Source organism: Aegilops tauschii, chromosome 2 (genome assembly GCF_002575655.3).
Source record: "Aegilops tauschii subsp. strangulata cultivar AL8/78 chromosome 2, Aet v6.0, whole genome shotgun sequence".
NCBI classification, from domain to species: Eukaryota; Viridiplantae; Streptophyta; class Magnoliopsida; order Poales; family Poaceae; genus Aegilops; species Aegilops tauschii.
The window spans coordinates 464,917,574-464,989,662 of record NC_053036.3 but is presented as its reverse complement, the minus strand read 5'-3'; the positions used below and the strand labels follow the sequence as shown (position 1 = coordinate 464,989,662).

Genomic DNA, 72,089 nt, shown 5'->3' with positions numbered 1-72,089 from the left:
CGGACGACGCAAGACCTCCACTAGAGTGGCCTAGCCAGGCAGGCTCACGAGGAGCGGAGATATCAAGGCAAGGCAAACCTCACGAGGCTTTCATGACGTGAGCCATGACGAACGGTACCAGGCGGGTGCCAGGCGGGCGCCAATGCGCACAGCGTCCTTATTTCCTCTTTGGTGCTAAGGAGGTCAATGCAGGCGAAGAGTACCGAGGCATCAGGCAAAGGTTGCCATATTGGTGCAACGAGACCAAGACCAGGAGGACGGCCAGGTGGAGGTCATCATGGAGCCCAAGACGGCGTCACCCCAGAGCTTTTCGCAGGCGAAGACCGCTTTTGTCAGGATAGCTTGTACTAGCTGTCCCCCTTCAAATTTGCCCGCCGTTGTTAGCTCCCTTCCCACTCAATATTTGGGAAGAGGACCAGGGCCTATATAAGTAGAGCTAGCCACCACAGTAGAGGCATCGAATCCTCATGCCACAAGTTCACAAGCACAAGAACACCTCAACCTCAGGAGGCTGTTCTTCCCTTGTACTGTTCATCATCAGCCCGAGAGGCAATCCACCACCACCACACTGGAGTAGGGTATTAACCACAACGGTGGCCCGAACCAGTATAAACCTCATGTCTTTCTGTGTTGCAGTTCGTCGAGTTCATCCGCGAGATCGTAGCGAGCTAGAGCGTAGATCGGTAGGAGGGAGAGACTTCGCGCGCACCCCAGTGTTCGAACCTTAAGGGTTTGCCGGAACCCCACATCCAACACATTCCTTCCTAAGCCAACTCAAGACCACAAGGTAAGTATATGCATCACAGTCATGTGCATGAGGATTTGTTGCTGATGTACATATTGTTTGTGTTGGGGATATTACCACTGGGCGTAAACCGGCCAGGAGAGGCCGGGTTAACTTCATAAGTAGTTCATCTGTATCTGAAGCCCATGAAGACAGACGGTGACGCTTCATGAAGGCCCAGCTCCCAAAGCCGGTTTAAGGCATGTAGACACAAACCGGCATTGAGATTTAAACTTGTGTTGTAAGATATGTGTAGCAGAGACCGAGCCGGACACGATTATGAGCCGGCCTCGGAGTCTGTACCGACGGGCGTCAACCCATGTATATAAGGGGACGACCCGGCGGCGGTTCAGGGACAACAGACAACAACTCGAGACTCAGGCAAAGCGTATTCGCTCCCTGGTCATCGAAACCCCATCAATTCCATCACAACTAGACGTAGGCTTTTACCTTCATCGAAGGGGCCGAACTAGTATAAAACTCTCTTGCGTCCCTTGTCCGCTTTAACCCCTTCGAGCTAACCTGTAGCGATGGCTCCACGACTAAGTCCTTTCTCTAGGACATCTGCCGTGACAAAACCACGACAGTTGGCGCCCACCGTGGGGCTATCGCACGATGGTTTCAAGTTCTTGGAGGGCAACTTCGAAGGACTCAAGGGTTACGTTGTGGGCCGGATGACCAAGAGTCGTCGTGGCAAGCTCTACATCGACGATGCAGGCTGGGGCCCCGAGGCCGGCTCAATCGAGTACGGGTACCGGGTCCCCTTTGGTAGCATACACGTTTTCATTGGCAAGATCGGCGAACCGGGCCCTGTGCTGGACATCTGCACCGACCTCGTCGAAACGGCTCAGCATGCGAGATCTGCCCAGGTCAAGCCTGTCATGAAGCGTGCCTTCGTGGGAGTTATCCATGGAGGGGAATCTGAGGATAGATCGGAATCTGGTGGTGAGACCGTCGTTTATTCCAGCGACGAGTCATCGATTGGAGAGACCGAGTCGTTATATCAGTTACAAGATGGCTGGATTGGGGGCTGTTCCGATGGTGGCAGTATTTCGGACCCCTCTGATCTGCCAAGCCGGGTGGCGATTTTCATGGCTGGCACACAACCAGCACTCTACTCTTCGACCGCAGCGGCGTTGATTTCCGGATCAGCGGCGGCGGCAGCGGCTAGGGCAAGAGGCCGTGTGCGACCGCCGGCTCAGGTTTTATCTGATTTGTTTGACATGTTGGCAACGCTGATGGTGGAGGTTAACCCGGCGGATCAGGATACACACAATGCGGAAATCACGAAAGTGAAAGATCAGATCACCCAGGCAAAAGCCGACTTAGCAGCTGAGGATACCAGGATAGCCGCGGAGCGGGCCGCTTTGGATGCACAAGCTTATCGGATTATGTTGGATCAGAGTGCGTCGAACGAAGTCCTGAAGAGGAGGCACCGATCTCGCCTGCCGCCGGTTTACGAGGCTAGAAATCTCTTTAACACCCCAGGAGCAGGAACCAGTAATCCGCCGGTGGTAAACCGGGCAGAGGCACCCGGAGCAGGGGCGCCGGTTCAGCCACGTTTGGTGGATCCGCCTCGACAAAACAACGTTGTGGTACCTCATGTCCCCACACCACCGGGTCATTATTCTAACCCAATGGACAACATTGTCGCTGCCGCTTCACGGCTGGCGGCCATCCCGATCGAAGGCGATTCCCCAGCAGCGGGTGGTGCCGGTGATGCTCAGGAGGTGGTGAACCGGGCTCGGGCACGCAGAGAGGCCGAGTTAGCGGCGCAGCACGAGGCCCGTCAGCTTACTCCGGTTTGTCCAACCACATCGGTGGAACCAGGAGTCACCTCTAGGTCCTTGGGAGTCCCATGTCTTGTCCCAGCGTTGTGCAATGTGCGCTTGCCCAAGGATTTCAAGGGCCCGCGTGAGGTGCCGAATTACACTGCCAATTTGTCCCCTGAAACATGGGTTGAAAGCTACGAGATGGCCATGGAGATGCTGGACGTGGATGATGCGGCATGTGCGAAGTACTTCACCATGATGCTAGAAGGAACGACCCGCACTTGGCTAAAGAGCTTACCGGCTAATTCTATCAGGTCATGGGCCGAGTTGAGAGCCCGGTTTTTTCAGAATTTCAAGGATACATGCAAGCAGCCCATGTCAATTGTTGACCTAGCTGCCTGTGTCCAGGAGGAAGGAGAGTCAACAACCCATTGGGTGCGCCGGGTTTCAGAGATTTTGCATTCATCAGACCGCATCAACGCTGGCACCGCAGTTTTAACATTGGAAGGCAATTGCCGGTTTGAACCATTGAAGTTGAAGTTGGGACGGCTTAAACGTCATTGTAATGACATGGGAACCCTCATGGCTGCACTAGTGAAGTATGCCGACTCTGATAGTACCAAGGATCCCGAGTCTGACGATGATAAGACAGGGAAGGGAAAGAAGAGCGGCAACGCCAAGGGGCAGCACCACAACCCGGCGGGTCATGGAAACGGCGGCAAGCGTAAAGCGGTTCACGGTTTAGACTTTGTGGCTAACACTAATACACATGACAAGGGCCAGCAGCGTAAGGGTAAAACGCCCCGGCGCAATGGAATGCCAAATCCTAACCCGGACCGTTTGTCGTATCTGTTAAACCAGCCCTGTCCAAAGCATGGGACGAAGGAGGAACCATCCACACACCTCTGGAAAGATTGTTACATCATGCAAGAGTTCAAAAATTCTGACTCTTTCCGGTATGATCATGGATCAGGAGGCGGTTCAGGCGAAGGAAATTCCGGTTCAGGGTTCCATGGCAATCAGGGTGGACATAACAATCAAAGTAATCAGGGTAACCAAGGTGGCTATAATCATCAGGGCAATCAGCAGCAGCAGCAGTCGGGTTACCGGAGCAACCCGAAGCAGTTGAATAGCGGACAGTATCATGTCTTCACCACTAGCTTGGACAAGCGCGATCAGAAGCTTCATAAAAGGGTGGTGAATGCTGTTGAACCGGCGGTGCCCCGTTATTTGCGCTGGTCCGAGCAGCCCATTGTGTGGAGTAGAGACAATCATCCACCCTAGGTTGACAATCCGGGTCATCTGGCTCTGGTAGTGGCACCTCGGGTGGGAGGTTATAAGTTCACTAAGGTACTCATGGATGGGGGGAGTAGTATCAATATCCTTTATTATGAAACTTTCTGTCGCATGGGGCTAACAGATAAAAATCTTAAACCGTCCAATATGGTGTTCCATAGTGTGGTGCCTGGTAAGTCGGCATATCCTGTTGGTAAGATAGCTCTGGAGGTGGCTTTTGGAGATGAGCATGACTCGAGATCAGAAACCTTGACCTTTGAAGTGGTGAAAATCAGAAGCCCGTATCATGCCCTATTTGGACGGCCAGCTTATGCTAAGTTTATGGCACGGCCTTGTTATGTCTATCTACAGCTCAAGATGCCGGGTCACAAGGGAACTATAACCGTGCATGGAAGCCGCAAGATTGCTCTCGAGTGTGAGGAAGGTGATGCGGCTTATGCTGAGTCAGTTTGTGCAACAGAGGAGTTGAAGTTTTACAAAGACAATGTTGATCCGGCAGATATGACTTCGTTGAAGAAACCAACTACGGAGCATGATCCGGCCCTGGAATTTAAATCGGCTGATGAGACTAAACTAGTTGACTTCGTGCCTGGCGATTCGTCCAAGCAGTTTAGTATCAGCACTAACTTGGATCCGAAATAGGAAAGCGCGCTCATCGAGTTCATCCATGAGAACCGGGACATCTTTGCATGGAAGCCTTCTGACATGCCTGGTGTACCGAGAGAACTCGCTGAGCACACTCTCAATGTTGATCCTAAGTATAAACCGGTCAAGCAGTTTCGCCGCTGGTTCAATGAAGAAAGACGCAAAGCTATTGGAGAAGAAGTAGCCAGGCTCTTGGCGGCTGGATTTATCGTTGAAGTATTCCATCCTGAGTGGTTGGCTAATCCGGTGCGGGTCCTCAAGAAGAATGGCACTTGGCATATGTGTGTGGACTACACAGATCTCAACAAAGCTTGTCCAGCAGATCCTTTTGCCCTCCCCCGTATTGATCAGATTATTGATGCTACGGCGGGTTGTGAGCGGTTAAGTTTTTTGGATGCATATTCTGGTTATCATCAGATCAAAATGGCAGTTAAGGACCAGGAGAAGACGGCCTTCATAACTCCCTTTGGAGCCTTCTGCTATGTGTCCATGCCCTTTGGGCTCAAGAGTGCACATGCAACTTATCAACGGTGTGTGCAGAATTGTCTTCATAAACAGATCGGTCGCAATGTTCACGCCTATGTGGATGATATTGTGGTGAAATCAAGGAAAAAGGAGACATTGATTGATGACTTGAAGGAAACCTTTGATAACCTGCGGGTTTATAAAATGATGCTTAATCCGGCCAAGTGCATCTTTGGTGTACATGCAGGCAAGCTCTTGGGTTTTTTGGTGTCTAACAGGGGCATTGAAGCTAATCCGGAAAAGATCAAGGCCATCACCTCCTTGGCTAAACCAAAGTGTATCAATGATGTTCAACGCCTGGCAGGCCGGATTGCCGCGTTGAGCCGGTTTGTCAGTCGTCTTGGTGAGAAGGCCATTCCTTTGTACCAGATGCTGAAGAAAACAGATAACTTTGTCTGGAGTGACGCCGCTAATGAAGCATTTGAGGACTTAAAGCGGCAGCTAGCTAATCCGCCAATTCTCGCTGCTCCGGTTGATAAAGAACCATTGCTGCTATATGTGGCAGCTAACGCTCGGGCTGTTAGTGTGGCTATTGTGGTGGAGCGCAAGGAGGCAGGAAAGGAATATCCGGTTCAGCGGCAGGTTTACTATATTAGTGAGGTACTCATTGAATCCAAGCAGAGGTACCCGCATTGGCAAAAATTGGTGTATGGTGTTTTCATCGCAAGCCGGAAGCTTAAGCAGTATTTCCAAGGTCATCCCATCACGGTGGTCAGCTCTGCTCCTTTGGGGGATATAATCCAGAATAGGGAGGCAACTGGTCGAATTGCTAAGTGGGCTATCGAGCTCGGACCTCACGGGTTGAAATACATACCCCAAACGGTGATCAAATCTTAGGCACTTGTGGATTTCATCAATGATTGGACAGAATTACAAGCGCTAGAAGAGAAGCCGGATCACACTTACTGGACTATTCATTTTGATGGGTCCAGGCAATTGGAGGGCTCGGGGGCTGGAGTCGTGTTAACTTCCCCATGAGGTGATAAGTTTTGTTATGTTCTCCGTTTAATGTTCCCTTGCACTAATAATGCAGCTGAATATGAGGCCTTACTTCATGGTCTACCGATGGCTAAGGAGATGAATCTCAGCCGAGTTAAATGCTTCGGTGACTCGGATCTGGTGGCTCAACAAGTGTCTGGCACTTGGGATTCCAAGGACCCACTAATGGCAGCATATCGTCGTGAGGTGGATATTGTTGCAGGTCACTTCAAAGGTTGTCAGGTGGACCATGTGGACCGGCAGAAGAATGAAGCGGCAGACGCTTTAAGCCGCCTGGGTTCCCAACGTAAACCGGTTCCACCTAATGTTTTCCTGGACGTTTTGCATAATCCGTCCGTCAAGCTCCCTGGTGAAGAGGATTTGGATGTTCCTGATCCAGAGGCTCAGTTGGTGGCAGCTCTACATGTTCTCCCAGATTGGACGGTTCCGTATCTGGCGTATATAAACCGGGGCGAGTTACCAGAGGATGAAACTTTGGCCAGACAGATAACCCGGCGGTCCAAGTCCATGACTATTATCAATGGAGAGTTACATCATTGGAGTGTGACAGGGGTGTTTCAACGCTGTGTATCTCCTGAGGAAGGCCGTGAAATTTTGCGTGAGATCCACGAAGGAGATTGTGGGCACCACGTCGGTTCAAAATCTTTGGTGGCCAAGGCGTTTCGTCACAGTTTTTATTGGTTGATAGCTCATGCTGATGCCGAGGACTTGGTTAAAAGATGTGATGGCTGTCAGAAATTTTCACGGCGTGCTCATGTACCAGCTCAAGAATTAAGGATGATTCCAATCGCCTGGCCGTTTGCAACTTGGGGGCTGGATATGGTTGGGCCTTTCAAGAGGTCCAAGGACAAGAAGGCCCACCTTTTGGTGGCGGTCTATAAGTTCACAAAATGGGTGGAGGCAGAGCCAGTTAGTAAGTGTGATGCAGCCACGGCAGTTCAATTCATCAAAAAGGTGATCTTCCGGTTTGGCTTTCCACACAGCATTATAACAGACAATGGTACCAATCTGTCAAAGGGTGCCATGAAGGAGTTCTGTCAACGTGAGCACATCCGGCTTGACATGTCATCAGTGGCTCACCCCCAGTCCAATGGTCAAGCAGAGAGGGCCAATCAAGAGATCTTGAGAGGCATCAAACCCCGGCTTATGGTTCCTTTGCAACAGGCGCTGGGTTATTGGGTTGAGGAGTTACCTTCAGTGTTATGGAGCATCAATACCACACCCAACCGATCGACAGGCTACACGTCGTTCTTCATGGTTTATGGAGCGGAAGCGGTTCTTCCTAGTGACATCCGTCATGACTCGCCTCGTGTAGCGGCATATGTTGAAGCGGATAACGAGAAGGCACGACAGGAAGCTCTTGACCTGTTAGATGAGGAGCGTGACATGGCGGCAGCCCATTCGACGATTTATCAGCAAGATCTGCGTCGTTATCATAGCCGCCGGGTTAGAACCAGAACCTTTCAAGAAGGAGATTTGGTGCTTCGACTCATCCAGGATCAGACGGATATGCACAAGCTATCCCCCCCTTGGGAAGGGCCTTTTGTGGTCAGCAAGGATTTGCACAATGGGTCGTACTACCTAATAGATGTTCGAGAGCGCAATGACTCACGTAAATCGGAGGAGGAGACCAACCGGCCGTGGAATATTACTCATCTTCGGCCCTACTATACTTGAGCTACAGGCTCTGCTTATGTACATATTATGACATTGTATATATTATGATCAATATAATAAACTGGAACCTCAGCTAAAGCGGGGTATCTGTTGCTTTCTTACATCACGTGTGGTTACATGGAGCTGACAAAGCGGCGTCCGGTTTACCCCTTGATTTAGCTTCTTAAAGCTTGATATCAGATCACTTGGGGGCTTGGTCGTATCCGAACCATAGCTACACCTCTTGATCGGCGCAATGCCACAGCATCACTTGGGAGCATGGTCGACCCCGAACCATGGCTACGCCTCTTGATTGGCGTAAAGCTACAGAATCACTTGGGGGCTTGGTCGTATCCGAACCATAGCCACGCCTCTTGATCGGCGTAATGCCACAGCATCACTTGGGAGCATGGTCGAACCCGAACCATGGCTACGCCTCTTGATCGGCGTAAAGCCACAGAATCACTTGGGGGCTTGGTCGAACCCAAACCATAGCAATGCCTTTTGATCGGCGTAATGCCACAGCATCACTTGGGGGCTTGGTCGAACCCGAACCATAGCAACACCTCTTGATCAAATTTGGGGCCTGGCAGCCCGTGAAAAGCCTCGACTACAACGTTTTTATTTGCCTTTTTCTAAGTTACTTTTTCTTTTGCTAAGATTTGTGATGTTTTCAAACCAGTGTTTATCAACACGGTTGGGCTGTCAACTACAAGTTGTCAGTACATGACCAAGTTATAATCCGGAGACTATCAGCCCGGTCTGGTTTTGACTCATAGTCACCAGTATGGAATAAGCCGGTGTTTATCACAACCCGGAATGGTTTTGTTGTAAATCGGCATTATATAATAGGAGATACTTTTACTCCAGATTAAGGTTATTACCTTCATTACAAGGTTGGCCAGCCAACACTATGCCTAAAGGTCGCAGGTATAATATATTTCCATACTTGGTTATCTTTTACAACCTTGGTTATAAAACTTGGTCATATATGTAGTTGGGTATCATGACCCGCCCGGTGGTAAACCGCCAGGGCGCTTTAAGCTTTTTATCTGCAGGAACAATTGGAATAAATAGCTATGTATTATGAACATCATATCTCAAAGCATGGCGGATTAACACGCATCAGTTGCAGATAAATATGCACGAAGGCATAACAGACCAAGTGTTTTAACTAGCCTATTACAAGGCGTTTCAGTACCCAAAGGAATAATTGTTTCTCAAAAAAACATTGCAGTATGGAAGGTTAAACCGGCCCCCGGGTTATGATCACTGAGCAGCTTGACCTGACGATTGCGGGTCATCTTGCACCGGTTCTTCTTCTTCGTCCCTACCCAGCGGCTGGAAGTCAACAGTTGTCCAGTCGATCCCAGTTAAAGCTTGGAACACAGCTTCGTCGCTTATAAGGGTGGACGGTTCAATATCAGGGGCATAAGTGTGCTTACGGATTGGAGGGATCAGGCTTTGAGTTTCAAGAGCTGGTGCAGCAACCCGCTTGTTATTGATATCATAACTCGCCTGATAATGTGAAAGATCGGCTTCTTCAGCAAGTTGACAAGCCAGTGGACGTACTTCCCGGTTTATGGTGCGGAGATCTTCAGTGCAAAATTCTGATCCATCCTCTTTCAAGCTTGGGTAGCCTTTAGCCACGTCCGTCCGATCAAGATCAGGCACCCATGCTTTTGCCCGGGTTAGCACGGTCAGAGCGCCAGCCCTTGCAGCAGACCTGTTCAGCTCTTCTATCCGGGTAGGCAGCATAGATAGCATGTCTAAGGTATCCTTGATCAACGTCGGGGGTGGCTTATTGTGCGAAGTAGTGCAGATAATCCGTTGTGCGCCGGTATAAAGTTGCTCTATCAGCGTGTAGGCAGCTTTCAACTTCTTCTGCACATCTGAGCCCAGATGGCTAATGCGGGTTCCTGTATCATTACAAACATCAGTAAACCGGCAACGCATGAGAGGATATGTTGAAAGCATAAAGGAAGGATGTTTACCAAACACAGCAGAGGTCAAAGCATGCACTTGCCGCTTTACACCAGTCAGCTCGTCAACCACCGGTTTAAGAGCGGCTTCTGCGTTTTCAGCCCTTTTTATCAAAGCGGCTTTTTCAGTCTCCCAATCCGCCCGCTCTTTGTTGAAGCCCTCTTTCAGTTTCTCCATAGCGCCTAGAGCGCGGGTCAACTCTTCCTTCGCTTTGGAGGCTTCAGCTTGCTGGGTTTTGATGTTCTCCTGCAGATCAGCGGTTTGGCGTTCCTTCTTGCTCAGCTCCGCCTGTAAAGAGACAGATACATAATGAGTTGACAGTACATATTTGAAGTACCAAGCACATAACAAGTTATGCCCTTAGTACTTGGGGGCTAATGCATACTTGCGTTTACTCAGAAATTTTTACAAGTCCCAAACACAATACAAGTATTAAGCTTGGCACTTGGGGGATAATGTGTGTTTGCTCAAAAAGCTGTTGATATGGGAATTCTTCTACAGTCCCGGTTCATCTTTATAAAGTTAAACCGGCCCTTGGGGACTATACTGGCGAAAGAGCAGTATGGCAAATTATAAGGAACCGGTTCATCTTAACAAGGTAATCCGGTCCCTGGAGGCTAAATAGGCAAGGTTAAGTTATGACAAAAGTCCCGGTTTAGATTGGTATCATAAACCGTCACTTGGGAGCTACTACGAGTCGATGAACTGCAATTGGACAAAGGAGAAAAACAGTAGTTACCTCATATCGCTCCTTCATCAAGTTTACCAAACTAGCTTCATAGTCACGGCTGGTATACAGACGGTTCAAGAAGCCAGAGTGAATATCTTGAACATTGAGGTTGGCGAAGCTTGATAAATCGGCATTCCATTTGCCTTTGCCGATAGCAGAGAGATCATCCTTGGCAGTATGCTTTGACAAAGCTACAGAGTTGCCTGGAGTGGAGTGGCCAGTGCCAGTAATCATAACATCATCATTTTGTTCATCCGCAGCTCTTGCCGGAGTTGGCGGTTTATAGTGCACTTCGTTGGACTGACCGGTTTGTCACCAGTTCGGACAGGGCTGGTTGGCCGGTCTGCGTGACTTGTAGTATCAACTTGCACTTGTTCAGCAAGGAAATCATGGTCTTGAAGCGGCGGATCGTGAAGCATGGCGTCAGCATCGGTTTCTTCTAGATCTGGAGTTGTTTCCGGTTCAGCAGCTACATTATCGTCAGCCGGTTTGTTCAACCGAGCTTTCTTGCTGGGTCTTGGCTTGGCACTGCGAAAAGATAAGACATAAGGATTAGTACAGTATGAAAAGATAACATATCAAGAATAAAGACATGTGCATAACTCACCCAGGAACTGTTTTGAGAGGTGGAAGTTGTGTGGCCGAAGACTCGCCAGAGGATGAGTGAGAAGTACCCTGATAATTTGAATCAGACGGGTTAAGAGGCTGGCGAAAATAACCTGCTTTTGGGCATGAAGTATCAATGGGATAAGAGACCTCTGATCGGCGTTTCCGAACCGGACTGTTCGGTAAACCGGCGGAGGTAACTACCTGGCCGTTGTGCCAGGTTGTACGGCGAGCTTCATGATGCTGCGTCTTCAAAAGAAAGTTTGGATCCAAATAAGCTTCGTGTTGCTGCGTCTTCAAAAGAAAGTTTGGATCCAAATGAAAGAAATCCCTAAGCAGTTCGATTGTAGGTTCCTCTTGTAGATAAGCTTCACAGAATACTTGGAAGTGGCAGATATTGGTAACAGAGTTGGGACCGATGTCTTGAGGGCGCAGCTGAAAATTGGCTAGCACATCTCGGAAAAAAATTGAACCGGGAGGGCTAAAACCTCGTCCGAGATGATCAGCAAACACGACTACTTCTCCATCCTTGGGTGTAGGAGGATTCTCCGGGCCAGGGACCCTCCAGTGGATGACATCTTTCTTGGCTAGGGCGCCCGTTTTAACAAGGTTGTTTAGTTGCTCCTCGGTTACTCGAGAGGGAGCCCAATTGCACTCATAAACTTGTTTAGCCATGACAAGGAAAATCTGAAACATGAGTATTACCGGTTTAAGATTTACAGTGGACAACTATACATCGGTATGAGGATACTAGCATATTGATAAACCGGAGTCTGGCAAGGGAACGGTGTAATGCATTGGCGGTTCAACAGGGGACTAATGGTATCTACCGGGTCATCATTTTTTCTGTGAGGTTAAACCGGCCAATCTGGTATTCAAAGGGTGTAAGAGAAGGAAGAAACAAGTTTCACATCTTGCTATAGTAATTTCAGATCTACCGCGCGTAGGAAAAACAAAATATATTCTGACCTAAATTCCAGTGTACTAAAGGTTCACCAAGATGAGATGAGTTGGATATCAAACAGGTGTTGAAACTGCTAAAGCACGAGATCTATGTGGTTTAAACTACTACCGCACGAGACCTATGGGGTTTTTGGATCTAACCCACGGATATAAATAAGGGAAAAGAAGGACGGCGACGAACACCGATGAATGACCGAAACCCTAAGCGCAGATCTATGGTAAGAGAAAGGGGAGACTTACGGATGATGTTGAGCAGCGGCGGTGCGCAGAGGAGCTCTGGTACGTTCAGGTCGATGCAGCAGCCAAGGTTGGTGCAGCAGTCGAAGGTTGACGGCGGCGGCCGAGGTCGAAGGTTCGGGCATCGCGAGGATGAAGATGAAGTGAAGAGGCACGAGGGGGAAACTGGAAAGACCCCCTGGCCCTATTTATAAGGAGATAAACGACAGATGCGAAAATCGAGGAGCCGGATTTTTGGATATAAGGTAATGCTGTCGCCTCGATTGTCGGAGGCTCGTTAATGACAGGTGACGTCACGGCGGTTTACCAAGATCCTAGAAGATGATGTCATGGCGGTTTACAAGATTGTGTGAAGCTGTTGAAGAAGAAATTTTCTCAAGTATTGAGGATTGACATGAACCGGTTCAAATCAATCTGGGGCCTAATGTTGGGGATATTACCACTGGCCATAAACCGGCCAGGAGAGGCCGGGTTAACTTCATAAGTAGTTCATCTGTATCTAAAGCCCATGAAGACAGACGGTGACGCTTCATGAAGGCCCAGGGCCCGAAGCCGGTTTAAGGCATGTAGACACAAACCGGCATTGAGATGTAAACTTGTGTTGTAAGATATGCGTACCAGAGACCGAGCCGGACATGATTATGAGCCGGCCTCGGAGTCTGTAAACCGACGGGCATCAACCCATGTATATAAGGGGACGACCCGGCGGCGGTTCAGGGACAACAGACAACAACTCGAGACTCAGGCAAAGCGTATTCGCTCCCTGGTCATCGAAACCCCATCAATTCCATCACAACTAGACGCAGGCTTTTACCTTCATCGAAGGGGCCGAACTAGTATAAAACTCTCTTGCGTCCCTTGTCCGCTTTAACCCCTTCGAGCTAACCCGTAGCGATGGCTCCACGACTAAGTCCTTTCTCTAGGACATCTGCCGTGACAAAACCACGACAGTTTGCAAGGACTCATGAGCATGAAGGTACATTTCCTATATTCACATCATTTGCTCTGATGCATATAGCCAAGATACATGTAACACATTGCTTACTCTGTCATGCTTATGCATTCACATGCTCCTATATTCCATATTTACATGATTGCATACATGTAGGGGGAGCCTATGCATGTTACATGTCTTTCCAAAGCTTTACTTTTTATTCTCTATATCTTTATTTAAAGCTTTGATGTATGTTGTCATCAATTACCAAAAAGGGGGAGATTGAAAGCACAAGTGCTCCCTGGGTGATTTTGGTAATTAATGTCAACATATCTCTTGTTGGACTAATGCTTTCATTTAGTATGCTTCAGATAGGTTCAACAATGGAGTGGCATGGACTAGAGGATGTGGAACCCCTTCAAGATGAGAAGGACAAAGGATTGGCTCAAGCTCAAAGCTCAGGACTCTACATTTTTCTTTTTAGTGATCCAAGATCACATTGAGTCCACAGGAAAGCCAATACTATTAAGAGGGGATGAGGTGTTGCTTAATGGCTTGCTTGCTCAAAGTGCTTAATGATATGCTCCAAAGCCCTCAACCATTTTCTCACATCCACATATGTCCCAAACCAAAAGTCAAACTCGGCCCCACCAAAACTTTCTATCCGGCGCCACCGAGTTCTCTTGACATAGCCACTGCCAGAAACCCTAATCAATTCGGTCTCACCGATAGGGATCTCGGTATCACCGAGATGGGATTGCAAACTCTCTGTTGCCTATTGCATTAATCTCGGTCTCACCGAGATATGCGATCGGTCCCACCGAGTTCGCAATGCAAACTCTCTATCTCCCTTTCGTAATGTTTCGGTCCAACCGAGATGAGCGAATCGGTCCCATCGAGTTTGCCTGACCAACTCTCTGGTTAGCTTATTACCAAAATCGGTCCCACCGAGTTTGTGTAATCGGTCTCACCGAGATTACGTTATTCCCTAACCCTAACGACATCGGTCCCACCGAGTTGACATGTCGGTCCCACCGAAAATCCTAACGGTCACATTATGAACCAAATCGGTCCGACCGAGTTTTCTGATTCGGTCCCACCGAGTTTGGTGATTTGTGTGTAACGGTTAGATTTTTTGTGGAGGCTATATATACCCCTCCACCCACTCTTCATTCATGGAGAGAGCCATCAGAACATGCCTACACTTCCAACATACATTTTCTGAGAGAGAACCACCTACACTTGTGTTGAAGTCAAGATATTCCATTCCAACCACATAAATCTTGATCTCTAGCCTTCCCCAAGTTGCTTTCCACTCAAATCATCTTTCTACCAAATCCAATCCTATGAGGGAGAGTTGAGTGTTGGGGAGACTATCATTTGAAGCACAAGAGCAAGGAGTTCATCATCAACACACACCATCTATTACCTTTTGGAGAGTGGTGTCTCCTAGATTGGTTAGGTGTCACTTGGGAGCCTCCGTCAAGATTGTGGAGTTGAACCAAGGAGTTTGTAAGGGCAAGGAGATCGCCTACTTCGCGAAGATCTACCCTAGTGAGGCAAGTCCTTCGTGGGCGACGGACATGGTGGGATAGACAAGGTTGCTTCTTCATGGACCCTTCGTGGGTGGAGCCCTCCGTGGACTCGCGCAACCGTTACCCTTCGTGGGTTGAAGTCTCCATCAACGTGGATGTACGATAGCACCACCTATCGGAACCACGGATAAAAAATCTCCGAGTCTCCAGTTGCGTTTGCACACTCCAATCCCATCCCTTTACATTCTTGCAATTTGCATGCTTTACTTTCCGCTGCTCATATACTCTTATCATGCTTGCTTGATATGTATTGTGAATGTTTAAACATGTGCTAAAACTCCACTTCAACTTAAAGAAATTAAAAACTGTCACTTTTCTTGCTAAGGGTCTATTCACCCCCCTCTAGACACCTCTTCTCAATCCTTTCACCTTGCCATTTTGAGCCCTAGGTAATCCAAGCACAAAATCCATGCTAATATCTTCCCAAGGTTGATGCGGAATAGGTAGTGACATATGTAAACCATGGTATTGAGATTGTGACTTAGCATTGCGACATGTATAGCACCGGTTGGTGAAGCGTGAGACATCGTGGAACATCTTGGGCCAATAGTAGTTCTTGGAGAGCGTGGCAAAAGTCTTGTCGCGTCCAAAGTGTCCCATGAGTCCGCCTCCATGAGCCTCTTGCAAAATTAACATGCATTTGCGGGAAAGAGCATCTGCCACAACATTCTCTTTACCCTTAATGTACTTGATCACATAGGGGAAAGATTCAATAAATTCACTCCATTTAGCATGCCGTTTATTCAACTTGGTTTGGTCTTTAAGGTACTTAAGTGTCTCATGATCGGTATGTATGACAAACTCATGGGGGGAAAGATAATGCTCCCAAACATGCAACACACGCACTAAAGCATACAATTCTTTGTCATAGATTGGATAATTAAGTTGAGCATCGGAGAGTTTTTCACTAAAATACGCAATGGCTCGCTTTTCTTGCATCAAAACTCCACCAATTCCATTACCACTAGCATCACAATGAACCCTAAAAGTTTTGTCAAAGTTAGGCAAAGCAAGAATCGGAGCATGAGTAAGCAAGGATTTGAGCTCATCAAATGCGGTAGATTGCAAAGGTCCCCAAACAAAGGGTGCATTTTTCTTACTCAAGGCATGCAACGGTGCGGCAATAGTGCTAAAGTCTTCCACAAAGCGACGATAGAAACCCACAAGGCCAAGAAAACTACGCACTTGTTGCAAATTGGTGGGTTGTGACCAAGTTTTAATTGCTTCAATTTTAGATTCATCAACATGGACACCCTTTGAAGAAACAACGAAACCCAAGAAAACAAGCTTGTCAACTCCAAATGTGCATTTTTTCATGTTAGCATAAAGATGTTCCTTGCGAAGAGTTTGCAAAACGGTCCTAACATGATTTACATGATCTTTGATTGATTTGCTAAAAACAAGTATGTCGTCAAAGTAGACCACAACAAACACTCCAATGTAAGGACGAAGCACAAAATGCATAAGACACATGAAAGTACCGGGAGCTTCCGATAAACCCATAGGCATAACTAACCACTCGTACAAGCCAAATTTAGTTTTGAAAGCGGTTTTCCATTCATCACCTTCTTGTATGCGGATTTGATAGTAACCACTCTTGAGATCAATTTTTGAGAAAATAGTGGCACCGCTAAGCTCATCTAGCATATCATCAAGGCGAGGTATGGGATGCCTATATCGAACGGTGATAGCATTGATGGGTCTACAATCGGAGCACATGCGAAAACTACCATCTTGCTTAGGCACAAGGATAACCGGAACGGCAAGGGCTTAAGCTTTCACGTACATGACCGTTGTCGATGAGTTATTGTACTTGCCGTTGGATCTCCTTAGTTTCTTCGGGGTTGATGCGGTATGGAGCCTTGTTAGGAAGAGATGCGCCGGGGATGAGGTTGATCCGGTGTTCAATGCCACGTAGAGGAGGAAGACCGGGGGGTAGCTCACCGGGAAAAACATCCTCGAATTCCTGCAACAAGTTAGAGAACTCTAGAGGAACAGGATTAGAATTGTTAGTTTGTGCCACCTCATCTTTGCACTCATCTCTCTTTTTCTGGCTAGGAGGACTAAGTTTTTCTCTCTTGGCGAGGAGTCTCTCAATTTGGGCTAGTGGCGCTCACTTTCTTTGTGGTGGTTCACTCTCTCACTAGTATCTTGATACGTCTCCAACGTATCTATAATTTTTTATTGTTCCATGCTATATTATATTATGTTTTGGATGTTTAATGGGCTTTATTATACACTTTTATATTATTTTTGGGACTAACCTATTAACCGGAGGCCCAGCCCAAATTGCTGTTTTTTTTGCCTATTTCAGTGTTTCGCAGAAAAAGAATATCAAACGGAGTCCAAACAGAATGAAACCTTCGGGAACGTGATTTTCGGAACAAACGTGATCCAGAGGACTTGGAGTGGACGTCAAGCAACAGACGAGGAAGCCACAAGGTAGGGGGGCGTGCCTACCCCCCTGGGCGCGCCCTCCACCCTCGTGGGCCCCTCGTGGCTCCACCGACCTACTTCTTCCTCCTATATATACCTACGTACCCCCAAACCATCGAGGAGCACCACGAAAACCTAATTCCACCGCCGCAACCTTCTATACCCGTGAGATCCCATCTTGGGGCCTTTTCCGGCGTCCTGCCGGAGGGGGCATTGATCACGGAGGGCTTCTACATCAACACCATAGCTCTCCGATGATGTGTGAGTAGTTTACCTCAGACCTTCGGGTCCATAGTTATTAGCTAGATGGCTTCTTCTCTCTCTCTTTGGATCTCAATAAAAAGTTCTCCTCGATTCTCTTGGAGATCTATTTGATGTAACTCTTCTTTTGCAGTGTGTTTGTCGAGATCCGATGAATTGTGGGTTTATGATCAAGATTATCTATGAACAATATTTGAATCTCCTCTGAATTCTTTTATGTATGATTGGTTATCTTTGCAAGTCTCTTCGAATTATCAGTTTGGTTTGGCCTACTAGATTGATCTTTCTTGCAATGGGGAGAAGTGCTTAGCTTTGGGTTCAATCTTGCAGTGTCCTTTCCCAGTGACAGCAGGGGCAGCAAGGCACGTATTGTATTGTTGCCATCGAGGATAAAGAGATGGGGTTTATATCATATTGCATGAGTTTATCCCTCTACATCATGTCATCTTGCTTAAAGCGTTACTCTGTTCTTATGAACTTAATACTCTAGATGCATGCTGGATAGCAGTCGATGTGTGGAGTAATAGTAGTAGATGCAGAATCGTTTCGGTCTACTTGTCACGGACGTGATGCCTATATACATGATCATACCTAGATATTCTCATAACTATGCTCAATTCTATCAATTGCTCGACAGTAATTCGTTTACCCACCATAATATTTATGCTCTTGAGAGAAGCCACTAGTGAAACCTATGGCCCCCGGGTCTATTTTCTATCATATTAATCTCCCGTCAACAAGCTATTTCTCTTATCGTTTATTTTGCTTTCTTTACTTTTAGTCTTTATCATAAAAATACCAAAAATATTATCTTATCTTCTCTATCAGATCTCATTCTCGTAAGTGACCGTGAAGGGATTGACAACCCCTTTATCGCGTTGGTTGCGAGGTTCTTATTTGTTTGTGTAGGTGTGTGGGACTCGAGCGTGGTCTCCTACTGGATTGATACCTTGGTTCTCAAAAACTGTGGGAAATACTTACGCTACTTTATTGCATCACCCTTTCCTCTTCAAGGGAAAACCAATGCAGTGCTCAAGAGGTAGCAAGAAGGATTTCTGGCGCCGTTGCCGGGGAGTCTACGCACAAGTCAAGACATACCAAGTACCCATCACAAACTCTTATCCCTCGCATTACATTATTTGCCATTTGCCTCTCATTTTCCTCTCCCCCACTTCACCCTTGTTGTTTTATTCGCCCTCTCTTTCCGTTCTTTTTCTTCTCGTGTTTCTTGAGTTTGCTGCCACTATGTCTGAATCTGGGGAGGTTATCGTTAATGAAGGCAATAATAATAACATGGGAAACTTTGATGCTTTCGATGATCCTCTTGAGGAACCTACTATCTTGCATACTAAAAAGTTTCGAGTCGGTAGTGGTAATATTATTGGGAAAGGAGTTATTCAAGATTTCTTTACTTGTGCTGGTGCTTTGCCCATCATGGGTGGCTCTATTCTTCATAGAACTAGTAGCCTTGCGGATGCGATATCTTTGCTCGTAGTTGAACTTGAAAGGCAATTTCTTCATATGCATCCTTGCATACAAAGAATTTTCCTAGAATTTTCTAATATTGAGCACTCTTCTGTTAAGCATGTCGCTACTATCTTTTTGGCTCATGAGTTCAGATTCATAATGAAAGAGGCTAAAGAAATTTTTGCGCATTATAGGGTGGATGTTGGTCGTCCTCCCATAGAAGCTATCCTTTTTAACCAAGAAGACATAATGCGTTTACAATCTTTGGATCATGTTGCCTATAATGAAAACCTTAAAAAAAGGTTCCTACCGATGTTTTAGTTGATAGAATTTCTGAACTTAATGACGATTTTGCCATTCAGAATAATGGGTTAGGTTTTTCTCTTGAACAAAGGCTTGTGACTTTTTGCCAAAAGAATGCTTGTAATGATGAATTGGTTGTGCAATATAAGGGGCCAAAGGAGGAACCCATACCTCCCGAGATTGATCTTGGGGACTTTTGTCCCATTAAATTCAGCCCTTTTGATTATTTTTGCTTGCCTCAAAGAAAACTTGCTGCTGAACGTAGAGAATATGAGAGAAGTTTTCATGATTTGCCTTATCACTATTATGGCAATACCTAGATCTATCCTTGCTTTTATGCCTAGCTAGGGGCGTTAAACGATAGCGCTTGTTGGGAGGCAACCCAAATTTATTTTAGTTTTTTGCCTTTTGCTCCTGTTTAGGAATAAATCTTTGATCTAGCCTCTGGTTAGATTTGTTTTTGTATTTTAATTAGTGTTTGTGCCAAGTTAAACCTATAGGATCTTCTCGGATGATAGTTATTTGATCTTGCTGAAAATTTCAGAAACTTTCTGTTCACGAAAACAATTGTTAAAAATCACCAGAAAGTGATAAAATACTGATTCCAATTGAAGTATATCAATAAACAAATTATCTAGGTCTTCCTATTTTGGTAGATTTTTCTGAGTTCCAGAAGTTTGCGTTAGTTACAGATTACTACAGACTGTTCTGTTTTTGACAGATTCTGTTTTTCGTGTGTTGTTTGCTTATTTTGATGAATCTATGGCTAGTAAAATAGTTTATAAACTATAGAGAAGTTGGAATACAGTAGGTTTAACACCAATATAAATAAAGAATGAGTTCAATACAGTACCTTGAAGTGGTGTTTTGTTTTCTTTCGCTAAAGGAGCTCACGAGATTTTCTGTTAAGTATTGTGTTGTGAAGTTTTCAAGTTTTGGGTAAAGATTTGATGGATTATGGAACAAGGAGTGGCAAGAGCCAAAGCTTGGGGATGCCCAAGGCACCCCAAGGTAAATCTAAGGACACCAAAAGGCCAAAGCTTGGGGATGCCCCGGAAGGCATCCTCTCTTTCGTCTTAGTCTATCGGTAACTTTACTTGGAGCTATATTTTTATTCACCACATGATATGAGTTTTGCTTGGAGCAACTTGTATGATTTGAGTCTTTGCTTTTTAGTTTGCCACAATCATCCTTGCTGTACACACATTTTGAGAGAGACACTCATGATTCGGAATTTATTAGACTACTCTATGTGCTTCACTTATATCTTTTGAGCTATATAGTTTTTGCTCTAGTGCTTCACTTATATCTTTTAGAGCACGACGGTGGTTTTGTTTTATAGAAACTATTGTTCTCTCATGCTTCACTTATATCATTTTGAGAGCACTACAAAACAGCATGGTCATTTTCTTAAATTGATAAATTAGTCCTAATATGATAGGCATCCAAGATTAGTAAAAACTTTCTTATAAGTGTGTTGAATACTAAGAAAAGTTTGATGCTTGATGATTGTTTTGAGATATGGAGGTAGTGATATTAAAGTTGTGATAGTTGAGTAGTTGTGAATTTGAGAAATACTTGTGTTGAAGTTTGCAAGTCCCGTAGCATGCACGTATGGTAAACATTGTGTAACAAATTTGAAACATGAGGTGTTCTTTGATTGTCCTCCTTATGAGTGGCGGTTGGGGACGAGCGATGGTCTTTTCCTGCCAATCTATCCCCCTAGGAGCATGCGCGTAGTGCTTGGTTTTTGATGACTTGTAGATTTTTGCAATAAGTATGTGAGTTCTTTATGACTAATGTTGAGTCCATGAATTATACGCACTCTCACCCTTCCATCATTGCTAGCCTCTTCGGTGCCGTGCATTGCCCTTTCTCGCCTTGAGAGTTGGTGCAAACTTCGCCGGTGCATCCAAACCCCGTGATACGATACGCTCTATCACACATAAACCTCCTTATATCTTCCTCAAAACAGCCACCATACCTACCATTATGGCATTTCCATAGCCATTCCGAGATATATTGCCATAAAACTTTCCACCGTTCCGTTTATCATGACACGTTTCGTCATTGTCATATTGCCTTGCATGATCATGTAGTTGACATCGTATTTGTGGCAAAGCCACCATGCATATTTTTCATGCATGTCACTCTTGATTCATTGCCCATCCCGGTACATCGCCGGAGGCATTCATATAGAGTCATCCTTTGTTCTAGTATCGAGTTGTAATCATTGAGTTGTAAATAAATAGAAGTGTGATGATCATCATTCATAGAGCATTGTCCCAAAAAAAAGAGAAAGGCCAAAAAAAGAGAAGAAAGGCCACACAAAAAAGGGGGCAATGTTACTATCTTTTTTTCCATACTTGTGCTTCAAAGTAGCACCATGATCTTTATGATAGAGAGTCTCTTGTTTTGTCACTTTCATATACTAGTGGGAATTTTTCATTATAGAACTTGGCTTGTATATTCCAACAATGGGCTTCCTCAAATGCCCTAGGTCCTCGTGAGCAAGCAAGTTGGATGCGCACCCACTTAGTTTCTTTTTGTTGAGCTTTCATGCATTTATAGCTCTAGTGCATCCGTTGCATGGCAATCCCTACTCCTTGCATTGACATCAATCGATGAGCATCTCCCTAGCTAGTTGATTAGCTGCGTCAATGTGAGACTTTCTCCTTTTTTGTCTTCTCCACATAACCCCCATCATCATATTCTATTCCACCCATAGTGCTATATCCATGGCTCACGCTCATATATTGCGTGAAAGTTGAAAAAAGTTTGAGATTACTAAAGTATGAAACAATTGCTTGGCTTGTCATCGGGGTTGTGCATGATGAGAACATTCTTGTGTGACGAAAATGGAGCATGACCAAACTATATGATTTTGTAGGGATGAACTTTCTTTGGCCGTGTTATTTTGAGAAGACATAATTTCTTAGTTAGTATGCTTGAAGTATTATTACTTTTATGTCAATATTAAACTTTTATCTTGAATCTTTCGGATCTGAATATTCATACCACAAATAAGAGAATTACATTGAAAATTATGCTAAGTAGCATTCTGATGACCCACAAGTATAGGGGATCTATCGTAGTCCTTTCGATAAGTAAGAGTGTCGAACCCAACGAGGAGCAGAAGGAAATGATAAGCGGTTTTCAGCAAGGTATTCTCTGCAAGCACTGAAATTATAGGTAACAGATAGTTTTGTGATAAGATAATTTGTAACGAGCAACAAGTAACAAAAGTAAATAAAGTGCAGCAAGGTGGCCCAATCCTTTTTGTAGCAAACGACAAGCCTGGACAAACTCTTATATAGAGAAAAGCGCTCCCGAGGACACATGGGAATTATCATCAAGCTAGTTTTCATCACGTTCATATGATTCGCGTTCGGTACTTTGATAATTTGATATGTGGGTGGACCGGTGCTTGGGTGCTGTCCTTACTTGGACAAGCATCCCACTTATGATTAACTCCTATTGCAAGCATCCGCAACTACAAAAGAAGTATTAAGGTAAACCTAACCATAGCATGAAACATATGGATCCAAATCAGCCCCTTACGAAGCAACGCATAAACTAGGGTTTAAGCTTCTATCACTCTAGCAACCCATCATCTACTTATTACTTCCCAATGCCTTCCTCTAGGCCCAAATAATGGTGAAGTGTCATGTAGTCGACGTTCACATAACACCACTAGAGGAGAGACAACATACATCTCATCAAAATATCGAACGAATACCAAATTCACATGACTACTAATAGCAAGACTTCTCCCATGTCCTCAGGAACAAACGGAACTACTCACAAAGCATATTCATGTTCATAATCAGAGGAGTATTAATATGCATAAAGGATATGAACATATGATCTTCCACCAAATAAACCAACTAGCATCAACTACAAGGAGTAATCAACACTACTAGCAACCTACAGGTACCAATCCCAGACTTAGAGACAAGAATTGGATACAAGAGATGAATTAGGGTTTGAGAGGAGATGGTGCCGGTGAAGATGTTGATGGAGATTAGCCCTCTCCCGATGAGAGGAGCGTTGGTGATGACGATGGCGATGATTTCCCCCTCCCGGAGGGAAGTGTCCCCGGCAGAACAGCTCTGCCGGAGCCCTAGATTGGTTCCGCCAAGGTTCCGCCTCGTGGCGGCGGAGTCTCGTCCCGAAAGCTTGCTTATGATTTTTCTTCGGACGAAAGACTTCATATAGCAGAAGATGGGCACCGGAGGGCCAACAGGGGGCCCACGAGGCAGGGGGCGCGCCCAGGGGGGTAGGGCGCGCCCCCCACCATCATGGCCAGGGTGTGGGCCCCCTCTGGTATTTATTCCGCTCATTATTTTTTATTATTTCCAAAAATAACTTTCGTGGAGTTTCAGGACTTTTGGAGTTGTGCAGAATAGGTCTCTAATGTTTGCTCCTTTTCCAGCCCAGAATTCCAGCAGCCGGCATTCTCCCTCCTTATGTAAACCTTGTAAAATAAGAGAGAATAGGCATAAGTATTGTGACATAATGTGTAATAACAGCCCATAATGCAATAAATATCGATATAAAAGCATGATGCAAAATGGACGTATCAACCCCCCCAAGCTTAGACCTCGCTTGTCCTCAAGCGGAAGCCGATAACGATAAATATGTCCACATGTTTAGAGGTAGAGGTGTCGATAAAATAAAATACGAACATGAGGGCATCAAGGTTAATCTTATAACAGCAACATATATGGATATTGTCATATGATTTCTTATGCTCAAGTAATAATCTATTCACAATGCAAAGTATGAATCAAAAACTTTATGGAGAACTAACAAACTATAATCTCAGTCATTGAAGCAATTGCAACTTATCATAACATCTGAAAGAGTCTATGTCAGAGCTTTTTAGCAAGTCCACATACTCAACTATCATTTAGTATTTCACAATTGCTAACACTCACGCAATACTTGTGGTTACAGAGTTTTAATCGGACACAGAGAAAGATAGGGGCTTATAGTTTCGCCTCCCAACCTCTTACCTCAAGGGTAATGTCAACAATAATAGTTCATGCTAACCCACATCCAATTAGATATATATATCAGGATCTTTCCAACATCCTGTGCTTGCCAAAGGATAAAATGTAAAAAGGAAAGGTGAAGATCACCATGACTCTTGCATAAGGTAGAAGGTAATAATAAAAGATAGGCCCTTCGCAGAGGGAAGCAGAGGTTTCCATGCGCTTTCAGGGTTGGATGCATAAAATCTTAATGCGAAAGAACGTCACCTTATATTGCCACTTGTGATATAGACCTTTATTATGCAGTCCGTCGCTTTTATTTCTTCCACATCACAAGATCGTATAAAGCTTATTTCCTCCACACCAATCAATCATACATATTTAGAGAGAAATTTTTATTGCTTGCACCGATGACAACTTACTGGAAGGATCTTACTCAATCCATAGGTAGATATGGTGGACTCTCATGGCAAAACTGGTTTAAGGGTATTTGGAAGCACAAGTAGTATCTCTACTTGGTGCAAAGAATTTGGCTAGCATGAGGGGGAAAGGCAAGCTCAACATGTTGGATGATCCATGACAATATACTTTATCTCAGATATAAGAAAACATAACCCATTACGTTGTCTTCCTTGTCCAACATCAACTCTTTAGCATGTCATATTTTAATGAGTGCTCCCAATCATAAAAGATGTCCAAGATAGTATATTTATATGTGAAACCTCTCTTTCTTTATTACTTCCTATTAATTGCAACGATGACCAAAGCTATGTTTGTCAACTCTCAACAACTTTTAATCATCGTACTCTTTCTATGTGAAGTCATTACTCTCCATAAGATCAATATGATCTCTTTTTATTCTTTTTCTCTCTTCTTTTATTCCCTCAAGATCATAGCAAGATAATCAAGCCCTTGACTCAACACTAATCTTTATTATATAACTCACGGACTCGATTACATAAAGGGATTATAAGGCAAAACTCAAAACTAAATTATACCAAAAACATTATTCTACTTTATCAAGATACTACTAAAAGGATCAAACTAAGAAAAAAATGGTAAAGATAGGAGTGTGATGGTGATACGATACCGGGGCACCTCCCCCAAGCTTAGCAGTTGCCAAGGGGAGTGCCCATACCCATGTGATTATGTCTCCTTTTTCGGAGGTAATGATGATGGAGTTGTTGATGATGTAAATTGTGCTTTCAGCTTCTTCATATTGTAATTGAGGAGAGCAATTTCCTCCTTTAAATCATCGACCTCCGATTCCAGCTTCAAGATCTTGTCACATAAATCTCCTTTGCTTTTCTGTCGAAAACGAGAAGGAATAGATTGGTTGTTAGATAGTTTAGCCCTCTTAGGGAGACTAGATTTCTTGAACTTGACGTGCATATCCCCAGGTTGAGCTAGAGGGACATCCTCCTCCTCCGAACTTGAATCATTGATCCTCATCAAATGAGCATCCTCCTCCTCATCCATAGTTCGACCACAAGGAGATAGATCCCCATAGGTCTTTGGGTCGGCAATGAGGTGTGAGACATAGCTCTCTCCGTCGGAATCCTGAGATGACATCTTGCTTTGATCTGCTACAGAAATAGCTCGAAACAAAAACAGAGGATATTGCGTGATACAGGAGTCAAAACCTTCGGGAGATTATATAATGAATTTTTATCGACCAGAATACGTATCGTGCAAGAAAACGGAGTCCGGAGAGCACACGAGGTACCCACGAGGCAGGGGGCGCGCCCTCCACCCTCGTGGAGGCCTCGTGTCCTTCTCGGACTGCTTCTTATTTTTCTATTTTTCTAAATATTCCAAAAATGAGAAAAATTGCCATTAGAGCTGTTTTGGAGTCGGTTTACTTACCGTACCACATACCTATTCCTTTTCGGAGTCTGAAACGTTCCGGAAAGTGTCCCTTATGTATTCCTCCGGGGTTACAGTTTCAATAACATTGGTTTCAACATTTATAGGATTACCTGAGATATAATGTTTGATTCTTTGGCCGTTCACCACCTTCGGATTTGTGCCCTCGAAGTTGTTGATTTTTATGGCACTGGAACGATAGACCTCCTCGATAACGTAAGGACCTTCCCATTTAGAGAGAAGTTTTCCTGCAAAAAATCTTAAACGAGAGTTGTATTGCAATACATAATCACCTACATTAAACTCACGCTTTTGTATTCTTTTGTCATGCCATCTTTTAACTTTTTCTTTAACCCATAGGATTTTTATATGCAGTTCTATAGGCCCATAATGCATCATCGAGTTTCTTGGACCAATTCTTTCTAGATCTATTAACAGTATTTTGCAAAATTAATTTGAGCTCTCTATTACTCAATTCTACTTGACCACTAGACTGTGGGTGATAAGGAGATGCAATTCTATGATTAACATCATACTTGGCAAGCATTTTACGGAAAGCACCATGAATAAAATGTGAACCACCATCAGTCATTAAATATCTAGGGACTCCAAACCTTGGAAAAATAACTTCTTTAAGCATATTAATAGAGGTGTTATGATCAGCACTACTAGTTGGAATAGCTTCTACCCACTTAGTAACGTAATCAACAGCAACTAAAATATGTGTATATCCATTAGAGGCAGGGAAGGGTCCCATATAATCAAAGCCCCAAACATCAAATGGTTCAATAACAAGTGAATAATTCATAGGCATTTCTTGACGTCTACTAATATTACCAATTCTTTGACATTCATCACAAGATAGGACAAACTTACGGGCATCCTTGAAGAGAGTAGGCCAATAAAAACCAGATTGCAATACCTTATGTGCAGTTCTATCTCCAGCGTGGTGTCCTCCATAAGCCTCGGAGTGACACTTGCGTAGGATATGTTCCTGTTCATGCTCAGGTACACAACGTCTAATAACACCATCTACTCCTTCTTTATAAAGGTGTGGGTCATCCCAAAAGTAATGTCTCAAATCATAGAAAAACTTTTTCTTTTGCTGGTATGTGAAACTAGGTGGTATAAATTTAGCAACAATGTAATTAGCATAATCAGCATACCATGGAGCAGTACGAGAAGCATTTATGACATTTAATTGTTCATCAGGAAAACAATCATCAATAGGTAGTGGGTCATCAAGCACATTTTCTGACCTAGACAAGTTGTCTACAACGGGGTTCTCAGCTCCCTTTCTATCAATAATATGCAAATCAAATTCTTGTAGCAAGAGAACCCATCTAATAAGTCTAGGTTTAGCATCTTTCTTTTCCATAAGATATTTAATAGCAGCATGATTAGTGTGAATAGTTACTTTAGAGTCAACAATATAAGGTCTGAACTTATCACAAGCAAATACAACTGCTAAGCATTCTTTTTCAGTAGTAGCATAATTTCTCTGGGCATTGCCTAGAGTTTTACTAGCATATTGAATAACATTTAATTTCTTATCAACTCTTTGCCCTAGAACAGCACCTACCGCATAATCACTAGCATCACACATAATTTCAAAGGATAAATTCCAATCAGGTGCCTAAACAATAGGTCCAAAGATCAATGCTTTCTTAAGTATTTCAAATGCTTCTACATAATCATCGTCAAAGACAAATGGTATATCTTTTTGTAATAAATTAGTCAGAGGCCGAGAGATCTTTGAGAAGTCCTTAATGAACCTCCTATAAAAAAACTGGCATGACCAAGGAAACTTCTTATACCTTTGATGTCCTTGGGGCATGGCATCTTTTCAATAGCATCAACTTTAGCTTTATCAACTTCAATGCCCCTTTCAGAAATTTTATGCCCCAAGACAATGCCTTCATTAACCATAAAGTGGCACTTCTCCCAATTCAAGACAAGATTAGTTTCTTCACATCTCTGCAAAACTCAATCAAGGTTGCTCAAGCAATCATCAAAAGAGGATCCATAAACGGAGAAATCGTCCATGAAAACCTCACAAATCTTTTCACATAAGTCAGAGAATATAGCCATCATGCATCTTTGAAAGGTAGTAGGTGCATTACATAAACCAAAAGGCATACGTCTATAAGCAAAAGTACCGAAAGGGCAAGTAAATGTGGTCTTAGCTTGATCATCAGCTGACACAGGTATTTGAGAGAAACCAGAATAACCATCTAGAAAGCAAAAATATGTATGTTTGGATAATCTTTCTAGCATTTGATCAATAAAAGGTAAGGGGTAATGATCCTCTTTAGTAGCTTTATTTAATTTACGAAAATCAATTACCATCCTATAACCTGTAATAATTCTTTGCGGAATCTATTCATCTTTATCATTAGGAACGACAGTAATACCTCCCTTCTTAGGGACACAATGGACATGACTTACCCACTGACTATCAGCAACGAGATAGATTATACCTGCCTCAAGGAGCTTTAGTATTTCCTTTCTTACCACTTCTTTCATTATAGGATTCAGCCGTCGTTGATGATCAATAACTGGTTTGGCATCTTTCTCCAAATTTATTTTATGTTGACATAGAGTGGGACTAATTCCCTTAATATCATCAAGAGCATATCCAATAGCAACACGGTGCTTCTTCAGAGTTTTCAATAATTTTTCTTCCTCCTTCTCTGAAAGGTTAGCACTAATAATAACAGGGTATATCTTCTTTTCATCAAGATAAGCATATTTAAGAGTATCAGGTAATGGTTTAAGCTCAAACACGGGATCACCCTTGGGTGGAGGAGGATCCCCTAGGATTTCAACAGGCAAGTTGTGTTTCAGAATAGGACCCTGTTTAAAGAACACTTCATCTATTTCCCTTCTTTCATTCATAAACATATCATTTTCATGGTCTAGCAAATATTGTTCTAAAGGATCATTAGGAGGTATGTCAATAGAAGCAAGACCAATAATTTCATCTTTACTAGGCAATTCCTCTTCACGGTGTTGTCTACGAAATTTAGAGAAATTAAACTCATGAGACATATCACCTAGACCAATAGTGATAACATCCTTTTCGCAGTCTATCTTAGCATTAACAGTGTTTAAGAAGGGTCTACCAAATATAATGGGACAAACGCTATCTTGTGGGGAACCAAGAACAAGAAAATCAGCAGGATATTTAGTTTTCCCGCACAAGACTTCAACATCTCTAACAATTCCAATTGGTGAAATAGTATCTCTATTGGCAAGCTTAATTGTGACATCAATATCTTCTAACTCAGCAGGTGCAATATCATGCATAATTTCTTTGTATAAGTCAATAGGTATTGCACTAGCACTAGCACCCATATCGCACAAGCCATGATAACAATGATCTCCTATTTTAACAGAAATAACAGGCATGCCTACCACAGGTCTATGTTTATCTTTAGCACAAGGTTTAGCAATTCTAGCAGTTTCATTACAGAAGTAAATAACATGCCCATCAATATTATCAGAGAAGAGATCTTTAACCATAGCAATATTAGGTTCAACTTTAACTTGCTCAGGAGGTGTATAAGTTCTAATATTGCTTTTACGAACCATAGTTGAAGCTTTAGCATGATCCTTTATTCTAACAGGGAAAGGTGGTTTCTCAACATAAGCAGTAGGAACAATAGGATCATCATAAGTGATAGTTTTTTCTTCAACTTTAATAGGTGCAGCTACTTTTACTTCTATGGGAGGATGATATTTAAACCACTTCTCTTTAGGGAGATCAACATGAGTAGCAAAAGATTCACAAAAGGAAGCTAATATCTCAGAGTCAAGTCCATATTTAGTGCTAAATTTACGGAAAACATCGGTATCCATAAAAGATTTAACACAATCAAACTTAGGTGTCATACCTGACTCCTTACCTTCGTCGAGATCCCAATCTTCAGAGTTGCGTTTAATTCTTTCCAATAAATCCCATTTGAATTCAATAGTCTTCATCATAAAAGAGCCAGCACAAGAAGTATCGAGCATGGTGCGATTGTTATCAGAAAGCCGAGCATAAAAACTTTGAATAATTATTTCTCTTGAGAGCTCATGATTGGGGCATGAATATAACATTGATTTAAGCCTCCCCCAAGCTTGAGCGATGCTTTCTCCTTCGCGAGGCCAAAAATTATATATATAATTGCGATCATGATGAACAAGATGCATAGGATAAAACTTCTGATGAAATTCCAATTTCAATCGTTTGTAGTTCCATGACCCCATATCATCACATGGCCTATACCATTTCAATGCATCTCCCTTCAAAGATAAAGGGAAGACCTTTTTCTTGATAACATCATCGGGCATACCTGCAAGCTTAAATAATCCACAAACTTCATCCACATATATTAGGTGATCATCAGGATGTAATGTTCCATCTCCTGCAAAAGGATTAGCTAGCAGTTTTTCTACCATACCCGAAGGAATTTCAAAGTAGACATTTTCATTTTCAGTAGGTTCAGTAGGTTGAGGAGCAACTCTTTGCTCTACTAGTCGGGGTGAAGATACCCCGAACAAGCCCCTCAGAGGATTACTTTCCATAGTAACAAGTGACAATAAATTTCATCACACTGTATAATGTTTTCCTTACCAAATTCCACCTACCAAAGGCGCTTCACTCCCCGGCAACGGCGCCAAAAAAGAGTCTTGATGACCCACAAGTATAGGGGATCTATCGTAGTCCTTTCGATAAGTAAGAGTGTCGAACCCAACGAGAAGCAGAAGGAAATGATAAGCGGTTTTCAGCAAGGTATTCTCTGCAAGCACTAAAATTATAGGTAACAGATAGTTTTGTGATAATATAATTTGTAACGAGCAACAAGTAACAAAAGTAAATAAAGTGCAGCAAGGTGGCCCAATCCTTTTTGTAGCAAAGGACAAGCCTGGACAAACTCATATATAGAGAAAAGCGCTCCCGAGGACACATGGGAATTATCGTCAAGCTAGTTTTCATCACGTTCATATGATTCGCGTTCGGTACTTTGATAATTTGATGTGTGGGTGGACCGGTGCTTGGGTGCTGTCCTTACTTGGACAAGCATCCCACTTATGATTAACTCCTATTGCAAGAATCCACAACTACAAAAGAAGTATTAAGGTAAACCTAACCATAGCATGAAACATATGGATCCAAATCAGCCCCTTACGAAGCAACGCATAAACTAGGTTTAAGCTTTTGTCACTCTAGCAACCCATCATCTACTTATTACTTCCCAATGCCTTCCTCTAGGCCCAAATAATGGTGAAGTGTCATGTAGTCGACGTTCACATAACACCACTAGAGGAGAGACAACATACATCTCATCAAAATATCGAACGAATACCAAATTCACATGACTACTAATAGCAAGACTTCTCCCATGTCCTCAGGAACAAAAGGAACTACTCACAAAGCATATTCATGTTCATAATCAGAGGAGTATTAATATGCATAAAGGATATGAACATATGATCTTCCACCAAATAAACCAACTAGCATCAACTACAAGGAGTAATCAACACTACTAGCAACCTACAGGTACCAATCCCAGATTTAGAGACAAGAATTGGATACAAGAGATGAACTAGGGTTTGAGAGGAGATGGTGCCGGTGAAGATGTTGATGGAGATTAGCCCTCTCCCGATGAGAGGAGCGTTGGTGATGACGATGGCGATGATTTCCCCCTCCCGGAGGGAAGTGTCCCCGGCAGAACAGCTCTGCCGGAGCCCTATATTGGTTCCGCCAAGGTTCCGCCTCGTGGCGGCGGAGTCTCGTCCCGAAAGCTTGCTTATGATTTTTCTTCGGATGAAAGACTTCATATAGCAGAAGATGGGCACCGGAGGGCCAACAGGGGGCCCACGAGGCAGGGGGCGCGCCCAGGGGGGTAGGGCGCGCCCCCCACCCTCATGGCCAGGGTGTGGGCCCCCTCTGGTATTTATTCCGCTCAGTATTTTTTATTATTTCCAAAAATAACTTTCGTGGAGTTTCAGGACTTTTGGAGTTGTGCAGAATAGGTCTCTAATATTTGCTCCTTTTCCAGCCCAGAATTCCAGCTGTCGGCATTCTCCCTCCTTATGTAAACCTTGTAAAATAAGAGACAATAAGCATAAGTATTGTGACAAAATGTGTAATAACAGCCCATAATGTAATAAATATCAATATAAAAGCATGATGCAAAATGGACGTATCACATTCCACATCAAAAATTCTATTTTTATCATTTACCTACTCGAGGACGAGCAGGAATTAAGCTTGGGGATGCTTGATACGTCTCCAACGTATCTATAATTTTTTATTGTTCCATGCTATATTATATTCTGTTTTGGATGTTTAATGGGCTTTATTATACACTTTTATATTATTTTTGGGACTAACCTATTAACCGGAGGCCCAGCCCAAATTGCTATTTTTTTGCCTATTTCAGTGTTTCGCAGAAAAAGAATATCAAACGGAGTCCAAACAGAATGAGACCTTTGGGAACGTGATTTTCGGAACAAACGTGATCCAGAGGACTTGGAGTGGACGTCAAGCAACAGACGAGGAAGCCACAAGGTAGGGGGGCGTGCCTACCCCCCTGGGCGCGCCCTCCACCCTCGTGGGCCCCTCGTGGCTCCACCGACCTACTTCTTCCTCCTATATATACCTACGTACCCCCAAACCATCGAGGAGCACCACGAAAACCTAATTTCACCCCCGCAACCTTCTGTACCTGTGAGATCCCATCTTGGGGCCTTTTCCGGCATCCTACCGGATGGGGCATTGATCACGGAGGGCTTCTACATCAACACCATAGCCTCTCCAATGATGTGTGAGTAGTTTACCTTAGACCTTCGGGTCCATAGTTATTAGCTAGATGGCTTCTTCTCTCTCTTTGGATCTCAATACAAAGTTCTCCTCGATTCTCTTGGAGATCTGTTTGATGTAACTCTTCTTTTGCGGTGTGTTTGTCGAGATCCGATGAATTGTGGGTTTATGATCAAGATTATCTATGAACAATATTTGAATCTCCTCTGAATTCTTTTATGTATGATTGGTTATCTTTGCAAGTCTCTTCGAATTATCAGTTTGGTTTGGCCTACTAGATTGATCTTTCTTGCAATGGGAGAAGTGCTTAGCTTTGGGTTCAATCTTGCGGTGTCCTTTCCCAGTGACAGCAGGGGCAACAAGGCACGTATTGTATTGTTTCCATCGAGGATAAAAAGATGGGGTTTATATCATATTGCATGAGTTTATCCCTCTACATCATGTCATCTTGCTTAAAGCGTTACTCTGTTCTTATGAACTTAATACTCTAGATGCATGCTGGATAGCGGCCGATGTGTGGAGTAATAGTAGTATATGCAGAATCATTTCAGTCTACTTGTCAAGGACATGGTGCCTATATACATGATCATACCTAGATATTCTCATAACTATGCTCAATTCTATCAATTGCTCGACAGTAATTCGTTTACCCACCTCAATATTTATGCTCTTGAGAGAAGCCACTAGTGAAACCTATGGCCCCCGGGTCTATTTTCTATCATATTAATCTCCCGTCAACAAGCTATTTCTATTACCGTTTATTTTGCTTTCTTTACTTTTAGTCTTTATCATAAAAATACCAAAAATATTATCTTATCATCTCTATCAGATCTCACTCTCGTAAGTGACCGTGAAGGGATTGACAACCCCTTTATCGTGTTGGTTGCGAGGTTTTTATTTGTTTGTGTAGGTGCGTGGGACTCGAGCGTGGTCTCCTACTGGATTGATACCTTGGTTCTCAAAAACTGAGGGAAATACTTACGCTACTTTATTGCATCACCCTTTCCTCTTCAAGGGAAAACCAACGCAGTGCTCAAGAGGTAGCATATCTCCACGATGGGTGGAAGCTTGCTTGTCGGTGATCACTTGGCTTGGTGACATTGGTCATAGCACGTACTCCGTTCCCTTCATCTTGAAGCTATAGTGGTTAGTTCTTCCGTTGTGGATGACACCGCGATCGAATTGCCAAGGTCTTCCCAAAAGAAGATGGCACACGGACATAGGAACCACGTCGCACTCCAAGGTGTCCTCGTAGGCACCGATCTTGAATGAAACTTGCACCGTATGCTCCACTTGAATAGTGCCGGAGTCGCTTAGCCATTGCACCTTGTAGGGACGAGGATGCTTTTTCTTGACCAAATGCAGCTTGGAACATAGCTCTTCACTTGCCAAGTTGTGACAACTTCCTCCGTCTATGATGACTTTCACGGAACGGCCGTTGATGCCGGCCTTGGTGTGGAAGATGTGGCACCGTTGGTCTTCTTCTTGGTGATGTTGGAGCGTCAAGACCTTGGAGACCACGAGAGAGGGACTTGAATCGTTGTCACAATAGACTTGATCATCTTCATCTTCGTTCACGCGCCGGTGCATGGCCACGTGCTCAAGGCTTCCATTTCTTCTTCACTCATCGAGTTGTATGTGCCATTATCGTTGAAGATCATGGTGCGCTTGTTGGTGCATTCGAATGACTTGTGGCCTCGGCCACCACATGTGAAGCACTTGATAGAACTTGTCTTGACAGGGTCATTCGATGGCGCCGAGATGAGGGAGTCTTGGATTTGTAGGTGCTTGCTGGAGGACGAGTCGAGGAAGGCGTAACTTGCTTGGAACTTGACTTGTCGCCGGTACTTGGTGATGCTCTAGTTGAGGTAGGAGGTGCCGAAGTCGCGGGAGCTTGAGAGTAGGAGCCGTAGGTCTTAGACGAGTACTTGGTGTATTTGAAGTCATCTTGCACCTTGCCGCTTGGCCTTGGTCGCTTGATGAACTAGCTCGAGAAGGTTGGAGTATGGTTGGAAGTCGGCAATCCGCTTGATTGGGTGGTTGAGGCCGTTCAAGAAGCGTGCCATAGTTTGCTCGTCATCTTCCTTGACATTGGCCCGTATAATGGCAATCTCCATTTCTTGATAGTATTCTTCCACCGTCTTCGTGCCTTGCTTGAGGAGTTGCAACTTCTTGAAGAGATCACGGGTGTGGTGTGTAGGCACGAAGCGAGCTCTCATGACATCCTTCATTTCTCTCCAAGTTGTGATTGGTGGTTCGCCTCTTGTTTGTTATTGCTCGATCACTTGTTCCCACCAAATGAGGACGTAGTCTTGAAACTCAAGGGAGGCCATGGCGATCTTCTTTTCCTCGTCGTAATTGTGAAGACGGAATATCTTGTCCACCTTCAAGGCCCATGAGAGATATTCTTTGGGATCATTGCTTCCGGAGAACTTGGGCATGGTGAACTTGAGCTTGCCATAGCGGAGTTCTTCATCGTAGTGGCGGTTTTGATATCGCTCTTGCCGTGGAGGAAGGTCCTCAAATGCTCGTTCCTCAAGATGTCGCTCTTGGCGTGGAGGAGGGTCTTGAAGCGCTTATTCCCCTTGGTGTCGTTCTTGTCATGGAGGAGGACGAGGGATATGCGCTTGGTTTCGCCTTTCTTGTCGCTCTTCGCGTCGGGCAACTTCTTCTTTTCATGCTTGACGAAGTGCTTCCTCTTGTTCGCGCACTTGGTGGTTGCTCTCTTCGACGGCTCTAGTGGCCTCGCGGAGTGCGCGTTGTGCTTCGAGTGCTTGTGCTTGACGGATGGCATCATCATCTTGAGGTTCTTGACGTTGCACTTGTGGAGGTATTTGCTCTTGCTCCATTGCTTCTTGCGCTTGTTGTCGCGCCCTTTCACGTGCTCGTACTCGGTCTTGTAAGCCATTGCCATGAAATGGATTTTCTTGAGCTTGGCGATCTTGGGGGTCGTCATGTCGAGGAAAACGAGCTCGTGGAGGACTTGCATCGTAAGAGGAGTAGTCCGAAGATTGCCGACTTGAGCGGCGGCTTGAGTGGCGCCGTCTTGATGAAGAGGATGAGGAAGACGGGCGTCACACGATCATGTTGCGGAGTTCTTCCATTTGTGTGGTGAATTTGTCATCGATGTAGTCACGGTTCCTTCTTTTCGATTGATGAAGGTCGGTAGCGAGTTGCTCAGGGCGTTCACCCAAGGCTTCACTTTCTTGATGGAGAGCTCGTTGCGCGATGAAGAAGTGGCTCTTGGTGACGTAGTCGCGATCAACACCTTGCTCTTCGAAGAGAAGGTTCGCCAAAGAACTTGGCCTATCCATCATAACCAAGTGGGGTGAGTAGGAAAATGAGAGAACAATACCGAAGTTATCTTTTCCGAGGATTGAGGATGTATCAAGTGTCACTCAATGTAATGCCACAATAGGAGAATTGGTACCGGGTTTGTTTCTCACACCTAGACAAGTAAAGCTTATGGAGTAGCTCGGTTAGGATGGTGGCAAAAAATTCAAGCAAATGTTAGTCAAGATATCGATAAGGTTGAGAAGGTTCAGAAAAGTGCAAGTAAAGCAAATAGATCAAACCCAAGAATATCACTAGGAACACACACACGGAAGATAGATGGGATCCGCACAACCAAGGAGTGAGCTCAAAATGTGTAACCACGGAAAATGCTCTCGTTGTACGGATGCTAGAGAGACGCTAGCTCGATTGCTCAAATGGGCAAGATACGCTTGTGCACCAACCTATGAGAGAAACGTGCTGTATTCAATCCCAACTATGCTATGTATGTGGTGACCAAGATGATATGTCGATGCCAAATGGCTCAATGATATTGCTTACAAGCTTTTTGTTTCTCCTCTTTTGCTTAAAAGCTTTTCTTTCTTTCTTCTTTTTTTCACTATGCTTGATGCTCGAGCCAGGTATGATATGAGACAAGTATGTAAGATATGCACGGGAGAGACTTATGGCACAAAGATGATAGCAAGATCACTACGGTGCACAATAGCGTGGCCCGACAATTCTCAACTCGCTAGTCTCAATGGGTAAGTGACGCAAAATGGCTCGGGTTATCAATGCAAAAGCAAGGGTATGAAGTAAGTGTCGTTTAGGTTACCGTCCTTTCTTACGGTTAGCGGTGTCAACGGTGAAGATCGTTGGTGAAGATGACTCTGAGGCGATGATGAATGGGGTGATGTCGATGTCACACGTTCCTAAGTAGCCGAAACACCTTAGGAAACGGAACCCGCAACTCAAAATCAGTCAAATGCAGAAGGTGGGTGCTTTTATGATGAATTTTTTGATGGAGGCTAATGGTGTTGGTAATGATATATGTGGATGGGGGATGTCAAGAGCTTCCAAACGAGCTCAGAACACGAAAAACGGACTTCGGGGGTGGAAGTTATGGCCAATATGGTGTTGTTGGTGGGCTGATTCGGGGGGGTGCGGGCACCCAGGGGTGGGAGGTGCGGGTGCCCGGGGTGGTCAGCGAGAATTGGCCCTGGGGTGCGGGCACCCGGTGGTGGCCGATTTGGTCGGAAAATTTTGGGGAAAAGCATAATTCGGTGGATTTCGTGGTGGGAAGGGTGTGGATTGATGGGTAGGGGCTAGATCCACTTGCCAAACACCAAATCCATGGACCAAAACAACCAAATCTCACAAGATCCAACAAATTGCAAGAAAATTTTTTGGGGTTATTTTTGTGGGGATTTTCGAATTAGGACGAAAAACAACAAAATCAAGCTAGCAAATGGGGGATGGGACTCCAAGATGTGAATCAACCTTGCTCATGATACCAAGATGTTGTAGGGTGAAACCCTAGAGGGTATCTTTTCACACTTGGAGGGGGGGAAGAGCAAGAACACACAAGAACACGAGGAGGAAATCACTCTAACAAACCCAAATCACACATCTACTAGAGTAGCATACAAGAGATCCACAAGAATACATGAACAATTCAAGGAAAATAGCACTAGGTAAAGTTCTTCCCACTCCTAGGAGATGTGGTCTTGATGTTGATCTTCTCCAAGAGGAGGCCTGGATGATAATCCCCAAGTGCAGGGAATCATCATAGCAATTCCCAAAGGTGGAAGTGATGAGTATGGAGTGTCGAACCCACAAGGAGCTAAAGGTAAGATCAGTATTCTCTCAAGTCCTATCTGCCACTGATACGACTCTACGTACACCGAACGTTTGCTTCCAACTAGAAACGAGAAATAAAACTACGTTGTGGGTATGAAGAGGATAACTTTGCATGATATCGGAGAGCTAAAACATAAAAATAGGTGCTGTTATCATAAAGTTAGAATATATTACTAAATATTATAAATAGCGAGTGTGGAATAATGATGGATCGGTGTGCGGAATTGTCCTAGGCAATTTTTAACAAGACCGGTGGTCGTCATTGCAATTTCATATGAGGGAGAGGCATAAGCTAACATACTTTCTCTTCTTGGATCATATGCACTTATGTTTGGAACTCTAGCAAGCATCCGCAACTACTAAAGATCATTAAGGTAAAACCCAACCATAGCATTAAAGCATCAAGTCCCCTTTATCCCATACGCAACAACCCCCTTACTCGGGATTATGCTTCTGTCACTCAAGCAACCCACTATAAGCGAATCATGAACGTATTGCAACACCCTACAACGGGAATCCCTCACGCTTGCGCGACACGAAGGGCACAATAGGACAACACCAAAATAAAACATACAGCTCATACCAATCTAGATCATCAATCAACCCAAAGACAAAGGATATCTACTCAAAACATCATAGGATGGCAACACATCATTGGATCATAATATGTGGCATAAAGCACCATGTTCAAGTAGGGACTACAGCGGGGTGCGAGAGAGTGGACCGCGTAAAATAGATGAGGATGGTGATGTTGATGAAGACGATCACCGCAACGATGATTCCCCTCCCGATGGCACTGCGGCGCCACCGAGAGAGAGGAGAAGAGGTTCTCCCCCTTGTGCTTCCTCCTCCATGGCCTCCCCCTAGATGGGGAGAGGTTCTCCCTCTGGTCCTTGGCCTTCATGGCGATGATGGCCCCTCCGGGATCCTCCTCCATGGCCTCCGGTGATGATGGCCCCCTCCGGCAGGGTGCCAGAGAGGGCCTAGATTGATTTATCGTGGCTACAGAGGCTTGCGGCAGCGGAACTTCCGATCTAGGTTATTTTCTGAAGGTCTCTGTACTTATAGGAATTTTTGGTGTCGGTTTCACGTCAGGGGGGTCTCCGAGCCGTCCACGAGATAGGGGCCCACGCCCAGGGGGGTGGGCGCGCCCCCACCCTCGTGGATGGCTCGGGACTCTTCTGGCCCAACTCTTTTACTCCGGGAGCTTCTTTTGGTCCATAAAAAATCATCAAAAATTGGCACGTCAATTGGACTCCGTTTGGTATTCCTTTTCTGTAAAACTCAAAAACAAGGAAAAAACAGAAACTGGCACTGGGCTCTAGGTTAATAGGTTAGTCCCAAAAATCATATAAAATAGCATATAAATGCATATAAAACATCCTAGATGGATAATATAATAGCATGAATACTTCATAAATTATAGATACGTTGGAGACGTATCACTTGACAATCCAAAGGATTCTTCCCAAGGTGGGGGCTTGATCTCCAAGAGGAGGGGATACAAGGAGCAAAGCTCTCTAGTGTCTATCAAATACTTTGCTAACCTTCCAAATGAGCTAGGGAAAGAGTATATAAAGCCTAGGGATTAAATGTGAGGGAGAGAGGGGTACAAGGGTCAAAGACCCCAAGATGCACGCAGACATGCGGAGGGGTCCGGGCACCCGGGGTAAAGTGGCCCGGGCACCCGGACCGGTCAAAGCCACGCGCTCAGGAGGGACTGGGCACCTGGGGCGAAGGGGCCGGGCACCCGGCCTGGTTAGGGGCGGCAGGAGAGTGGCCAGGCACTCGGGGGTCCCAAGCCTGGGCACCCGAGGTGGCACCCAGCGGCTGGCGGGGCAGAGGCCGGGTACCCGGAGGTCCAAGTCCCGGGCACCCGGGGGGTGGCGGGCGGCTGGGCAGGGGCCCGGGCACCCGGAGCCAAGGGGCGGGGCACCCGGGGTAGGCTGGGGCAGCGCCCAGGTGGTGGTGGTCGGGTACCCAGAGTTGGAGAGGCCGGGCACCCGGGGTGCTCAGGGTTTTTTGCCTTCTTGCGTCCTTCTTCACTCTTCTTCTGCATGTGTGCTTCTGTCACCCTCGTGACTTCTTCATGGGTTTCTTCTTTGTACATAAGAATGAACAAGGTCTCCGCTTGAGGTAGAATCCAATTCTCGCGCGAATCCGAAGGAGACTCGAAGAGGAAAGAAGTGACCTCGTTCTCAATGGCGCGTGCACGTGCTCTTGTCATTGGTCCTCTCGGTGCTTGCGGTGGTGATGGAGTGTCCGTGTGGGTGGTCGAGGGATGGTCCGCATTAGACGTGCTCTACTTTGTTGTTGCAAGTTTTACGTGGTTGCTACGGGCTTCTAGCAAGAACCGTTCTTAACTACGCAAAAACCACAACGGTGATTTATCAAGTTTGCAGTTTTAACCTTCTTCAAGGACCGGCCGTAGTCAAATTCGATTCAACTAAAGTAGGAGAAACAGACACACGCCAGCCACCTTTATGCAAAACTAGTTGCATGTAAGTCGGTGGAACCGGTCTCATGTGCGTGGACATGTAAGGTTGGTCCGGGCTGCTTCATCCCGCAATACCACCAAATCAAAATAAGACGTTCATGGTAAGCAGTATGACTATCACCGCCCACAACTCTTTGTGTTCTACTCGTGCATATCATCTACGCATAGACCTGGCTCGGATGCCACTATTGGGAAACGTTGCATGGAAAACATTTGTTTCTACGCACACACAAGATCTATCCATGGAGATGCATAGCAACGAGGGGGAGAGTGTGTCTACGTACCCTCATAGACCGTAAGCGGAAGCGTTTAGTAACGCGGTTGATGTAGTCGAACTTCTTCGCGATCCAACAGATCAAGTACGGAACGTACAACACCTCCGCGTTCAGCACACGTTCTGCTCGGTGACGTCCTCGCCTTCTGGATCCAGCAAGACGGTGAAGTACTGGATGAGTTTTGGCAGCGCGAAGGCGTGGTGATGGTGATGGTGATGCTATCTCCGCAGGGCTTCGCCTAAGCACTACGAAAAAATGTCCGAGGGACGAAACTATGGAGAGGGGCGCCGCACACGGCTAAGAGATTGTCGTGGTTATGTGTGGCACCCCCTTCCCACATATATATAGGTTGGGGGAGGGGAGGCTGCCAGGAGGTGCCCCAAGTAGGCCGAATCCTACTTGAGGTCCTTCGCTAGCCACGCCCCCCTTTCCATATTTGCCGGAGGGGGAAGGAAAGGGGAGAAGAGGGAAGGAAGGGGGAGGCCGACTCCCCCTTTCCTTATCTCCCCAAGGGCTGCGGCCTTAGGAGGGGCGCGCCAGCCCCTTGTGGGCTCGTGTGTTCCCCCATTTTGGCCCATATGGCCCATTAACCTCCCGGGGTGCCCGGAACCCCTTCCGGTGACCCGATAACTACCTGGTATCTCCCGAAACACTTCCGGTGTCCAAATATCATCGTCCTATATATCAATCTTTACCTCCGGACCATTCCGGAGCTCCTCGTCATGTCCGTGATCTCATTCGGGACTCTGAACATCATTCAGTCACCAAATCATATAACTCATATAACACTATATCGTCAACGAACGTTAAGCGTGCGGACCCTACGGGTTCGAGAACTATGTAGACATGACCGAGACACCTCTCCGGTCAATAACCAATAGCGGAACATGGATGCCCATATTGGCTCCTATACATATTCTACGAAGATCTTTATCGGTCGAACCTTATGACAACATACGTAATTCCCTTTGTCCATTAGTATGTTACTTGTCCGAGATTCGGTCGTTGGTATCTTCATACCTAGTTCAATCTCGTTACCGGAAGTCTCTTTACTCATCCCGTAATACATCATCTTGCAACTAACTCATTAGTCACTTTGCTTGCAAGGCTTCTTATGATGTGTATTACCGAGAGGGCCCAGAGATACCTCTTCGATATTCGGAGTGACGAATCCTAATCTCGATCTATACCAACTCAACAAACACCTTCGGAGATACCTGTAGAACATCTTTATGATCACCCAGTTACGTTGTGACGTTTTATAGCACACAAGGTATTCCTCCGGTATCCGGGAGTTGCATAATCTCATAGTCGAAGGAATATGTATTTGACATTAAGAAAGCAATAGCAATAAACTGAAGGATCATATGCTAAGATAACGGGTGGGTCTTGTCCATCACATCATTCTCCTAATGATGTGATCCCGTTATCAAGTGACAACACATGTCTATGGTTAGGAAACCTTAATGATCTTTTGACCAACGAGCTAGTCTAGTAGAGTCTCACTAGGGACACGGTATTTGTTTATGTATCCACACATGTATTTAAGTTTCCGGTCGATACAATTCTAGCATGAATAATAAACCTTTATCATGGTTAAGGAAATATAATAATAACCATTTTATTATTGCCTCTAGGTCATATTTCCATCAATAGGAAGACAATAGGAGCGCGCAAAAGGTGCGAGAAAGAAGGAAACAACATACAAACCTTAGCATGACCAGCGCTACTGCGGTCATGACATCTTCCATGCATTAGTGGCCCCGCGTTGCCCGTCGTCGTGCCAGAGAATATCCGAGGACGACCATAGTATGTGCGTCATCTTTGCTCATCTACATTTGGATGGTGTAGTTGTTCTAGGATGATGGGGCGACCTGATGTTGGCAATGGTAAAATGAGATGGTGCAAATTCATGTTTGGGAGAAGTCTTGTGTAGCTTTTTTGTAATGGTTGTGTGCTTATAGTGTTTTTTGTCATGGGGAGTTAGATTGTTAAGATTTCACCCTCGAGGTCCCATAGCTTATGTTTTTTTAGCAAATTTTGCTTAAAGCATGTCTTTGTGTTATCAATTTCATGAAAATTAAATTGGGGGCCTAGTGCTCCTTTTCTCTAAAACATAAACTCAAGAAATTCCAGGAGTATTGTAGGAGTAGGTTGAAAAATCCAGGAGTACTGTGGCTAGAGCTGTGTGAATCTTGAATTTTTTATGAATATTGGGGTACTGTTGGAGTAGGTTGATCCGGGTGAACTGTAAGTGATCCCAAATTTTATAAAAAGAAATGCAAGGTTTTCGTTACTATAACCCAAATCACATGGATCTTTTATAAAATGCAACTATAAGGTCACCAAGGTTGATTTGGGCGATCTGGTACTCCAACAAGTGATCTTATAGTGCAACACCAAGTGTACCGTGCAGGAGTAACTTGCTTGATGTACATTTTGTGGGAGTACATTTTGTAGTAGTTTGCTTGCATGCTTGTTGTATGGTTACTTGCATTACATTTTGTAGGAGTACTTGATGCTTGTTGTATGCTTGCTTGCTTGGCTTTGTAGGATGCTTTCAGAAACTTTGTGTTTTAGATGCTCTTGTGGGTCAAATTAAATTAAGAGCAGAGCAGAGCAAATCAATTGATTCTTCCTCTATTGGGAAACTTGGGTGTTGTTGTGTTTTGGAATTTTATTCAGAAGTTGTAACTCTATAAGATGTACTCTTGTTTATTGTAGGTTAAACAGGAAAAAGATGCAAAATTAACCCGAAATTGTAACTAAAAGCTTGAGTTAAAATTTGTAGGTGTACTCATGTTTATTGTAGGTGTACTTCGATTTATTGTACTCCATGCACAAGCTTTAGTTAAAGCTCATGTTTATTGTACTGGTAAATCATTCTTGATGTGTGTTCATGTGCTACTCTAGCACTCTAATCACTAACAATGATTAACCCAAAATCACTAACAATGTCTACTCTAGCACTCTAGGAGTAGATGTTGGAGTAGAGTACTCCGGCTACTCTAGCTCCAGTTTATTGCCATGGATGCAACAGTATACTTCTACTCTAGCTCTATCTATGCTCTAGGCATAGACATTGGAGTATTGATTTTGATACTCTAGCAACAATATACTCTTGTGCTGGATGTTGTACTATACTCTCCTCTCTCTCTTCTCTATAGGTTACTTCTCCCCTCTCTCTTCCCTCCTCTCCATTCTCTCCCATCCTCTCCTCTCTCTTCTCCCCTCTCCTCTCCCCGAATTCATAAATAACTTACTACAATAATGTAAACAAATACTCCATCTGAATTTCCTCAATTTTCCACAAGCACACAACATTTCTAATCCACTTGAATGTCATTACTCCATTTTCCAATATTTCGGTTAAATCCACTGAAGTGCATATAAATGCACTTAACTCGGTTTATATGCACTTAAGTGGATTTAAATCCAGTTAAGTGTATTTTTCGTGAATTTATATGCACGTGAGTGCATTCAAATTCAGTTAAGTTGATTTTAGTGAATTTAAATCCACTAACTGGATTTGAATACACTTCAGTGCATATAAGTGGATTTAAATCCAGGAAGTGGATCTTAAATTTAATTAAGTGGATTTTACTGAATTTATATGCACTTAAATTCAGTAAGTTCGTATAGATGTATTTAACTGAATTTAAATGAACTTAACTAAATTTATATGCACTTAAGTGGATTTAGATTTAGTTAAGTGGATTTTACTGAATTTATATGCACTTACTAACTTTATATGCACTTACTAAATTTATATGCACTTAAGTGCATATACATTCAGTTAAGTGGATTTTACTGAATTTATGTTCATCCATGTTCTCCAAGTGCATAATTTCCCTAATTTTCTTATTGCTTTGCTACTGCAGGTGTTCAACAATTACAGAGGCAAAGAAAATCACTAACAAATGAGCAGAGATATGCTGATTTCATGGCAATGCAAGACCTAAGTATGAAGAGAGGTAATGTTTTAAGCTATACTGCTATGCCATTTTCCATTTTTCCATGCCTTTTTGTGTGTTCTTCTTGTATATCATGCACGGACTAGTTGGGGCCGCGACCGCGCATGAGAGCATCTCCAGCCGCGCCCCCAACAAGCCCCCCGGCCACTTTTTCGGCGCCGGCGCCAAAAAAACGCCCTAGTTGCGCCCCCAGGACGACGAAAAGCGCCGGTTCGGCCCTTTTTTCCGCCCGGCGGTCGCAGGCCGAACCCGGTGCACTGGGGGGGTGGGGGGATCGAGGGCTCCGGCGCAAGGGAAAAGCGCGGCTGGCCCACACCGTCAGGTGAAAAGTCAAGATTTTCTTCTCCGACTCGCCTCCCACCCCCCGCGCCCTCGGCCGCCACTAGCTACATCCCGGCGCCGCCCGCCGCCCTTCACCGCTAGATATCCATTCCCCGCCGGAAAAATAGCAGAGGTTCGCCGCGGCAGCCCCTTCAACAGCAGCTGGGCGTTTCCGGCCGCGGGAGGCAGTTTAGCGGCGGGTGCACGCCCACCGGGCGCAAGGTGTTCGGCGATGGACTCGGATGACGAGGAAGCGCTCGCCGTACTGCTGGAGGAGGAAGCCGAGGCCGACGTCCAGGAAGAAGAGCATCTCATGGTGCTCGCCGCCCTCGCCCAGCTGCTGGCGAGCAATGAAAAGCCGCGGCAAGGTGGCTCGGCGCCGGGGCGGGTGAAAGCAAAGAACCGGCATCGTCTCGAAGGCTACTGCATGCTTTACTCCGACTACTTTGCCAATGCTCCACTTCACGACGACAAAACATTTCGGCACCATTATCGGATGAGCCGAAAGCTCTTCCTCAGGATTGTGAATTCCATCCGGGAGTTCGACAACTACTTCAAGTGCGAGATGGATTGCACCGGCAAACTTGGATTCACCTCGATCCAGAAGTGCACGACAGCGATGAGGATGCTTGCATACGGAGCTCCCGGTGATTCACTCGACGACTATGGGCGCATGGCCGAGTCCACTAGCATAGAGCGTTTCTACAAGTTCTGTCGGGCAGTGGTGGCAGTGTTTGGACCGCAATACTTGAGAACACCCAATGCGAAAGACACTGCTCGGATCCTAGCACAGAATGCAACAAGAGGATTTCCTGGGATGCTTGGAAGCATCGACTGCATGCATTGGAAATAGAAGAATTGCCCATTTGCTTGGCAGGGGATGTACAAAGGCGCCAAAGGCGGTTGCAATGTGGTACTTGAGGCGGTGGCCACACAGGACCTCTGGATTTGGCACTCCTTCTTTGGTATGCCAAGAACTCACAATGATATCAACGTGCTGCAGTGCTCTCCTGTCTTTGCCAAGCTTGTTGAAGGTCATTCTCCTCCGGTGAACTTCGAGATCAATGGGCGGCACTACAACAAGGGGTACTACCTAGCTGATGGCATCTATCTGAGATGGTCTACATTTGTGAAGACTATCTCAAACGCCGTGCCAGGAGGCAAGAAGTCTCACTTTGCCAAGGTGCAGTAGGCTTGCCGGAAGGATGTCGAGCGAGCATTTGGTGTGCTCCAATCTCGATTTGCTGTTGTCCGGTACCCTGCTCAGACCTGATCGAAAAGATCAAATGTGGGAGATCATGACTTGCTGTGTCATCTTGCACAACATGGTCATCGAGAGCGAGCAAGAAGACCCAGTGTTTGACACTGAACCATACTACAGGCAGGGTCCTCTAGCCGAAGTTGATCACCAGCTACCGGCAACCTGGACTGCCTACCTCAGTATGCGTCAGGAGATCCGAGACCCACAGGTGCATCATCAGCTGCAACATGATCTGGTGGAGCACCTATGGAGGCTCAAGGGCGACGCCGGGCGCGACGTGTGATGAAATATGAATTTTTATTTGTTGAACTATATAATTTGTATTGAACTATTTGTTGTTGTACTATTTTGTTGAACTATTTGATTTTTCGGTAATGAAATATGTGATAAAAATATATTTATGTTCATAATTCAACGACGAGCAACGGCGAACCACGCCGAATATGGGCCTACGCCCATATGGACCCTTTATTCGCCGAAAGGGGGCTGAAAAGTGGGCCAATATCGGCACCTGGGGCGACGACTGGACGCAAAACCGCCCCCAGCGCCCATTGTATAGCCGGCTCGCCCCAGGGGGCGATTTTTATGCGTCCTGGGGAGGCCAACGGCTGAAAATGCTCTGAGGTGCGTCGACACGAGGCCGCCCCAAACCGTACATGAGCGCCCGTTTTCCCAGGTCAAACGGTTCAAATCCAAACCAAACAAATGTCCGTTTAAGGTCACGCGTTGGAGTTGGCCTAAGCTCAGCCGCCGAGTCCAATCGCCGAACTGCGGTGTTCACCTTTTTGCACGACACAATCGACGCAGAAGCTTTATCGGGATCGATGCCCGACATCGGTTGCAGCCGCGCAGCCTGCACCGGCGGTCCCTCAACGGCAGCATCGCCATGACTGAGGCCGGACCTCGGCCCTCGATCAGGTCCAGCGATGCCACGGACAAGTCGCAAGGGGACACCGGCGGGGAGGGGAGCGTGCGGGCGTGCGTCCAGGCTAGTCCAGACTGTGATCCCGTGTTCGTGGGGTAAAAAGTAAGAAAAGAGGCGATGGAGGAGGGATGGATTGGGTAGCGTGCGGGCGACAGCATGAGCGCCCCACTATTGGCAAAAGCGGGCTCGCAAAAATGATGGCCTCAGTAGATTATCATTGTTCCAGCGATGAGCCCCAGGAACGGCAAGGACCGGAAGCCAGCCTGTGCGCGAGCTCACTTGAAGCGTTGGTGAGAAAGAGATGGATGTTTTCGTTTCACGCACTGCCAGATGATGAGATGAGACTGTAAATTAAGCAAATACTTGACATAGTACTCCTTAATTAGCAGCTCGGAACTGAATATTTATGCGGAAAACTCGATTATAATTTGTGCTAGCATGCCATTATATTCCTACTAGAATGCACTTGTAACGTGTACTATCACATTATTCTCCCAATATTTTTGTACCAGGAGTAGGTTCGTTGTTGTACACATAAGGTACTAATTAATTAAACAGCGTGGCGGATCAGCTGCATGCATCAATGCAACGCAGCCATCCGGGATCCGACGGATAATGATAGCCGCCCTCCCTGCAACTCGATCGCATGGTCCACGTACTACGTAACATAACATTTCCGCTGGTAAGAGACAACGACGCAAGGGAGTTTAAGGCGGAGGATGATTAGTTCAGGTGTAACATCACGCACACGTACTGCTGCTAGTTGGTGCGAGTAGTTGCCATTACCATACGTACATCAAGCAGCTAGCTCTGCGTGGACCATATTATCTCATTATCTCAAACGAGACATGTTTTTGTTTCCTTGTGGTTAGTATAATAATGCTCTACAATATAGCGTCTCATACTCCCTAACATATAGATATAGTATACCATCCATGTGGAGTCCTATATATTGTAGTGTACGTGATGGGGACACTCGAGTTCAAAAACGACGCTGTTGCTCTCTAAACTCTCAGTTAATCACGGGGGCAAGGACTTGACTATACGTACGTAACGACGTTTTGGCATGGATGGCGACGTTATGCTATGTCGTCTCTCGGCCCCTGATTTTCAAAGTCATTTTTCGGTCGCAGGAATTTCTCCTCTGTGTTTCTTCCCTAACTCAACGTATAGTTTCCCACGTAGCAGAAAGTATACGTTGAGTTTTTTTGAGAATGTTACGCATTGAGTTGAATTTAAATACTTACTTGAGAAATAAACACAAAAGTTTGCGGATTTACGATCCATGCCACGCCCATATCCCACCCAAAATTCGGTAACGTGCCCCGCTTTCCCGGACTCCAGTTCATAGCACGCTTTTCAAGAAAGAAACACAAAAGTTTTCATACCGTAGCCTCCGTGTATCCAAACGGAGGGCATAGGCGTGAAAGGTCGCAGCCAGCCAGGGGTGTCATTGCACAAACCCACCTAAAGCCCCAACCACCCTACCTCTCAGCATCCGTGTACGCTCTCACACTCCCCTCCCCCTCCCCTCGCCTCCGTCCCCAGATCCGACCACCCCCCTCGCCTCGCCGCCGGCCCCCCCTCCTCGCAACCGTACTGCCACACGGCGGACTCTTCGGGGCCCGCGCGCCGAAATGGAGGCGGCGCTGGAGGCGGCGCGCGCCAAGGACACCAAGGAGCGGCTGGCCGGGGTGGAGCGCCTGCACGAGGCGCTCGACGCGGCGGCCCGCCGCGGCCTCTCCCCGGCCGAGGTCACCTCGCTGGTGGACACCTGCGTGGATCTGACGCGGGACGCCAACTTCCGCGTCGCACAGGGGGGGCTGCAGGCGCTCTCCGCCGCCGCCGTGCTCGCCGGGGACCACTTCAAGATCCACCTCAACGCGCTCGTCCCCGCCGCCGTCGAGCGCCTCGGCGACGGCAAGCAGCCCGTCCGCGAGGCCGCGCGCCAGCTCCTCGTCACGCTCATGGAGGTGAGTCGCCTGCCCTTTCGGTGGCGATCCTGTTTAATCTATTATATTCTGGGGGAATGTGGTTGCTTTGGAACTTAGCTGGGGTTTTGAATTTGGTCCAATTATCTATCAAGATGAATTTGTTTTAGGATTTGTGTGATGATGTGCTATTGAGCTACAATGCCGTTTCATACTTCAACAATCAAGGGATTAGCTTTCTTATTTTTTGGGTCAAGTTTGGTTTGTAGAAACGGTAAAATGTGGGTGGGTATCAAACGAAGATTTAAACTTCTCATATGCAGTTTGGTTTTTGCTCGACTGATTTAAGAACCATTTACCCTCAAATATGCTGCTAGTTCACATGTAAAGATCGCTCTTTTCAGGTGTTGAAATTAACTATATATGCCTAGTTGTTGTAAATTACATAATTTTTTTCTTAATGCTTTGATTTTTATACAGCATAAATATCAAAATATGTGTTGTCTTTTCTCTTTTGACAATGTTGTTTGTTACTACTATGTTACCATTACTTTTACATGTAGACTTCTGTCCAATGGATATCAAGGTAAGTATGAAGCCAAGCATGCTCGCCTTGTTCTCAATGTTTTAGATTTATTACTAGGCAGCCTTCTGATTTTATCCATATCTCAGGTTTCTTCACCAACAATCATTCTCGAAAGGGCCGGAAATTATGCATGGACTCATAAGAGTTGGAGGGTTCGGGAAGAGTTCGTACTTACAGTGGCAACTGCAGTTGGGCTTTTCGCTTCTACGGAGCTTCTCATGCAAAGAGTTTTACTCTCACCCGTGAGTCTAGTATTCAAGTCGATTTATTATCTCAGACTTTGTGTTTGTGCATATGCTGAGACTATCTGGCTTCACAGGTCTTGCAGTTGATGAATGATTCGAACCAAAGTGTCAGAGAAGCTGCTATATCTTGTATTGAGGTTAGCTGGTTTCATACCATTTTTACCTGCTTCAGCTGATGCAAAATTCGTCTTACTCAATTTCGCAATAGTTCTGTCCCACTCCGCGAGTTGGATAGGCTGAACCTTTCCTACAAAAATACTCGAACAATCAATGTAGTCCCGGTGCCCTTTGCTTCTAGCTGCTTTATACTACTCCCTTGCGCTCAGTTTTATCTAATTTTGTGTGTTTTAAAAGTAGTTTATCCCATGCTTTCAAACTATTGGTGTAACTAGTAGCAACTGTCCACACTAACTAATTGCAGCCTGTACCCGCTATCCAGGCTATGTAAAAATTATACGGCAATCCTAATATCACTTTTTTCGATCACAGGAAATGTACAAGAACATGGGATCTCAGTTCCACGAAGAGTTGCAGCGCCATAATCTGCCTACATACATGGTAGTGTGTTTGGCCATCTAGTTGTTTTTGGCAGTTGTCTTTTGCTTGCTAGAAGTCCTCTTGTCTAGTGTATCACTCTTAGTACATCTGTGTATTTTGGACTAGTATCTGGTACTACTTTATATGATTGAACTTTACGTGTCCATTTTTAAAGGTCCGCAAAGCAGTAAACCTGGATTATCCTAATTCGTGTATTGTCTGATACCTGCAGCTAAAAGAAATAAATTCAAGATTGAATAGAATTGAACCGAAGGTTCCCGCATCTGATGGTACTGCAACACAGCATAAAGTTGCAGCATCTAGATCCGTTAGTGTTAACCCCAAAAGAGGCAGCCCACGGACAAAAAGCACACCGAGGGAAAGCACATTATTTGGAGGTAAGCTCTATATTTTTGTCAGAAGTTCTCACTTGATCATTCAAATATATGTATTTGCATTCAACTATAGTTGCAAGCCAAGACGATCTATAACTGCAATTTGTCAGTCTAGGTACTGTTTAGGCACCAAGAGATGTCCTTTTTCCATGTTTATATGGGTGAACATTTGCGAATGCCAGAATGCTCCTAACCAGCTCATGATAATATGATGGACTTACACATGAAGGGGATTCACTTTCAAAACCAAAACAATCAGCACTGTAGCTGTCTAGCTGATCGTGTGCTGTAGTTCTAGTCTTACTTTGGCAACAAATTAAAACTGAAGTCCAGCTTTTGAGTTACATATACGGGAATTGCACCCAGTCAAGTCATGTCCCCACCACATGTAATAAACATTGGAACCACCTATTCACTCGCCCCAAGTATGTTAAAGTGGCTCTCCAGAGATCCTAATGAGATCTTGCATGATTTCAGTGCTTGCGTGGTGTCATCCAGTAAGGAGTGCCCACATGCCAGACACCCTTTCTTCTTCCTGTTCCTTCTCTCCCATTTTCTTCCCGTCACTGTCAGCTTCACCACTCTCCTTGCTGCTACTCTCCGACATGAGCACGGAGCCCTGCCCTGAGTTCTTGGGCCACACCTGACCAGAGTCAAGGTTCAGTGATAGTCGTGAAAGAACTGACAACAGGGAATGAGATAACGAGATCAAAGTCACCATTGGAGGCTTGGGGCTTACAAAGATCTTACTCGGTGTGTGTGCCCAGACCAGATCCATGCGCACCACGGCTGAGAGTGGTCCTGCTGATTAGATGACACATTGTGCCCTGTCAACATGCCACATAAGTGGCCAGAACTAGCAAAACCAGATCTGAGAACTACCCGTGTACCCTGTTAACAAATTTAGGTGGTGAATCTCTGGTTTCAGAATTTGTGGACCTTAGTGACCAGGACGTGCAAGTTCGAGAATTCGTTCATACAATTACTGTGAAAACATATGATATATTCTTAATTTCGAAATGCAGTGATAATATGCACAAAAGGTCTTTGAATTCATTATCTGAAAGTAATCATGAATGGTACAACATTTGAAGTCCATTTCATGTGTTGAGATGCATCATTTTTTTTTATCCAGGTCAAGTTCTGCTATATTTGTTTCTTTATTTATTTTCTTCTTACTTTTGCTCAGTGTATAATCCAGAAGCCTTTAGTTGAGCCATGTTCCCTGAAACTTCTTTTTCAGCATGTAATCTATTAGACTTAGCAGAAAATTGCATTTTCTGACAAGTCAATGTCTTTCTGGTTATTCTGATAGTGGAACCTGCCACACGGACAACATGTTTCTCTACAGTAATTTGATGTTTTATTTACAGGTGACACTGATATAACTGAAAAACCAGTGGAACCAGTAAGAGTCCACTCAGAGAAAGAATTACTACGGGAGTTTGAGAAGATTGCAGCCACTCTTGTTCCAGAGAAGGACTGGTCAGTTCGTATTGCTGCCATGCAAAGGATTGAAGCACTGGTTTATGGAGGTATGTCCACATTTATACCTATTTTTCTTGACAAAGCTTTATGCAATTACGCTCGGCGTTAATTACCTCTGTAGCCATTAGCAAAGAAAAAAAAACATCTGTAGCAAAGATTTTGCAGTACGTCTTTGATTGCACAGCCAACTAATATTTTGTCTACCTAGAAAGGGACCCCCATTACTAGGACTGATGACTAGGACAGAAACACTTCCCCTTTATTTCCCAATAAGTGAGCTTTTGAAGTATGCAGTGAAGTGAAATAAACAGAAGGTCCATCTTTTATAAAAATGAACATCTTTTATTATAAACATCCTATTGTGTAGTAATATTGGCTCAAAGAACAGAGCAATGGTGCAACCTGCAGTTTTGATGACATACCTTACTGTTTCGCAAGGCCTTCATCATTTGACTCAAAAGGGAAAAGATTATCACAGTCCAGTTACACATAATAATATAATATGGGGTTATTTGAGAATTAGTCCGTCAACATTCTTAGCATTTATGTTGGTAAATTACTCCTTGATAATTTGATGTTGTATGCTTAGTTTTAAAATGTTCTATTTATGTTTCTCCAGGAGCTATTGATTACCCATCGTTTCTGACACTCTTGAAGCAGCTGATTCCTCCATTGTCTACTCAGCTAGCTGATCGACGGTCTACCATTGTAAAACAGGTATCCACCCATTTATCTTCTTTTGATAAGCATCTTTTATCAAGAAACCTATTTTGATAAGTATCAAATTGATTATCTCCAACGCTTGTCTTTCCCTCTATTTTCTTGCTGTAAAACGAGCTGAATACTTGATCAGATGAATGTGCTCAAATTGAAAACTTACTTCCTGTCATGTTTTTTATGCCCAGGCATGCCATTTACTTAATGTGCTGTCCAAAGAACTCCTTGGTGACTTTGAGCCATGTGCTGAACAATTTATTCCGGTAAATGATGCAAACAGTTTTTTTCTTCTGTTTTGCTATACTGTTTTAATAAATCTAAAATATTTGTCAAATTTTCAGATGCTTTTTAAGCTTGTTGTCATAACTGTGCTTGTCATTGCTGAATCTTCAGACACCTGCATAAAAACTGTGAGGAAGTTTTATTTCATTGCACTTCATGGATGCCATTTGTTTAGTCTCTTTGCTGATATGGGACATCTTGCAGATCCTGCGAAACTGCAAGGTTGCACGAATTCTTCCTCGTGTAGCTGACACAGCCAAGAACGACCGAAGCGCAATTCTCCGTGCTAGGTATGCATGTTCACACCGTCCAGTGTACATGTTTCTTCAAGCTACTCAAGCTTACATTTTACTGTACCAGGTGCTGCGAATACGCGCTTCTAATATTGGAATATTGGGCTGATGCCCCGGAAATACAACGATCAGCTGATTTATATGAAGATCTAATAAAGTGCTGTGTAGCAGATGCTATGAGTGAGGTATGATCTGTTCGCTGACCTATGGTGCATATAGTGTGTCCATTTTCATTTCAAATCAGGTAGTTAAATAAATTATTCAATATGTCGCACTATCAGACACACGGCAACTTCTCTGTGTGGTATGCTAGTGTTTGTACTTCGTAGAATCAAAGAGTCCAGTCATAGTTCCATTCTGTTGAAATCAAACCAAGCAGAATGTTGATTATTTGCAGCACACGAGAGCGAAACAACAAAACTTGCTGCTTGAGCAGCAATGCTGCAATGATACCCACTAGGACCCTGACTCAGCCCTTACATTTTAACCTATCCCCAACTGGCTGTCTACATGACTGGAGAGGCATCAATATGACATTGCCCAGAGAGAATCTATGTCGTGCTGGTTTGCGTTCTGTTTGCAGATACACACATGAAACAATGTATCCATTTGGAAATACGGTAGCTTGTTTGGCATGATAATGAAGAATATAGGTTGCTTTCTGTTCATAATGTGTATAGAGTAATAAGCAATCTGTTTCTGAGAAACCAATAAGATTACGAGGGATTCTACTTCATACGGAACCGGTGCCTTTTTTATCCTCTTACCCTGGCATGCTACCCAAAAAAAGTTAAGGAGACAATAATGTAGCAAATGGCAAGTCCACATTCTGAGTTCATGCGTTATATTGGTAATATATGATGATATACCTGTTTATTGATGGACATAACTGTTAAAACTAAAAGGTTCTTGAGTTATCTCACCTCTGACCTCTGTGCAGCTGCCTGCTGGTATGCTGGGACCATTGCGGTTCTGTCCACATTCATTCTGATTATTTTTGTGTTCCATGCCGTTTCTGCAACTAGGTCCGTTCAACTGCAAGAACTTGCTACAGAATGTTCACGAAGACATGGCCTGAGCGCTCTCGCCGTCTTTTTATGCAATTTGATCCTGCTATACAGAGGGTACGACATGCTGCTTTTCTCTTTGTGTTTCTTCGGATCTTACATTTTTTGTAGCTGTAACACAGCCTAAATTCTAATGTACAATTGGCAACTGTTGCAGACAATAAATGATGAGGATGGTGTGCACAAACGTTATGCTTCTCCCTCACTTCGTGAGAAGGTTATGCAGCCTTCTCGCACTTCATCTCATGCAAGTGGCACTCATATGCCTGGATATGGCACTTCAGCTATTGTTGCAATGGACAAGAGTGCAGCTATTTCTTCAGATTCATCTCTGCCATCAAACCATCTTCGTTTATCACAGTCAAAGACGACCAGCAGAGTTTCTGATAGAAGCCTAGAAAGTGTGCTCAGTTCAAGCAAAGAAAAGGTTTCTGCTATTGAAAGTTTGCTGAAAGGTGTTAGCATATCAGATAGGCAAAATTTCTCAGTTGCACGCTCAACAAGCTTGGACCTTGGTATTCTTTAATCCACATATACCTTTCTTTGAAGAATTTGAATGCTTTTTATAGTGTATTCCTTAGAAATCACCTGACAAAATTAGCATTTCTACTTTCTCTACTTACTATTAGAATTCTAGTTTTTTATTATTTTTTAATCCTAGTGCAGGGGTTGATGCTCCATCATCTCGCGATCCTCCTGTTCCTCTTGCAGCACCAGCTTCAAATCATCTATCTCTGCAGAACTCAGCGTTCTTGGATTCAACCATTCCTAGCATCAAAAGTTCTAGTACACGAAATGGAGGTTCCCGCGCATTGGATACAATGACAACACAGTTGGCCACCAAAGAGCGATCGAGGTCACCATATTTGAGTAATCTATCATCCGAGTCCATGACAGGCTTATCACTGCCTTATGTAAGAAGATCTTCAGAGAGGCTTCAAGACGGAGGCCACATGGATGAGAGTAATGATCTGCGGTCAACCAGGCGGTTTCCTCAAATGCACACAGAAAAAAACTATGTTGATATGCCTTATAGGGATGCTGCTGCTCACAGAGATTCACATAATAACAATGTCCCGAATTTCCAGAGACCTCTTCTAAGAAAGCAAGTAATGTCAAGGCCTTCTGCAAGTAGCCGGGACAGGTTTGATGATAGTCAAGTACCTTCTAATGATGTATCTAGATATACAGATACTCTGGCTACTCTACACGATGCACTTTCTGAGGGTCTCAATCCTAGTTCTGACTGGGTAGCAAGAGTCTCTGCTTTTGATTTTATTCGGAATGTAGTGCAACAAGGTCAGAGAGGTACTCAAGAAATTATTCAGAATTTTGAAAAGGTCATGAAGCTATTTTTCCGCCATCTGGATGATCCTCATCATAAGGTTGCACAAGCCGCTTTCTCTACGCTTGCAGAGATTATTCCTGCTTGCAAGAAGCCATTTGAGAGTTATGTCGAAAGAATTTTGCCACATGTCTTTTCCCGCCTTATTGATCCAAAAGAGTTGGTAAAAAAACCATGTTCTTTGACTTTGGAGATTGTTGGTCGATTATATGCTATCGATATGTTGCTACCTGCCCTAGTACGCTCACTAGATGAACAGAGGTCGCCAAAGGCAAAGCTGGCTGTTATTGAATTTGCAAACAGATCGTTCAGTAAGTACACGGTAGATTCTGAAGGTTATAGTAACAGCGGCTTCCTTAAGCTATGGCTTTCAAAATTGGCACCTTTAGTGAATGAAAAGAATGCAAAACTGAAGGAGGCATCTATTTCTGGTATCATATCTGTGTATTCTCAGTTTGACTCTACGGCAGTGTTAAATTTTATTTTAAGTTTATCAGTTGAAGAGCAAAACCTATTGAGGCGTGCCCTGAAGCAAAAAACACCTCGTATTGAGGTTGATCTGGTGAACTACTTGCAGAGCAAGAAAGAACGGCCACGCCCTAAATCTTATGACCAGGCAGATTTTGGAACTTCTTCCGAAGATGGTTATGCACAGACATTGAAGAAGAGCTATCCTTTTGGGCGGTATTCTTCTAGTTCCCTTGACGCTGAAGTGGGAAAGAGGACCACTACAGTGCAAGAACCAACATTACATAATGTCTCTATGGCCCGAACAACTTCAGATATGAGTGCCGGTACTAATCAAAGCCTGGAACCGGCCTCAGGAACTGAAGTATTTTTAAATAGAAGTAGAGAATCAAAGAATAATATTAGCTCAGCTGTGGAAGATAATCGTTCTTGGACAAACTACCCTGAAAAAACCGATGCCTCCTTAGATGGTGAAACCGCTATGAGCACTCCGCGCTTGGATTTCAGCCAACTGCACAGCCCTGATGGGCATAATGCTGTTGGTTCAACTACAGGAAAAGATGTTCAAGAGACAGATATGGTTGTAAACCTTAGTTCTATAAAGACCAGCATCCATGCTGACAACGGCTTGAGCATACCACAACTTCTTCATCAGGTACTGATGAAAAATCCTTTTACTTGATTGTGTGTACTGCTGTGTTTTTTTCTTTTCTAAATCTTTGTGAAGGGCTTTAATTTATTTTTCTCACTTTGTAGATAAGCACCGATACAGAAATATCAAGTTTGGAAAAGCACGAAGCATTACAACAGTTGATTAAGGCTTCGCTTGGTAATGACAGCTCCATTTGGTCAAAGGTTTGCAACCTGATTTCCTTACAAAATGTACCTTATGTTAACCCCACAGTTACTAGGGGAAACCAAAGTGCTTAATTTTAGAATAGTCCAGTTTATTTTTTCTAAAGCATATTCTGCTAATTTCTCAGCAAAGAATAATGGGTATTTGAAAAACAGGGTTGCATTTCAACTTATTTTAATTCTCAGCGGCATTTGCAGTTTTGCATATACAAATGCCACAGCAGCATGTTATGTTACCTTCTCTTGCCTTTTTTCATTGCATAAATATGTGAAATCATTATTTCATTACCAGCTGTGTTACCAGAGGTGTAAAGTTAAAATGGAATATATACTAAGCTAGAGCCGAGAGGTTTCAAACTATTTGCATTCTAATTCCAGCCTTTCAATTTTCCAACAGTATTTCAATCAAATATTAATGACCGTACTTGACGTGCTGGGTGACTCCGATCCATCTACTAGGGAGATTGCTTTGTCTTTAATTGCTGAGATGCTCAACAATCAGGTCCACTATCCATGCCTATGCACATTACGATTAGTTTAATTAATTGCCGCTTCCTTTTTTGATAGTAATATTGCTTATTTTGCTCTCAGAAAGACGCTATGGAAGAATCTATTGAGATTGTTCTTGAAAAACTTCTGCATGTGACGAAAGATGTGGTGGCAAAGGTATACCTGCCTTTATTTTCCTCGCTATAACACCACTAGATCTGTTCTTTGTTCAGCTTTGGTGTTTTATTAACTTAATATTCTTTCTGGGCATGCAGATTTCAAATGAAGCGAACAGATGCATAAATGTTTTGTTGGCAAAATACGATCCTTTCAGATGTCTTGCTGTACGCACAAATCATTTTTCTTTATGTATCACTGTTACTACTTTTGTTTCTGCTTGGTATATTTAACTTTATTACTTCTCATGGTCATTGGTTGTACTGCAGGTTGTAGTACCTCTTTTGGTCAGTGATGATGAAAAGATGCTCGTTGTGTGTATCAACTGTTTGACAAAGGTATCTCATATACAGTGTTTTTTTTTTTTGCGAATGTCATATACAGTGTTCTAAAAGACAATAGACCCTTGCAACCCTAGGCAGGCTGCTGTAGTGCGTTTGCATTTCTCATTATAGATGCATCATGTGTGAAAATCTACTTAAATTCTTCGTTTTTTTGTAGAGTAGTTCCGGCCGGCCTATTAGGAACATATATAAACCAAACATATCTAATATCTTGAGCAACCAGTTTTGACTGTTACCTTTCCTGTGATAATCTCTGCAGCTTGTCGCGCACCTTCCCCAAGAGGAATTGATGGATCAGCTGCCTACATTTTTGCCAGCACTGTTTGATGCTTTTAGTAACCAAAGTCCAGATGTTCGAAAGGTGGGTACTGACTAATCTAGTGCAGATATTATCATGGCGGAATTCCTTTCTATTTTATTTATGATTAGTACAAAACTGCCAGTAGATGCAGACTGCAGTTGCTGACTGGCATGGGAATTGCATGTGCTTGGAATGGATTTTTCTTGTGCATGAATTCATAACTGATACTTATCTACACATTTTTTAGAGTGTTGTATTCTGCTTGGTGGACATCTACATCATGCTGGGGAAAGCGTTTGTGCCGTACCTGGAAGGGCTGAGCAGCACACAGCTGCGCTTGGTGACCATCTACGCGAACCGGATTTCGCAGGCAAGGTCCGGCACGGCGATTGACAGCGCTAACCAATGAGGTGTAACATTCTTCTGTTTTATATGGACATTTTGTTTGGTAGGGGAGTGAGATTTTTGGGGGGTCCCGTTTGTTTGTGTAGGTTTGTGTATAGTATATAAGCAAACGATTCCCTTGTATTTGGGTGTTTCCTGGCTTTGGTTCTTTGTGTGATTATGTATTCCTTTTAACTTTTTCTTTTTCTTTTGGTTAGCATGTGGAGAGGAGTGTTAGCGAGCTTGTGTTGTCTTGGGTTGTACAACTAGGTGACAATGTACAAAGAAAGGAAATGTAACGTAATGGAGAAAGTGTGTGCAAGTTTTGTCTTGGCCTTTGAATTACAATATTGTTCATGAATTCCCAGCTGTGGACTTGTGCTGTTCTGGTTCTTGATTTTAGATCCGTTATAAAAGGGCTGGTCTGGTTCTGGATTTTAGATGCGTAAAGAGGGATCTGAATGACTGAAATATCATCAAAGAATTAGCCATGGAGAGGGTGTGCCGAAGTTAGCTATCTATGTGCTAGAACCATGGTTTGATTTCGAGATCTTATGGGTTCAACTTGTTTGAGCCTACTACTAAAGCTTGTTTGAGACCGAAAGGCTTTGTTGCCGTCGATAAGGGCAAGCCCCGTTTGTGTTCCGCGGCTACTTTTTGCGGGGATTGGAGAGATAACTTTTTACAAGGTGTAGAAACGTGCAGTCAGCATCAGCCAACTGCTACACCCTCGTTCAATTCTGGACAATAGTGCATCCACGCCTCACCGCAACCGCCCTCGTTCAATTCTTCTGATCGCGAAGAAAGCAGCGAACAGTCAATTTCGTTGACAGGCAGACCTGTTTGATGAGGAGCAGGCGTGGTAAGCAAAGCTCGAACCTCTGTCAAAAATCAGGTATGTCTCTGGAAGCACGAGCTCCGCTTTCTTGCATTGACCAGACCGACAAGTCTTTTTGCCTACTCCTGCGTCTCCTCGGCCGTGTCAAAATATTGGACCAGCACCTCACCGTAACAATCAGATTGAAGAAAAATCGGCGGGGAGGTTCGTCATCGTCCGGTGACTAATGACTCACACGCCAAGCAGAGAAAGACCTTGGCATTACCAGGTGCATGCATTGATGTGTCTGCCTCGCCGTGCTCAGCCGTTGAAACCCACCACACACACGCACGCTCTCGCCTTCCACTGGACGGCGGTGATCGCGCTGACGAGTTTGTATCCGCGGCAGGGCTCCATCAAGCGACGAGGATCTCATCTCGGTCGTGCTGGGTGTGCCGGCACCGGTCACGGTCACACTCACACCTACCTTAGAGAATCTCCACCCGTCCCCCAGGAAGGCCTCCATAGCACTTTTTCATCGCTGGCGGACGAAAAAAGCCCCACGCACGCCCCACGAGCTCGATTAGCGCCGGATTTGGTCAAAAATAGAGCCGACGACCCCAACGCAAACCCAGTGAGCTGGGGGCGTCTGGGGGGCTATTTTTGTCGTTTTGCAGGTGCTGGCCCACCTGCTAGTATCTCTCTCCTCTCTCTTCCCTTTCCTTCCCTGGCCCACCACGTGCTCCCCTCCACACACGCCCATCCCCTCTCTCTCTCTCTCTCACAAGCCCGTCGGCCGCTGCCTCGCCGCTACGCCCAGCGCGTCGGCTCCGGCGCCCCCGTCTACCTCGTCGCCGTCCTCGAGTACCTCGCAGCTGAGGCAGCACCCACATCGTGCCGGGGAAGGGAGCGGGCGGCGGAGCAGCCGGCGCGGGCGTCGCTGGCGCATGGAGGCGGGTCGCCGCAAGGAGAGGAGCAGCGCGGGAGCTCGGAGGGAAGGAGCACCCGGCCGCGAGGGGAGGAGTGTTGGTTTGATCTGACGGCTTAACATGCCAGTTAGATCTATTAGTCTAACAGAAAAAGGGAAGATAACGTTAATGAAAAGGGCCCACGCACCAACGTACGTGGGCTTTTTATCCCAACTGAGGCGCCCTGATCGGGGGCACCCAAACCAACTGATGGTTTAGGTCCCCTGTCGCCAGCGCTAGATAAAAGGGGGTACGGGAGAGGGTTGGCAGCCTGTGCGATCACAATTCTCGTACGGTTTCACTCCCCTCCCGATATTCTCTCACCCCATCCGATCAGGGGGAGCGCTGTAGCAACGGGAAGACCTACTCCAGCCGCCGCCGCTGCCGTCCCCAGCCAGTCCCGGTGGTGTCCTAAAGGAATCAGGACGTCGAGGAGAACCTCTGCTTCGACTACATCACCCCTGCATCACGCCTGCACCGAGCAGGCGATCATGTCCACTCCCGTGACATGTAAAGGATCTCTGAACCCTTCTCTGTTCATGGTTATTGGGTGATCTAGATGCAATTTGATCCTGCTAATGACATCCCATAGATGCATAATTAATCCAACAATGGTATCAGTCGCCAATCTTGATTGCAATAGACCCCTTTATTGTTGATCAGTAGATCATTATCATGTTTAGATCAATGTCAGGTTTAGGGTTCATGATCAAGATTGAAAGTTTTAGCCCCTGGTTAGCCCAAATATGCATGCTACTGTCTTGATGCCCTCTGTAAATCATCATGTTTTAATTCTAATTTGCTACGGATCAGTACTGCCACCTATGTTCATATTTTTTAATTAATCTAAGTTAAGATCTAATGCTCACCTTCATGTTAAGTTAATTAAAATTGATCATGTTGAAGTCCTGTTTCCATATGCATTAGCAAAATAGAAGGCAGAGGGATACACGCAAGTCAACAGTAGCAACCCCTCATGTTTAAGAACCCTAGCATTTATCCCCAATTTCGGTAGAACCCTAATTCTTCAATTAGGCCTTGTTTTTTCACCAATTAAGCACTGACGAATACGATTTTGGGGGAGAATGAGAAGAAATGCTCACTCAATGCGCCGCGTAGCCGCCTTTTCCCTTCGGGGCCCGCACGACGCCCACCGCTGCGTGATGTCTACTACACAACCTTCTTCTTGTAGATGTTGTTGGGCCTCCAAGTGCAGAGGTTTGTAGGACAGTAGCAAATTTCCCTCAAGTGCATGACCTAAGGTTTATCAATCCGTGGGAGGCGTAGGATGAAGATGGTCTCTCTCAAGCAACCCTGCAACCAAATAACAAAGAGTCTCTTGTGTCCCCAACACACCCAATACAATGGTAAATTATATAGGTGCACTAGTTCGGCGAAGAGATGGTGATACAAGTGCAATATGGATGATAGATATAGGTTTTTGTAATCTGAAAATATAAAAACAGCAAGGTAACTAATGATAAAAGTGAGCACAAACGATATTGCAATGCGTTGAAACAAGGCCTAGGGTTCATACTTTCACTAGTGCAAGTTCTCTCAACAATAATAACATAATTGGATCATATAAGTATCCCTCAACATGTAACAAAGAGTCACTCCAAAGTCACTAATAGCGGAGAACAAACGAAGAGATTATTGTAGGGTACGAAACCACCACAAAGTTATCCTTTCTGATCGATCTATTCAAGAGTCGGTAGTAAAATAACACGAAGCTATTCTTTCCGTTGGATCTATCATAGAGTTCGTACTAGAATAACACCTTAAGACACAAATCAACCAAAACCCTAATGTCACCTAGATACTGTTGGGGAACGTAGTAATTTCAAAATTTTCCTACGCACACGCAAGATCATGGTGATGCATAGCAACGAGAGGGGAGAGTGTTGTCCACGTACCCTCGTAGACCGACAGCGGAAGCGTTATCACAACGCGGTTGATGTAGTCGTACGTCTTCACGATCCGACCGATCAAGTACCGAACGTACGGCACCTCCGAGTTCTACACACGTTCAGCTCGATGACGTCCCTCGAACTCCGATCCAGCCGAGTGTTGAGGGAGAGTTTCGTCAGCACGACGGCGTGGTGACGATGATGATGTTCCACCGACGCAGGGCTTCGCCTAAGCTCCGCAACGGTATTATCGAGGTGTAATATGGTGGAGGGGGGCACCGCACACGGCTAAGAGATCTCAAGGATCAATAGTTGTGTCTCTGGGGTGCCCCCCTGCCCCCGTATATAAAGGAGCAAGGGAGGAGGAGGCCGGCCCTAGGAGGGGGCGCACCAAGTGTGGAGTCCTACTAGGACTCCCTAGTCCTACTAGGATTCCACCTCCCATATGGAATAGGAAAAGAGGAAGGGAAAAAGAGAAGGAAGGAAGGGGGCGCCCCCCTTCCCTAGTCCAATTCGGACCAGACCAAGGGAAGGGGTGCGGCCACCCTTGAGGCCCTTTTCCTTCTTTCCCGTATGGCCCAATAAGGCCCAATACGTATTCCCGTAACTCTCCGGTACTCCGAAAAATACCCGAATCACTCGGAACCTTTCCGAAGTCCGAATATAGTCGTCCAATATATCGATCTTTACGTCTCGACCATTTCGAGACTCCTCGTCATGTCCCCGATCTCATCCGGGACTCCGAACTCCTTCGGTACATCAACATACATAAACTCATAATAAAACTGTCATCGTAACTTTAAGCGTGCGGACCCTACGGGTTCGAGAACTATGTAGACGTGACCGAGACACGTCTCCGGTCAATAACCAATAGCGGGACCTGGATGCCCATATTGGCTCCCACATATTCTACAAAGATCTTTATCGGTCAGACCGCATAACAACATACGTTGTTCCCTTTGTCACCGGTATGTTACTTGCCCGAGATTTGATCGTCGGTATCTCGATACCTAGTTCAATCTCGTTACCGGCAAGTCTCTTTACTCGTTCCGTAATACATCATCTCGCAACTAACTCATTAGTCACAATGCGTGCAAGGCTTATAGTGATGTGCATTACCGAGTGGGCCCAGAGATACCTCTCCGACAATCGGAGTGACAAATCCTAATCTCGAAATACGCCAACCCAATAAGTACCTTTGGAGACACCTGTAGAGCACCTTTACAATCACCCATTTACGTTGTGACGTTTGGTAGCACACAAAGTGTTCCTCCGGTAAACGGGAGTTGCATAATCTCATAGTCAGAGGAACATGTATAAGTCATGAAGAAAGCAATAGCAACATACTAAACGATCGGGTGCTAAGCTAACGGAATGGGTCAAGTCAATCACGTCATTCTCCTAATGAGGTGATCTCGTTAATCAAATGACAACTTATGTCTATGGCTAGGAAACATAACCATCTTTGATTAACGAGCTAGTCAAGTAGAGGCATACTAGTGACACTCTATTTGTCTATGTATTCACACATGTATTATGTTTCCGGTTAATACAATTCTAGCATGAATAATAAACATTTATCATGATATAAGGAAATATATAATACTTTATTATTGCCTCTAGGGCATATTTCCTTCAGATACTCCAATGTCACCTCAAGTATCCGTGGGTATGATTATACGATATGCATCACACAATCTCATATTCATCTATTCAACCAACACAAAGAACTTCAAAGAGTGCCCTAGAGTTTCTACCGGAGAGTCAAGACGAAAATGTGTGCCAACCCCTATGCATAAGTTCACGAGGTCACGGAACTCGCGAGTTGATCACCAAAACATACATCAAGTGGATCACGTGATATCCCATTGTCACCACAGATAAGCACATGCAAGACATACATCAAGTGTTCTCAAATCCTTAAAGATTCAATCCGATAAGATAACTTCAAAGGGAAAACTCAATCTATTACAAGAGAGTAGAGGGGGAGAAACATAATAAGATCCAACTATAATAGCAAAGCTCGCGATACATCAAGATCGTGCCAACTCAAGAACACGAGAGAGAGAGAGATCAAACACATAGCTACTAGTACATACCCTCAGCCCCGAGGGTGAACTACTCCCTCCTCGTCATGGAGAGCGCCGGGATGATGAAGATGGCCACCGGTGAGGGATCCCCCCTCCGGCAGGGTGCCGGAACATGGTCCCGATTGGTTTTTGGTGGCTACAGAGGCTTGCAGCGGCGGAACTCCCGATCTATTGTGTTTCCCGATGTTTTTAGGGTATATGGACATATATAGGCGAAAGAAGTCGGTCAGGGGAGCCACGAGGGGCCCACGAGGGTGGGGGGCACGCCTAGGGGGGTAGGGCGCGCCTCCCTACCTCGTTGCTTCCTCGAATTTCCCTGACGTCTACTCCAAGTCTCCTGGATTGCTTCCGTTCCAAAAATGACTCTCCCGAAGGTTTCATTCCGTTTGAACTCCGTTTGATATTCCTTTTCTTCAAAACACTGAAATAGGCAAGAAAACAACAATTTGGGCTGGGCCTCCGGTTAATAGGTTAGTCCAAAAAATAATATAAAAGTGTTTAGTAAAGCCCATAAACATCCAAAATAGATAATATAATAGCACGAATACTTCATAAATTATAGATACGTTGGAGACGTATCAGCATCCCCAAGCTTAATTCCTGCTCATCCTCGAGTAGGTAAATGATAAAATAAATAATTTATGAAGTGTGAATGCTAGCAGGTGCACAAGTTTGATCAATGATAATTTCAATCACCTTTTCTAGCATCATTATATGTCATAACAGTAGCTCAACTCATAATTTTTTTCAAGCTATTCACATGTTAAAGCATAGACCATAAACTTTCTTGAAAACTAACAAACTATGTTCTCAGTCATCAAACAATTGCAATTCATCTTATTTTTAGGAAGGGTCTATGTAAGAGCTTTGATTTAGCAAATCCCACATACTCAACTATCATATAGTCTTCCATGATTGCTACCACTCAAAGCATATTTTTAGAACAAATAGTATTCATCGAACACAAAGAAAGATAGGGGCTTAATGTTTCGCCTCCCAACCTTTTACCTCAAGGGTAATGTCAACAATAATAATTCATGCTCAAATATATTTGAATGGCCATATATGCTTAGATCTTTCTCCACCACATGATGCTTGCCACCTAAAAAGTAGGTTGGAATGAGAAGGAATACTACTAACTCTTGCATAAAAGTAAAAGATAGACCCTTCGCAGAGGGAAGCAGGGATTTGCAGAGGTGCCAGAGCTCGAAGCTAAAACAGAGATGAAAATAATTTTGAGAGGTATGCGTTCATTGTCAACATAATGACCAAGAGTTCCCAATATCTTCCATACTAGATACATTATAGGCAGTTCCCAAACAGAAAGGTAAAGATTTTACTCCCACTCCACCAACAATCACACTCCACGGCTTGTCCGAAACAACGGGTGCTGTCCAACTATCAACAATCCTGGGGTAGTTTGTTTAAATTATTTGCGAATTTGTTTTTGATCTTTTGATCATAGGACTGGGCATCCCAGTTACCAGCCATTTTCTCGTGAATGGTGAGCGGAGTCCACTCATCGTGAGAATAACCCACCTAGCATGGAAGATACTGACAGCCCTAGTCGCTACATGAGCGATTCGAGCATACAAAACAGATTATTATTTGAAGGTTTAGAGTCTGGCACATGCAAATTTACTTGGAACGACAGGTAAATACCGCATATAGGTAGATATGGTGGACACTCATGGAAGGAACTTGGTTCAAGGATTTTGGATGCACAAGCAGTATTCCCGCTTAGTACAGATATTTTGGCTAGCAAAGGATTCTAAATAGCAAGCACCACATGTTAGAGGATCCATAACAATATAGCTTCTATACAAATATACCCAAGCATAACTCATTATGTTGTCTTCCTTGTCCAACTTCAACTAATTTGCTCAGGTTTGAAAATAATTAATGGGGATCACAATCATAGAAGATGTCCAAGATAGTATATTTATATGTGAAATCTCTCTTCCTTCAATATTCTTTCATGAATTGTTCAAGTGACCAATACAATGTTTGCTAACCTTCAAAAAATTTACCACCTCTACTTCTTATATGTGAAGGCATTACTCCCCATGGGAAGGGCACATGAAACATATATAATTTCAGATTTATGACATTCAAATCATTCAACCATTTACTCATAGGGTATAAGTGAATCACACGAGTAAATGAAAAACTACTCCAAAAAGATATAAGTGAAGATCAATGAGTAGTTAAATAATTATGTAGCTATGTGAGGACTCTCTCTCATTTAAGAATTTCAGATCTTGGGATATTATTCAAACAACAAGCAAACCAAAATAAAACAACATTTCAAGGATAGCACTCATCATGTGAAGAAGCTAAAATTTAGGCTCAACCGATACTAACCGATAATTGTTGAAGAAGAAAGGTGGGATGCCTACCGGGGCATCCCCAAGCTTAGATGCTTGAGAATTCTTGAAATATTATCTTGGGGTGCCTTGGGCATCCCCAAGCTTGAAATTTTGCGTCTCCTTAATTCCTTTTATATCACGGTTTCCTAAATCTCGAAAGCTTCATCCACACCAAACTCAACAAGAACTCGTGAGATAAGTTAGTATAAACCAATGCAAAAACCTTATCATTTTCTACTGTAACAAATCACTAAAATTATTATTCAACATTGTATACTAAATACCTTTGCATATTTAATACTCCTATCCTCAAATAGAATCATTAAACAAGCAAACATATGCAAACAATGCAAGCATAACAGCAATCTGCCAAAACAGTACAGTCTGTAAAGAATGCAAGATTCATCATACTTCCCTAACTCCAAACATTATGAAATTCTACCACACTGTATAAAATTTATCATAGCTCAATATGCAAAAAGTTTCAACATTTTATCATATTCTGACTTTTCTAGGGAATTTTTGCAACAGCGGTAAACTTTTTGTTTTGAAACAGCAACATGTATACTTGCAAAATAAGCATGGTAAAGGCTATCCTTGACATTTTTATTGAAAATAGAGATGCAAAACATTATTCTAAATAACATCAAGCAAATACTAACAAAATAAAATGATGCTCCAAGCAAAACACATATCATGTGGTGAATAAAAATATAGCTCCAAGTAAAGTTACCGATGAACAAAGACGAAAGAGGGGATGCCATCCGGGGCATCCCCAAGCTTAGGCTCTTGGTTGTCCTTGAATATTACCTTGGGGTGCCCTGGGCATCCCCAATCTTAGGCTCTTGCCACTCCTTATTCCATAGTCCATCGAATCTTTACCCAAAACTTGAAAACTTCACAACACAAAACTCAACAGAAAACTCGTAAGCTCCGTTAGTATAAGAAAATAAATCACCATTTAGGTACTGTTGTGAACTCATTCTAAATTCATATTGGTGTAATATCTACTGTATTCAAACTTATCTATGATTCATACCCTCCGATACTACTCATAGATTCATCAAAATAAGCAAACAACATAATGAAAACAGAATCTGTCAAAAACAGAACAGTCTGTAGTAATCTGTATCAAACGTAAACTTCTGGAACTCAGAAAAATCTGCCAAAATAGGAAGACCTAGATAATTTGATTATTGATCTACTGCAATTGGAATCAGTATTTTATCACTTTATGGTGATTTTTAACAATTGTTTTCGTGATCAGAAAGTTTCTATCTTTTTCAGCAAGATCAAATAATTATCATCCAAGAAGATCCTATAGGTCTTACTTGGCACAGACACTAATTAAAATATAAAACCACATCTAACCAGAGGCTAGATGATTTATTTATTACTAAACAGAACCAAAAAGCAAGAAACAAAAATAAAATTGGGTTGCCTCCCAACAAGCGCTAACGTTTAACGCCCCTAGCTAGGCATGATGATTTCTATGATGCTCACATAAAAGATAAGAATTGAAACATGAAGAGAGCATCATGAAGAATATGACTAGCACATTTAAGTCTAACCCACTTCCTATGCATAGGGACTTTGTGAGCAAACAACTTATGGGAACAATAATCAACTAACATAGGAAGGTAAAACAAGCATAACTTCAAGATTTTCAACACATAGAGAGGAAACTTGGTATTATTGCAATTCCTACAAGCACATGTTCCTCCCTCATAATAAATTTCAGTAGTATCATGAATGAATTCAACAATATAACCATCACATAAAGCATTCTTTTCATGATCTACATGCATATAAATTTTATTACTCTCCATGTAAGCAAACTTCTTCTCATGAATAGTAGTGGGAGGAAACTCAACAAAATAATTATCATGTGAAGCATAGTCCAATTGAAAATTAAAATAATAATGACAAGTTTCATGGTTATCATTTTTCTTCATAGCATACATGTCATCACAATAATCATCATAGATAGCAACTTTGTTCTCATAATCAATTGGAACCTCTTCCGAAATAGTGGATTCATCACTAAATAAAGTCATGACCTCTCCAAATCCACTTTCATCAATATAATCATCAAAAATAGGAGGCATGATTTCATCATAATAAATTTGCTCATCAAAACTTGGGGGACTAAAAATATCATCTTCATCAAACATAGCATCCCCAAGCTTGTAGCTTTGCATATCATTAGCAGCATGTATATTCAAGGAATTCATACTAACAACATTGCAATCATGCTCATCATTCAAAAATTTAGTGCCAAACATTTTAATGCATTCTTCCTCTAGCAATTGAGAACAATTATCGGAATCCTTATTTTCACGAAAGATATTAAAAAGATGAAGCATATGAGGTACCCTCAATTCCATTTTTTTTGTAGTTTTCTTTTATAAACTAAACTAGTGATAAAACAAGAAACTAAAAGATTCAATTGCAAGATCTAAAGATATACCTTCAAGCGCTAACCTCCCCGGCAACGGCGCTAGAAAAGAGCTTGATGTCTACTACACAACCTTCTTCTTGTAGACGTTGTTGGGCCTCCAAGTGCATAGGTTTGTAGGACAGTAGCAAATTTCCCTCAAGTGGATGACCTAAGGTTTATCAATCCGTGGGAGGCGTAGGATGAAGATGGTCTCTCTCAAGCAACCCTGCAACCAAATAACAAAGTCTCTTGTGTCCCCAACACACCCAATACAATGGTAAATTGTATAGGTGCACTAGTTCGGCGAAGAGATGGTGATACAAGTGCAATATGGATGATAGATATAGGTTTTTGTATCTGAAAATATAAAAACAGCAAGGTAACTAATGATAAAAGTGAGCACAAACGATATTGCAATGCGTTGAAACAAGGCCTAGGGTTCATACTTTCACTAGTGCAAGTTCTCTCAACAATAATAACATAATTGGATCATATAAGTATCCCTCAACATGTAACAAAGAGTCACTCCAAAGTCACTAATAGCGGAGAACAAACGAAGAGATTATTGTAGGGTACGAAACCACCTCAAAGTTATCCTTTCTGATCGATCTATTCAAGAGTCCGTAGTAAAATAACACGAAGCTATTCTTTCCGTTGGATCTATCATAGAGTTCGTACTAGAATAACACCTTAAGACACAAATCAACCAAAACCCTAATGTCACCTAGATACTCCAATGTCACCTCAAGTATCCGTGGGTATGATTATACGATATGCATCACACAATCTCAGATTCATCTATTCAACTAACACAAAGAACTTCAAAGAGTGCCCCAAAGTTTCTACCGGAGAGTCAATACGAAAACGTGTGCCAACCCCTATGCATAAGTTCACGAGGTCACGGAACTCGCAAGTTGATCACCAAAACATACATCAAGTGCACGTGATATCCCATTGTCACCACAGATAAGCACATGCAAGACATACATCAAGTGTTCTCAAATCCTTAAAGACTCAATCTGATAAGATAACTTCAAAGGGAAAACTCAATCCATTACAAGAGAGTAGAGGGGGAGAAACATCATAAGATCCAACTATAATAGCAAAGCTCGCGATACATCAAGATCGTGCCAACTCAAGAACACGAGAGAGAGAGATCAAACACATAGCTACTGGTACATACCCTCAGCCCCGAGGGTGAACTACTCCCTCCTCGTCATGGAGAGCGCCGGGATGATGAAGATGGCCACCAGTGAGGGATCCCCCCTCTGGCACGGTGCCGGAACAGGGTCCCGATTGGTTTTTGGTGGCTTCAGAGGCTTGCGGCGGCGGAACTCCCTATCTATTGTGTTCCCCGATGTTTTTAGGGTATATGGACATATATAGGCGAAAGAAGTCGGCCAGGGGAGCCACGAGGGGCCCACGAGGGTGGGGGGCGCGCCCAGGGGGTAGGGCGCGCCTCCCTGCCTCGTGGCTTCCTCGAAGCTTCCCTGACGTCTACTCCAAGTCTCCTGGATTGCTTCCGTTCCAAAAATAACTCTTCCGAAGGTTTCATTCCGTTTCGACTCCGTTAGATATTCCTTTTCTTCAAAACACTGAAATAGGCAAGAAAACAGCAATTTGGGTTGGGCCTCCGGTTAATAGGTTAGTCCCAAAAATAATATAAAAGTGTTTAGTAAAGCCCATAAACATCCAAAACAGATAATATAATAGCATGAATACTTCATAAATTATAGATACGTTGGAGATGTATCACTGCGTGAGGGCGGAGACGCCGCAATGCCGTCGTGCCCTGGCCGACGCGCGGAATGCTCCTGCGCCTTGACGCCGTTGTTACGGACGCGTGCGTGTACGGGCCGTCGCCCTGCACATCGCCGTCGACCCCAACAGCCGCGGTGGCCGGCGCACCCCTCACCCACCGAATGAAGCGCCATCTGCGCGGACGCCGGGGCCACGCTCGACGGGGTAGCGCGCGGGATTCATCCTGCTGCACGCTCCTCCGGCGAGCGCAGCCGCCGCGTCTCGAGCCGCCGTCGAACGCCATCGCCGCTCCCTGTACGAGCGTGAAATGCGGGGGGGGGGGGGGTGGGGGGGGGTCAAGGGGGAAATGCGCTAGGGTTCTGGCCGGGCGGCTGTTTTGTTCCAGCCACGATCGACGCGGACCGTCCATTCCCATCGGGCGGCTGGCAGCAATGCTCGGCTCCGCGCGGGCCTGGGAGCGCTTAATGGGCCATTTTCGGCCACAGGCTTCAGCCCAGGTTGCCTAAGCCCAGCGCGTTTTTTTTTCTCTTTACGGTTTTCGCTGCTGGGTTGGGCCGTTGTATAACCGTGGGTAT

At 44.3% G+C, this 72,089-nt stretch overlaps 1 protein-coding gene across 1 annotated transcript; it reads left to right on the top strand.

Annotated features, from left to right (window-relative positions):
• The first annotated feature begins 48,715 nt into the window (after nucleotides 1-48,715).
• Nucleotides 48,716-59,501, top strand: LOC109735761 (CLIP-associated protein). Its single transcript, XM_020294959.4, has 21 exons — nucleotides 48,716-49,228; nucleotides 49,859-50,014; nucleotides 50,092-50,154; nucleotides 50,507-50,575; nucleotides 50,787-50,952; nucleotides 52,323-52,484; nucleotides 53,057-53,154; nucleotides 53,343-53,417; nucleotides 53,496-53,564; nucleotides 53,641-53,726; nucleotides 53,797-53,914; nucleotides 54,755-54,853; nucleotides 54,954-55,311; nucleotides 55,463-57,264; nucleotides 57,366-57,464; nucleotides 57,862-57,966; nucleotides 58,056-58,130; nucleotides 58,229-58,297; nucleotides 58,400-58,468; nucleotides 58,734-58,835; nucleotides 59,023-59,501. Exons 1-21 carry the CDS (start codon nucleotides 48,893-48,895, stop codon nucleotides 59,182-59,184), a joined length of 4,338 nt encoding a protein of 1,445 aa, XP_020150548.1. The 5' UTR covers nucleotides 48,716-48,892; the 3' UTR covers nucleotides 59,185-59,501.
• The last annotated feature ends 12,588 nt before the right edge of the window (nucleotides 59,502-72,089 follow it).

Bases quoted from the DNA above. Each gene is read 5' to 3' on its own strand.
- LOC109735761 (XM_020294959.4), top strand. From the start codon at position 48,893: ATGGAGGCGGCGCTGGAGGCGGCGCGCGCCAAGGACACCAAGGAGCGG. The intron at 50,953-52,322 runs GTAAGCTCTATA...TTTTATTTACAG, and splicing joins GGAAAGCACATTATTTGGAG to GTGACACTGATATAACTGAA. The intron at 53,565-53,640 runs GTGAGGAAGTTT...GACATCTTGCAG, and splicing joins CAGACACCTGCATAAAAACT to ATCCTGCGAAACTGCAAGGT.